Source organism: Cervus canadensis, chromosome X (assembly GCF_019320065.1).
Source record: "Cervus canadensis isolate Bull #8, Minnesota chromosome X, ASM1932006v1, whole genome shotgun sequence".
NCBI lineage: Eukaryota > Metazoa > Chordata > Mammalia > Artiodactyla > Cervidae > Cervus > Cervus canadensis.
Genome location: NC_057419.1, coordinates 53,479,945 through 53,552,033, shown reverse-complemented (window position 1 = coordinate 53,552,033; position 72,089 = coordinate 53,479,945). Strand labels below are relative to the sequence as shown.

Below are 72,089 nucleotides of genomic sequence, written 5' to 3'. Positions count from 1 at the left end.
AGCCCCAGACTGGAACTGGGGTCAAGATCCTGAGAGCACCAGTCAGGTCACTGAACATTTCCCAAAGACCAAGTGGCAGTGTAGGCCCCGCAACTGTGTCCAGACGATGGACTGTTGAATGAACTCAGGCTGCTAGTGGAGTCTGTGACACCGTGCCCGGACCACAGGCATCTATGGAGTCGGGGACACAAGCACAGGTGGGAAGGGCATGTCAAGTCCAGGGGAGGCCGTCAGCCTCACTTGGAGCTGCCCCTCGTGCGTCCTTTTCACCCCCTGCTTGCCCCTCCTCAGCTGTCTCTGCTCTCCCCTCCTGTCCTGCCTCTGCCTCCCTCACAGGCCTGGCACAGGCACGTCCATCAGCACCTCTGATCCCTGCTTGTCCCTGACAGTTCGCTGACAGAGGAGACGCTGACCCAGTGCCGTGGGATCTAGTGCCCGCTTTCTGTTCAGCTCTCACTCCCTGCTCCCAGCTGCCCTGGCCTCCTGGGAGTATCTGCCCCCAGCATTTATCCCCAGTGTTCCCTCTTCCGCAATATCCTGACCCCAGATGTCTGCTGTGCTAACTCCTTTCCCCCTTCAAGTCTTTGTTAAAATATCAGCTCCTCAATGAAGCCCACCCTGGTTGCTCTCTTCAATACTGCGACTTGCAGCTTTCCCCCTTGCTGCCCACAGTACCAGTCCCTCACAGGACTTACATTTATCTGATCACAGCACCACCACCTTCTAACACACTGTAGAATGCCCTGGGTTGTTATCAGGGGGGTTTACTGGGTGCCTCCTACCCCTAGCCCTTCCCCTTCGGGGAGAGTCAAGTCCAGCACAGGGATTTCTGTGGACTGGCCACTTGTATCCGGCTTGGAGAGCCAAGAAAAGCCTCGATGAATATTTGCTGCCTGAAGCAATGTGCCTGCCTCTCTGCAAGACTGTGAGACCCCTGAGGGTCCTGTTCTTCTCGTCCTGGGGGCAGGCCCTCCCTCCACGCAGGGAGAGGGCCTCAAGTTGCGGCTGCCTCATTTTAGCCACACCTCCAGCCCAGCAGCTCCGTGACCTGGGACTCAGGAGTCACCCGGTTTCACTTCAAACTGTAAACACTTGTTTCTAAAGGAATGTAGGTATTTTCAATGTTTAGACTTTACTTTGGGCCTCAAGGTATTTCGCAACCACATTGAGTACGAATTCTTGCAGCTTCTGAAACACAAGTTCACTATTTTTGATGAATTTGGTTGTGCCAATGTGAAACAACATGAAACATACTGGAGTGGGAAGTCAAGTGGGCCTTAGGAACATTGCTATGAACAAAGCTGGTGGAGTTGATGGAATCCCAGCTATTTCAAAAGCTAAAAGGTGATGCTGTTAAAGTGCTGCACTCAATATGCCAGCAAATTTGGAAAACTCCACAGCGGCCACAGGACGTGAAAACGTCAGTTTTCATTCCAATCCCAAAGAAGGGCGATGCCAAGGAATGTTCAAACTACTGCACAACTCCACCCATTTCACATGCTAGCAAGGTCATTCTGAAAATCCATCAAGCTAGGATTCAACAGTATGTGAACGGAGAAGTACCAGATGTACAACGTGGATTTAGAAAAGGCAGAGAAACCAGAGATCCCACTGCCAACATCCGTTGGATCATAGAAAAAGCAAGGGAATTCCGGAAAACATCTATTTCTGCTTTATTGACTATGCCAAACCATTTGACTGTGTGGATCACAATAAACTGTGGAAAACTCTGAAAGAGATGGGAATACCAGACCACCTGACCTGCCTCTTGAGAAACCTGTATGCAGGTCAGGAAGCAACAGTTAGAACTGGACATGGAACAACAGACTGGTTCCAAGTAGGAAAAGGAGTATGTCAAGGCTGTATATTGTCACCCTGCTTATTTACCTCATATGCAGAGTACATCATGAGAAACGCTGGGCTGGAAGAAGCACAAGCTGGAATCAAGATTGCCGGGAGAAATATCAATAACCTCAGATATGCAGATGACACCACCCTTGTGGCAGAAAGCGAAGAAGAACTAAAGAGCCTCTTGATGAAAGTGAAAGAGGAGAGTGAAAAAGTTGGCTTAAAGTTCAACATTCAGAAAACTAATATCATGGCATACGGTCCCATCACTTCATGGCAAATAGATGGGGAAACAATGGAAAGCGTGAGATACTTTATCTTTTTGGGCTCCAAAATCACTGCAGATGGTGACTACAGTGGTGAAATTAAAAGACGCTTGATTCTTAGAAGAAAAGCTATGACCAACATAGACAGCATATTATAAAGCAAAGACATTACTTTGTCACCAAAGTTCCATCTAGTTAAAGCTATGGTTTCTCCAGTAGTTATGTATGGATGTGAGAAGTAGACTATAAAGAAAGCTGAGCACTAAATAATTGATGCTTTTGAACTGAGGTGTTGGAGATGACTCTTCACAGTCCTTTGGACTGCAAGGAGATGAAACCAGTCAATCCTAAAGGAAATCAGTCCTGGATATTCATTGGAAGTACTGATACAGAAGCTGAAGCTCCAATACTTTGGCTACTTGATGCGAAGTGTTGACTCAATGTAAAAGCCCCCGATGCTATGGAAGATTGAGGGCGGGAGGAATACGGAGCGACAGATGATGAGATGGTTGGATGGCATCACTGCCTCAATGGACATGGGTTTGAGCAAACTCCAGGATATAGTGAAGGACAGGGAAGCCTAGCATGCTGCAGTCCATGAGGTTGTAACGAGTTGGACACCACTGAGCTACTGAACAACAATGTGAAATGTTTCAATCCCTGATAGCTCAGCTGGTAAAGAATTCACCTGCAACACTGGACACCCTGGTTCGATGCTGGGTTGGACAGATCCGCTGGAGAAGGGATAGGCTACCCACTCCAGTATTCTTGGCCTTCCCTTGTGACTCACCTGGTAAAGATCCTCCTGCCATGCAGGAGACCTGGGTTTGATTCCTGGGCTGGGACGATCCACTGGAGAAGGGAAAGGCTACCCACTCCAGTGTTCTGGACTGGAGAATTCCATGGAATGTACAGACCACAGACTGTATAGACCATGGACTGAATAGACCATGGGTTTGCAAAGAGTCAGACATGACTGAGTGACTTTCACTTTCAGCAGGTGTGGTAGTTCTTTTTCCTCTTTTCTTATTCTCACTTGTTGAGCTTTCAATTCAAAAAACAATAGAAAGTTTTCCACAACCCCCCTCCCTGCCCACAGCCCAACAAGGGCTTCCCAGGTGGCAGAGTGGTAAATAACTTGCCTGTCAATGTAAGAGACAGGAGGACAGGGGTTAGATTGAGAAGATCCCCAGGGAGAGGAAATGGTAACCCACTCCTGTATTCTTGCCTGGAAAATCCCATGGACAGAAGAGCCCAAAAGGCTGAAGATCATGGTGTCACAAAGAATCAGACCGGACTGATCACCCATGCACTCGCCCTCCTCCAACATTCAGGTGACTTGCTCCCAGTGTGTTCAATGCACTCCTGCCTGACACACAACTGCAGGAAGATTTCAATTACTTTTGCAAAGGAGAGGCTAACAGGCACCTGTTTACATTTTGGAATGACAGGAAATGTTGGGCAAAGTTAGAATGGCCTTGTCATTTTCCCCTTGGGGTGTGACCTCCGGTTCCCCTGCCCTTCTCAGGTTGGAAGGCTTCCCCAGACTTCAGGCCACCAGACAGCTGAGCTGAGGGGGCCGCACCAGAGAGCAGGGATCAGAGACAGGAGGCAGGTTTGGGGAAAGCAGACATGTTCATGACAAGGAAGGTTTCCCAGGGCTGGGTGTACAGTGGTGCTCCTGGCTGACAGCTTTGCTGTGGAGGTGATGACGTTCTGCACTTTGGGAATAAGTGAAGATGAAGAGGGAGACAGCTTTACATTACACAGAGGATATATTAGAAAAGAGCATGGTGTCCCTGCTGCATTTTGTCAGAGTCACAGAAAAAAACTCATCCTCCACAATGGCATTTCCACCACTGTGACTGAGGGAGACTTTCAAAACAGTAGCAAGAAAATGACGCCCAGGGAGGGTCTCAAGGAAGGCAACCCCATACCTCAACGGTCTAGACAAGGAAGCCTGGTTGACGGAAGCAGCAGTGGCCGAGTTCACAGTCAACTCAGATCAATCAACCTCTCACTTTCTTTATAGACAGCTGTCAGATGGAGACATCAGGAGGTCACAAGCACCTCATGTCTGAAGCCTGGCAAGTGGCAAAATATCTCAATCGAGACATAAATGCCCAAGTGGCTCAGAGGTTTCAATCCATGCAGCACAGGACCAAAGACAGAGCAACCTCTCTCTGGGACTCTGGTCTCCCGCCAGCAGTGCAGCATCAGAGCCTGGATCCAGACTCACAAATACCCCAGGGACCTCACACGATGGGTCACAAACCCAAATATCAATGATACACTTGACCAGATATGGACCAAGGAAACAGCAGCTGGCAGACCTCACTTCACTGGACACCCAACACCAAACAATCCACCAAACTGAAACTCTAGAGACTCAATAAGTGAGATGAAATTCGAATACAGACCGACCTGCCTTTTAGCAACTTCATAAGCGGCCATGGAGAAACCCAATAGCACAGAGACCTCACACCCTGGACACAGAAGTCGCAATCACAGCTCACACCATAGGACACGGTCTCACCAACTGCACAGATCACTGGTATGGTGAACGCATACAGCTCTGTCACGATGTTTCATGCAGCCACCACAAAGAGACCTCAGACCATGGTACCCCACATCCTCCAAACTCCAAAGTTCATAGCCCAAGACATAGTAAACCGCTCAAGGTTTCAGCACCCTCAGTCCCTGGCTCACAGACTTATCTCCAGGTCAGAGATGGCACACTCAGGGTGCAGTGACACCCAAGGGTCAGATACCTCCCATGCTTTGACAAATACACTTTGTGATGTCACAACCAAGGGTATGGACACCTAGGGTATTCACGTCCCCCGAAATCCCTATGTGGATCATTCCTAGTTGTGGACTTGAAGATCTTCTAGGGAACTGGACATAAGGAGTCCAGCCTCCTGCCTAGACCTCCCACCCTACAAATGCTGCCAAGATGCCAGTAAAGGCACACTCACTCCCCTGCCCCACTGAGGCCAGTGTGAACTGGTAAAACACCTTTGCAGGGGTCTATGGCAGCACTCATCAGAATTTACATTCCATCCTGCCCTCACCCTCAGCAGCATTTGTCTTCATGAAAGAGGGACATGTGTTAGTCCTATTCTGTGATGCCTCCTTGGCGTTTAGAACAGTGTCAGGCACATGCACATAGTAGGTACTCCACAGATGTCTGTTTAGCCAAGGAAGTGTTTGATCCAGCAGTCTCACTGCTATGAATGTGCCTTAAGGAAATATTCCCACATGCTCAGAGATGTGTGTACAATGACAGCAAATTTCCAGGGGAAACTGTAATGCCCATTGATAATAAGATACCATTTCCTTAAATTCTCATTAATTTCTTTCAACTGGTTTTGTAATTTTCAATGTACAAATCTTACACCTCCTTGCTTAAACCAATTCCTAAGTTCTTTTTATTCTAACTGGAATTTTTTTACTTATTGGGAGTATTCACCACTAGTATAGAACTACAGTTCAGTTTTGTATATTGAAGCTGGTGATGATTTCACGGGTGTGTACACAGCTTTTTACATGTCATACACACCACAATAAAGTGGCTTAAGAAAATAGAAATTAAACCAAACTAAAGGTATGCCCAAATTTAAAAAATACTCAGGGTATGTGTTGGTAGAAATGGCTTACAAGAAAAACTATAAGAAGTTCTTCAGGCTGCAATAAGTGAATTCAGATGTTAATCAGAATCCATGTGAAAAAGCAAAGAGCACAGGTAAAGGTAATTATATGAACAAAAATTCTTTATGGATACATAGTTCACTCCTTTCTTCCTGTGTTTAAAAAGCAACTGTCTAAAACAAAATCACATAAATTATTGTTGTGAAAGTGGTAGTAGCTCAGTCATGTCTGACTCTTGGCAACCCCATTACTGTAGCCTGCCAGGCTCCTCTGTCCATGGGATTCTCCAGGCAAGAATACTGGAATGGTTAGCCATTCCCTTCTCCAGGGGATCTTCCTGACCAAGAGACTGAACCCGGGTCTCCTGCATTGCAGGCAGATTCTTTACTGTCTGAACCACCATAGAAGCCCAATTATTGTTGGGCCAATGACACATGGAATGTAATATATTCGCTGTAACAGCACAAAGGAGGTGGTTGGGAGCAAAGCTGTATTAGGTAAGGAAACAAGTCTGGATGGTATCAAATCCATACAAACATATGCAAAGAATCAGAAATCATGACAAACAATGTGAATATAACAGAAGCTATAGATACCTGATATCCTGCCATATATCAGCTTTTCATCACATAATGTTATATATAATAACAACAAGAGTGTATTAATGGACTTACCCTTTATAGGTTTATTATATATGCGACAATATGAGGAAAAGAGGGAAACCAGAATACAGTGATATGGGAGTAATGTTTCTGTATCTCATTAGAATTTGTGTAAATTTCAAGCTGATTGTGATAAAGGAAGATGTTTATGGTGGCATACAGCTAAGGAAATAACTTAAAAGTAGTGGAAAAATCAGTAGAGTTTAAAATGCTACATTAGAAAATATCCATTGAATGCAAAAGAAAGCAGTAAAGTGAGGACCATAGAACAAAATGACATGAGAGAGAAATATATATTGGCAGATGGAAGACTGTATCAACATTAAATGTCAATAGATAAAACAATCCAACCAGAAGGCAGACATTGAGAGAACAGTTAAAAAAAAATCCATGTGTATGTTGTCTACAGAGGACACAGTTTAGATTCTAAGATACATAAATTACCATGTATGTGTGTGCGTGTGTGTTCAGTTGCTCAGTCTTGTTTAACTCTCTGGGGCCCCATGGACTGTAACCTGCCAGGACCCCTCTTCATGGAATTTTCCAGGCAAGAATAATGGAGCGGGTTGCTATTACCTACTCCAGGGGATCTTCCAGAGCAAGGGATCAGACCTGAGTCTCCTGCATTGGCAGATGGGTTCTTTACCACTAGCGCCACCTGGGAAGCCTTATATGACCCAGCAATTCTACTCCTAGACAACTTTCCCAAGAGAAATGAAAACATGCTCACACAAACACCTGTACTCAAATATTCCACACATGTATTCCTAATAGCCAAACCTAGAAACAATCCAACTATTCAACAACTGGTATACACATGAGAGAAAGACCAAAGAGTATACGAGTATACAAAGGAACACTACACGATAATAATGATAAAAATCCTCAATACTTTTTTCTTAAAGGAAAAGGAAATTTTAAGTATTTAAATACTGGTTATTGTATCCATGTAGACCATGAGCTCAAAAACATAAAGATCGCATTTTGGATTTCTGCCCAGACCTGGCCAACTTCCAGAATTCCCCATGACATCTTTGTACTCTTATGACAGGACACAGAAACTTAGTCTAAACCATATTTACAATTCCCTCTCCTTCATCTCAAGTCCAAATTCTTGCTGAGTTCTGTCCATTTTACTTCAAAAATGTCTAATGCGTCTACTTTTTCCCAATTCCATCACATCTGCTCTAGTCGAAAGCCTCCCTCCATTTAATTGTCAAGCCCCTTCTAACGGGTCTCTCACATCCACTCATGGTGTCTGTCTCCCTCTTCCTGCCCTCTCCCTCCCTCTCTTACAGAACTGTCTATGATTTTGTACATAAAGGCTACTCTTCTACACAAGAACTTGAAGGCATGGTCTAGCCTCTGCCCACTTTGCTACCAACATCAAAAGGAGAGCTTCCTTTTCTTCTCTCTCTTATCAGGCTTCCTTCACACCATCCAATTTCCTAAGCTTCTCCACTTAGATTGTCCCCAATTTCTGAAGCCTCCTGGTTAGAAAACTCCTCCAAGCTAGGCTTCAACAGTATGTGAATGAAGAACTTCCAGATATACTTAAGTTTCGAGGAGGTGGAGCAACCAGAGATCAAATTGCCAACATCTCTTAGGTCATGGGGAAAGCAAGGGAATTCCGGAAAAACATCTACTTCTGTGTCATTGACTATACTAAGACCTCTGACTGCCTGGATCACAACAAATACACAAAATTCTTAAACAGAGGGCAGTACCAGACTACTCGACCTGTCTCCTGAGAAACCTGTATATGGGTCAAGAAGGAACAGAACCAGAGTTGGAACAACTGACTGCTTTATAATTGGGAAAGGTGTATGACAAGGCTGTATATTGGCACGCTGCTTATTTAACTTATATGCAGAGTAGATCATGCAAAATGCCAGACTGGAGTCAAGATTGCTGGGAGAAATATCGAGAAGCTCAGATACACAGATGATACCACTCCCATGGCAGAAAGGGAAGAGCAACTAAAGAACCTTTTGAGAAGGGTGAAAGAGGAGAGTGAAAAAACTGGCTTAAAACTCAACATTTAGAAAACTAAGATCATGGCATCTGGTCCTGTCATTTCATGGCAAATAGAAGGGGGGGAAGTGGAAGCAGTGACAGATTTCATTTTCTTGATCTCCAAAATCACTGCAGATGGTGATTTCAGTCTTGAAATTAAAAGACACTTGCTCCTTTGTAGGAAAGTGATGACAAAACTAGGTTGCACCCATTCTCAGGCACTTCAGTAGTGTCTGGCTCTTTACAACCCCATGGACCGAGGCCTGCCAGGCTCCTCTGTCCAGGGGATTGTCCGGATGAGAATACTGGAGTGGGTTGCTATGCCCTCCTCCAAGATAATTTCCTGACCCAGGGATGGAACCCATATCTCCTAAGTGTGCTGCATTACAGATTCTTCACCACTGAGCCCCTGGGGAGACTGATGGGAAACCTAGACAACATATTAAAAAGCAGAGACATCACTTTGCTGACAAAGGTCTGTAGAGTCAAAACTATGGTTTTTCCAGTAGTGATGTACAGATGTGTGAGTTCGATCATGAAGAAGGCTGAGTGCCAAAGACTTGATGCTTTCAAATTCTGGTGCTAGAGATGAGCATTGAGAATCCCTTGGACAGCAAGGAGAACAAACCCGCCAATCCTAAAGGAAATGAACTCTAGAATATTCACTGGAAGGTCTGATGCTGAAGCTGGAATACTTTGGCCACCTGGTGCAAATAGCCGACTCCTTGGAAAAGACCCTGATGCAAATAGATCGAAGGGAGTAGGAGAAGGGGGCGACAGAGGGTGAGATGATTAGATAGCATCGCCCAACACAATGGACATTAATTTGATCAAACTCAGGGAGATAGTGTAGGACAGAGGAGCCTGGCGTGCTGCAGGTCATGGGGTCCTAAATAGTCGGACATGACTGAGCGACTGAACAACCACCACCACCTCCACCTTCCCTTTGAGCTTCCCTAAGGTGCCACGGCCCCACTCTCAGCAGGGCTAAGAAGCTTTCTGTGTCTGTCAGTGGTGAAAGCTGAGACTTATCTCTTCACACACTCAGCACACCCTGCTTAGATTTGATGTGGGTCCTTAGAATGCTCATCACTCCCTCCCAGAGCTCAGACCAGGGAGCCTCCTCACAACAGTAATGAAGCACCTCCCCTGCTACAGAAATGGGAGTTGGAGCTGTTTACCCCTCTCAATGTGTTTTCTCCCTTTACATTCACTTCCACATTTCATCCTTGAGTCACCGAATCCAACTCTGCTCATCTCCACCTGGTTACTGTAACAACCTGCACCTGCATCTCTATCAGGCGGGTGCATGTACCCCCTGCACTATGTATTTTCTTTCTCCTTTCCCTTCAGAATCTGTAGACTCCCAGACATCACCCTCAAAAGGGGCAGTGATGCAGGGGAGGTTGTGACTCTCATCCACAGCCTGGGTCAAAGCACGACTGTGCTATGTGTAACCTCTTTCACTCTTACAGTGAACCTCATCTTCTAGCTTTCCTCCTGCTTCTTGGCCACCCCACTCACGGTGTCCCCCCCTCCCCTTAGGTCCATTCCCTGTGTATCTCCCTTGCACTTCTTTTCTGTTTATGTGTCTGTCTGGTCCACCAGTGTGATATTCCCATCATCCACCTCACATCACTGGTCTTGTTATTTCAAACATTGCAGATAGGTCCTGAAACATGCTAGTAATCAATGTGTGTCTACTAAGTGAAGGAATATTTTAAATGACTCAGAGAAAAAGCATCTCCTCCATGTGGGAGTCAGTATATAAGTGTCATATTTGTAGCACCATACAAAAAGCCTTGTGTCTTTTTCCAGACACTGTAGGGGTGTGGCTCTGTCTTGGTGGCCTGGTGACCTTGCATGTTCCCACTTAGGCTACGTAGGCAAGGCTAAACTGCAGGCTGACTTGAATCCTGGCAGAGAATCTACTGATTGCTCTTGTAGCAAGGAGAGATAAGCAGCCTGATGAACAACTACTATGAGGCCATTTCTCACCTGCCTCCTTTTCCAGCTGGAGGTGACACAAAGTTGCTACTCACCCACCTCTGGTTTCGGTTGAACATAGGGTGCTCTCCCCAGCCCCAGCTGAGAGTACACCTGTGGACTACAGAGCTGCTCAGTCCATAGGGCACAGCTGTGGGCTCCTTCCCGGCAGAGACCCACCACCTGCGGTGCCTGTTACTGAGGCCTTCCAATTCAGTGTCAAACCGTGGGACTAGGGACAAGGCAACTGACACCAGGGGCATATTGCTTCTGCACTGTCTGTCAGTTAGAATCTGAATCCATTCGGGTTCATTGTCTCCTTACTGGCCAAGCCCGTAAGGTGACAAATTAAAAACTCATTGGTACACTGTGTGGTCCTGTAGCCCCTGCAGTGGTACTTAGGGACTGGCTGCCTGACTACGTGACAGAGTCTGGTGTTGAGTTGTGTGATGTTGGGTGACCAGAATATCGGCTTATTTTCTTTGTCATCATACACAGCAAGGATCATAGTTTTCACTACATACTATGACTTAGGGTAGACTTGTCAGTCCTCATTTACAAACCAACCTTAGAATGGATACTATGTCTGATACCAGCTGCACCACTATTGACTCAAAATATTTATTTAGACAAAATGTGTTTCTGAAGTGCGATTCATTTTAAAAGTTAGTCTTATAGTCTGCTTAAAATTCAATATCTGTATGACTTGAGAGAATTGTAGTTGTAAAGGTAAATGAAATTAAAAATTTTGAAAGTTTAAATGAAAATTGGAGTAGAATAAGCCAAATCCATTTGCAAAGGAATGCTTATTTCACATGTTATCTTGTTTATTCTTCATAATGAATATTTAGTGTAAACTTGTAATTTCCATTTTGAAATAGGGAAACGGATCCAAAGGATGTAAATACCTTTCTCACCTTCACACACTATGTGTCAGAGCCAGATTCCAGACTCTTAATTATGTCATGTGCTCTGCCTAGTCGCTCAGTCGTGTCTGATTCTTTGCGACCCATGGACTGTAGCCCATCAGGCACCTCTATCCAAGGGAATTCTTCAGGCAAGAATACTGGAGTGGGTTGCTATGCCCTCCTCCAGGGGTTCTTCCTGACCCAGGGATCGAACCCAGGTCTCCAACCCTGCAAGTGGATTCTTTACCATCTTTACCATTCTTTACCTCCCATTTTCAGTCCTTTTGGACCTGGATTTTCACACCTCTGTAAGGGCACAACAGCTGCTATTTATATTCCCCTCTTAGTCCCTAAGCAGAGTGCATTTTGAATAGGTCGTTTGTTGCATAAATATATTTTTTGGTGCATGAGGATACAGATGCGGGACAGAGATGTAAGCATTTTGTTATTATGTAATAATAAGGATATCAGGGCAGAAATCAGACTGCTGGAAGACTTCCCTGTACCTCTAACGGTAAAGAATCTGCCTGTGATGCAGGAGACCAGGCTTAGATCCCTGGGTTGGGAAGATCCTCTAGAGAAGGGAATGGCAATCCACTCCAGTATTCTTGCCTGGAGAATTCCATGGACAGAGAAGCCTGGCGGGCTACAGTTTGTGGGGTCGCAAAGAGTCAGACACAACTGTGTGACTAACACACACACACACACAGCACCGCTGGAGGGCGTCTGAGATCTGGTGACTATCAAGCCAATGGAGGATGTCATGGAAAAGAAAAGACGTTTGTGGCTGCTCTCTCCCTGTACCCAAAAAAGCTTGGAAGGCAAGTCAGAAGAGTGTGAAAGATACACTGTGGTATTTGCCATGGAATTTGACAAGCAGTTTTTATTCTCTGTCTCCCTAGAACCTTTAACAATGGCTTTGGCATTTCATTTCTCTGTAGGACAATACAAGTTTATTAAGTATTAAAAAATGTTTCTCTGTCAATGATTGTATCAGGGACCATATGAGATCTGGGTGGCACATTTTGTAAACCCATATATTCAAGAGAAGACCAAAGGCTTTTATGAAATTTTTATGTGTGGTATATATATATATGTATGTATATGTATTAACATGTAGATTACATCTAGGAATATGTTATGACCAAATTTTGTTAACCCCAGAAGTGCAAGGGTGGTTTACATCTATAAGGTTACCAATGCAATTTGCCACAGTAATCGAAAAATGGAAGGAAAACAATTCTGTGATCATCACAATTGATGCATTGTAAGTGTTTGGTGAAAATTAATCTATATTTAATTATATATTAATCTATATTCCTAGCAAACTAGGAGTAGAATAGAACTTACTCTGATAAAGTGTATCTACAAAAAAGCAATGTAAACAGGTTGAAATGGAGAAGATTTTTCATTTCCTATCAGGAAAAATGCCGATTATCACCTGTTTTAGTCAAGACTATTCTCACTAGGTTTGTTCAATGCTGCAAAATGAGGAAAGGTTTAAGGTTTAAGCCGGTAGAAACTGTTGATATCAAACATAATAGTATATTTTGAACAGCAAAAACAATCTAGATCTAAATTTGTGGAATTAATATGCATAGCTAGAGGAATTGGTGGACAGAAAGTCTATATACAAACATTCTATCTCTACATACAGCCTCAACTAGAAAATAAAAATCACAAACCATGAAGATTCAATAACATTAAATATCCAGGGAAAAGTTAACAAAAAATGTGCAAGTAGAAAATGAAACTTTATTGACAGAACTTTAACAGTCAAACAAACAGCATAAGAACAGCATAGATGGTTTCAGTTTATCTTCTTTCAAGCAAATGGTTCCCCTTCACCTATAATATAAACATTAAACTTACTTAGCAGAACTTTATTTCGATGAGAGGAGAGGTATACAAAGTTCACTGCAGTTGTAGTTCTATAAAATGGACTAAAGCAAGAACACTAAGGGCAACCCTTTGGCTTACCTTCAGTTCACTCTCTCTAGAAATTTTAAAGACTCTTCAGGCACATTATGAGCATTTTTAAAAACACACTACTCTTCCTAGTTATACAAGAAAACAAGGACACTGAGTTCAGAACAAATAAATCAATGGAACCTATCAGAATGTAGTTTCAGTAGAAGGCAAAACTGTGTACACATTCAGTAAAATATCTAACAACAAACAACAACCTAAGGAAAACAAAATACACAAAAAATGAAACAAAAACGTCCCCCAAAAGTATCACTTACATGTATTGATTTGAAATAATATTGTGAATATAGGATAGCTAAATAGTTGTTACCTCTGTTACTGCTTAAGTGAAGTAAATAAAAAGGCCAGTATTACATTTGTTTCTTCTCTACTGTGGAAAAGTATAGAAATTTTCATTTGTTTTAGTTTACCCCTGATATGGTTGTTTTAAGTTGGTTCAACATGTGCCCCCCCTTTCCTTGTGGCCGTCACATAATTCTAAATGTTTCTTTTCACCCTGGAAAGCATTCCAGTTGGTATAATAGATTAGATGGTGACACTAATTTTAAGTCATTACTATCACTGGCGACATGGTGACATCAAAATGTGAAGCAGAAATAGGACTGTTTCTCACAGCCAAACCAAAAAAAGAAAGAAAAAAAGGAGAGAAGAAAAGAAAAGGGAGAGCAAGAGGGAGTATGCGTGAGACAGAAAAGCAAGTAGGAAGACAGAAAGAAAGTCTGGAAAAGCAGATATTTTTCCTTGTTTCTAAAGGATAATGGTTTGTGAGAGACAACTCTGACCAATTTCAAAAGTTCATCCAAGGTATCTGTGATGTTTAGTTATTTAGTTACTGTGGGGTATGTTAAATATTTGTTTTTCTATGCTATTAGCCATTTCATCAATATTATGAAAATATCTGAATTGCAGATTATACTGTTTTAATTCTGTAATATACTGTTAAGTGTCTTGTTCATATTTCTTATTATGTGTACTTGGGCTTTCTCCATTTTCTTCACAGTTATGTAAACTGAGAGGAATGGACTGGGAATTTGGGGTTGGCAGATACAAACTATTACACTCAGAATGGATAAACAACAAGGTCCTACTATACCACACAGGGAACTATGTCCAATCTCCTGTGATAAATCACAACGGAAAAGAATATTTTAAAAAATGTATATATATGTGTTAAAAATTATGTAAGCTAGCACATTGTCTTTATTTATTAGTTGAATTTATTTTCCTCTTCCTAACAATTGATACCTGTCTTTTATTAAGTATCTTTTTCTTTTTCCCTTTGGTTCACTCTGTTGCTCTTTTTCTTACCTTTTATATTGGATGTAGGATTTTATATTTATGTACTTTGTAATTTATGTATTGGTCTTTTCAAGTACCACACATATTTAGGGCGAAGATTTTTCTATGAGAACATTTTAATCATGTTCTGTAGTTACATGGAGGTCGTCTGGAAGTGCTATTTTCGTCTAAATGTTCTAATGGAATGGAACAAAAATGTAAAATGAAAATGTTTAGGAGGCTAATACACAGTAAATTCTTCCCTAACTATGAAGTTCTTCCTTTAAAATCGGAGTCATGCAATTAATTGTCAACAATTTGGAAAACACGTATGTGAAAGATACTAAGTTGATTACGTGGGAAGAACTAGAGTTACAGACTTTGACTTTCAAAACTTTTAAACTGATGCATCAAAGAGGAAAAATAATATATTTGATATGGTTAGAGATGATTATATCATGAGGCTCAGATTTTTATTAGTACTTTATGAGTGACAGTGCGATGTATGGCAAAAACCATCATCAAAAAACATCATAGTATTGCAAAGTAATTCTCCTCCAACTAAAATAAGCAAAGTGAAGTCAAGTCGCTCAGTCGTGTCCGACTCCTTGCGACCCCATGGATTGTCGCCTGCCAGGCTCCTCCTTCCATGGATCCTCCAGGCAAGAATACTGGAGTGGGTTGCCATTTCCTTCTCCAAAATAAGCAGCCCCCTCAAAAAAAAAAAAAAAAACAGACCAAACGTGGGGGCAGGTAGTGTGCTTGGCATGTGTATCTTACTCACACCTGCCTTGAATAGCACTGACTACATGCACTCTCTCAACTTGATCAGCCACAGACAGAGGAAACTATAGACTATCTTTGGCCATTTCATTGTTCAGTCATTTCATGCTTCACTGGGGAAAGGATTTAAAATGCAACTGCTTTTTAAGAGCTAGAGAATTCAGAATTTGAGAGAATTTAACAAACATCAAGCAGAATGTTGGCTCATTTTCTTTTTTAAACAAAAGTTTATTTATTTATTTTAATTGGAGGCTAATTACTTTACAATATTGTCATGGTTTTTGCCATACATCGACAGGAATCAGCCACAGGTGTACATGTGTTCCCCATCAGAAAATGAAATCTCAATTCCCCTGTTATAATTTGACTCAAGATGCTATTTTATGATAAATAAATCATGGAAAACAGAGTATTCTTGTATGCATGCCATCGAAGAGAACCAGAGAATGCAAAAATTAGCATTGAACAATGAGCACTGTAGTGTACCTGTTCTGAATTCACAACTTACATGAGTAAAGTTGACTTTAGAAGTTAAGGGATTTCACAGAATCACACACATTATGTTAAAGCTGGTACTAGAACCTACATGAATACCTGAGCATATTTCATATAAACTGATATTTATTACAGATGCATTCCATATTTGTTACAAGCAGAAATTATAAAAGAACCTGAAAATTATTAGCTGTTGGTTAAAGTACTTATACTCAAGAGAAGGAAACAGTTTCCTATTTTCAATTCGATATGGCTTTGATCCTGTCTGTTTCTTTATTTGCAAGTCTGTAAGTCAGGCACTCAGGCATCTGGGGTCTGAACTACCTTTCAAAGAATATGTGAACTCTGTTATTAAAATAATAGTATTTTTCCCTCTATATTTTTAAAGATGTAATATTCTGAAAAACAGAAACCATATAAATTACTTTCTGAATGGATGACATACCTCCTCTGGCATTTCAACAGTCTCTGTATTTGATGCAATCTCCTCCTTGACATCAGGACCATCTCCGCCTTGACCCCCAGTCTTTGCCAAAGCCAATTCCTGGAGATCAGTTTCCAGGTCACAATCTTAAAAAAAAAAAGTATGAATTCAGCTGTAAAGCATACACTATAAACAAGGGAATGATAATATTGATCCCCTCGGTGTTATGAATTAAAAGCCTTAGGCTAGTTTGGTAAAAATGTGATGAATAAGAACCTCAGGAGCATTATTCCAGGAATGTTTTGCTGGAGAAAAAGGAAAGCAGAATTTTCCAGATGTTATGACCATTTTCCTTTCCCAGGGCTGTCCTCAGACAACTCAGTTGTCCCCTTCTCTTTGTCTTGAAAACAAGGGAACATTTGAGCGACCACACTAACCTGCAAACTATACTCTCCTCAGTTTTTTAGGAACTGTCTAAAGCCCTTTTCTAATGTTTCCTTTCCTCCTCTTACTGGTTATGTCTTAAGACATGATGCACACATACACTTTACCTCCAGGGGCATCCTTCTCCCTCTCTTCATCATGATTCACTGGATCCTCTCCATTGACTTCCTCCTTTCCAGGTGTGATATCCTGAATCTCAGCTGGTGCTTCCTCTTGTTGAGGTTGCTCAACACTGGGCTGCTGGTCCTAGGAGTGTGTGCATGCAAGTAAAACTTTTTGTTGTTAACACATCTAACAGCATAAATATACATAATACACAGACATATCTAATCATAAGTAAACCTAACAACATTTTCCCAACACAATTCTCTGTACTTACTTTTAATAAAGTTACTCTTCCCACAGAGAAGATTTAGCTCCCATAAGAGTTACCCAGAAAGACTTTGGAAGCTATTTAAATCTATGCTGGGATGGAAGTGTGCAATCTGTTGTTAATAAACAGGAGGAGGGAGTCACTGGGCACATTTCCAGGGAATTTCACAGTATACTCATCCAGGCAACGCCAGACTGTAATATATCTGGATCAGTGTTCCTTCCTAAGACAAACTGTCACCCTTTATCAGCACGGAAGACCTTTATCACTGCATCTGCATTACTTAACATTGTTTCCTCAAAAGTAAATTTGTGCTAATAGAAAATATCAAATGCTAAGGTACTCACAACCACAGGTTCATCCAGCTGGGACGAATCTTGACCTGTAGATCCCAATGTTGATGCCACTTGCCCACTCATATTTCTCCCTGAAAGGAGAATATTGTGATTTAGAAAATGTATTTAAGAGTACAGCTATATTTGATCACTTTTATGACCATATGTTGACTTACTATGTTTTAAAACTGTGAAATTACTTTCAAAAGAAAGTATGGGTGTACATGCATTCCAATGACACCAAATACAGTTGCTTGCAAAGCCATGTGTATCTTCGCTAAGCTGGCAGAGAAATCACCTTAAAGTACACAAGAAGACAGAGAATTGTTGTGAGGAAGTTTGATTTCACAACAGAATTCTCCATCATGAAGATAGTTAGTGAAATACTGCTAGGGATTTAAAAATTCAGGACTACTGCTCTAGTCACACTCCTATTCACCAGACCTATTTTCCCCAACTCCCTTGGAATTCAGTGGGAACAGGAAGAATGGGTTAGTCTTTACAGCCTGACTATGGCGATTTTCTCAGCCTCTGTGGCTGAGCTGGGTCTGCATACAGAGCATACCTGTCCACTTCTCTCTTGGCACCTTACCACAAAACTCGTGATAGGGTCACAAACCCACTGCAGTACTGTTTCTAGGCCTTTCCTTAATCGCCCACACTGCCCCCTGCCCAGGTCCCACACCCGGCCGCAGATTCTGTGCTCTGTCATCACTTCCAGGGCTCCAATGAGCCAGATATCTCAAACAGCACCCCCAAGCCTCCCCCCACTGCCATCTGAACCCCTGCCCTCCTCTGCCCACCGCCCTTCCTCTCCAGCCACCAGGACAAGATCTAGGGCGTCGCGACACCTGTGAGGAGGAAGATGATGACCTCGAGGGCCTTCCTCCTCAAAGGCCGCAGATGGCACTGCCCGACCCGCCCGAAGCTCGCTGGCTCCCCCTGACACGCACGCACACTTAAACTCCAGACAGGACAGATTTGTGAACCTACCTGGTGAGTCTCAAGTAGTGAGAATGAACCGGAACTGAATAAACACGCCCATCTCAGGCCCAACGGTTCTCACAGAATGCGCTCAGGAAGGCGTATGCGCACTAAGGCGCATGCGCAGAAAGAGGCGCGTGCGCACACCCTGCGCATGCTCCCTGACTTGGGCCTGTGCAGTGCAGCTTGAGGTTTTCCCGCCACTGAGGTAGAGTCCTGGAACCGCAGGGTCTCCGGAGGATGAGAAAAGGGCTTGGAGACTATATGTTTTTCCTTCCAGGGCAGTCTAGCTTACGCATCCACAAACTGTGGTGATAGGTAGTCCCAGGTTACCCTTGGTGGAGAATGTGTCTCAGGAAGACACTCATGACAGAAATAGGTATTAAGGTTTTTAATACCTATTTTTATACATGCTTTGATGAACCATTTCTTTCTCTGCTTCTGGGTTTTCCATCATGCTTGCAATGGCTTTACTCATTTCCATGGAATAAATACATAAATCCATACCTCTGTTGCCATTTTTTGCTTGGAGCACTGCACATTTAAATCTCTGAACTGGTAACTGATTTCTCTGAATATACCTCTGGTTCCTATACAATATTGTTCTTTTAGCATCGGGCTTTACTTTCACCACCAGACACATCCACAACTGGGTGTTGTTTCCACTTTGGCTTAGCCTTTTCATTCCTTCTGTAGCTAGTTCTTCACTCTTCTCCAGTAGCACATTCTTCTTCTTATTCTATTATAGTGGGAATTTTCATACTTACTAGGAGTTTTAATTTTACCCAAGAGAAAGGAAAACATGCTCACACAAGGACCTTTACTCAAATATTCTACTCATGTACTCCTAATAGCCAAACCTAGAAACAGCCCAACTATTCAACAACTGGTATACAGATGAAACAAAAACAAGCTTATACTCATACAAAAAGTACTACACAGTCACGTAAAAAGGAACTACTAATGCATGTAACAGCAAGGATGCATCTCAGCTGTGCCAATGAGACATGTCAGACACAGTAAGCTATATTATATGATTTCATGTCAATGGATTCCTGGAAAAGGCACAAGTATAGGCACAGAAATATATCTGTGGTTGCCAGTGTATAGGAGTGGAGGAAGGAGTCTGATGGCAAAGAGCCCAAGGGAGCATTTTCGAACCCAAGTGTCCCGCCCCATCCCCACTCTGCAGGTGTAGGAAAACCTGTCCTCCCCTAGTTGACCCTCAGGAACACGAACCCCAAATAGCCTCCACAACTCCTCCCCCCTCGCTCCCCACCCACACATCATACAGGGTTGCTCTGGTGTTCCTCTGGTCCGCCTGGGTTTCAAGGCTCCCTGCCAGCATTCAGTAGGTGCCCTAGATATCTCACATTCTTGATAGTATCATTTGAAGGATACAAGTTTTAATTTTGATGATTCCAAATTGCCTATTTTTGTTTCCTTTGGTGCTTGTGCTTTTTGTATCATATCTAGGAAATCATTGCCTAATCCAACATTCACATTTACATCTCTGTTTTCTTCTGAGTACTTTATAGTTTTAGCTCTTATATTTGGGTGTTTTATCAATTTTCAGTTAATTGTTATATACAGTGTGAGGTATAGGTTGAAATTGATTCTTTTGCATGTGAACATCCTGTTATTCCAAGACAATTTGTTCAAACATTTTTCTTTGCTATTGAATGGCCTCTACACCCCTCACAATAATCAACTGACCATAGAAATATGGGCTTGTTTCTTGACTCTCCATTCCATGCCATTCTGTGTCTATATACAATCCTTATGTCAGTACCATAATGTCTTGATTATTGTAGGTTTGAAGTGGGTTTTGAAATTGGGAAGTGTAACTACTTGTTCTTTCTCCACACTGTTTTCGCTATCCCAGGACCCTTTTAATTCTTACAATTCTAGGATCAGTTTGTTGATTTCCAGGGGAAAAGAGCAGTTTGAACTTTGATAGGCCTCTATTAGGGGAGTACTGCCATCTGAACACAATAGTGAGTCTTCCAATCCACAAATGTGATCTCCAAAGTCCGTAAAACTCTGAGCAAGCTCTGGGAGTTGGTGATGGACAGGGAAGACTGGCATGCGGCAGTCCATGGGATCCCAAAGAGTCAGACACGACTGAGCGACTGAACTGAAGTAAAATTTCCACTCATCTAGAGTGTCTTTCATTTCACTCAGCAATGTTTGGTAATTTGTATTGTACAAGTCCTGAACGTGTATAGAAATCTATTTGCTGTTTGTATATGACCTTGTATTCTGTAAACCTGTCGAGCCCCTATATTAGGTCTAACAGTTTCTGTGGGGACAGGGTGGTTCTTCACAATTTTTTATACACTAGATTATATCATAGATCGACAAGATGGTGGAGGAGTAGGTGGATGGGGAATACATCTCTCTCCAAGGATACATCAGGAATATACCTTCAGACACAGAAGTGCATGCAGAACACCAGCCGAGCATAGATAGCAGCACCTGACCAGTGGAAAAGAATATATAGACCCACACAAAACTCGGTAGGATGAGGCAACTAGGGAGAAAAAACAGGAGTGTTAGTAGGGCTGGACCTGTCCTCGGTCAGTGGGGGAACTGAAGCAAGAGTCCGATCCCCAGATGGGGAAATTGTCTGAGTCAGAGGAGAAACATTTAAGGCTGAGAGTGAAACAGCTCATCTGTGGCACCCTAAATGGAGTGCGAATCAGACATCCTTCCCACAGCCATATATACCCTAGATGGTGCAGTGGCTGGGAGCTGGAATTTAGGGATTGTGGAACAATCCCAGGGCAAGGGCTGCTGTTGACTGCAGAGAGACTGATGGAGGGGATGTAAGGGAGGAGACTGTGGTGGGAAATACCTGTGGAGGAAATTCGGGCAGCCATGGAAGTAAGGTGATACTGCTGAGTCATGTGTAGGGCGTGGAGCCATCACCATTGCCTCTCGAACATGCCAGCACTGGCAGCTGAACAATAGAGAGGCTGGCCCATCAAATGCCTGATGCACTGAACTACAGAGTAGGACTACACCCAGGGTGCTTCTTTAAGTGACTGATGCACCAAACTACAGAGTAGGACCACACCCACGGTGCTTCTTTAAGTGACTGATGCACCAAACTACAGAGTAGGACCACACCCAGGGTGCTTCTTTAAGTGACTGATGCACCAAACTACAGAGTGGGACCCCATCCACGGTGCCCCTTTAAGTGCCTGATGCTCGAACAACAGAATAGGATCCCAGGTAAGGAAGCACTATAAGTGCCTGAAAGGGCGGAGCTATGGAGAAAAAAAGGCCAAATAGGCCTTCTGATCGCCAGCTACAAGAGCCTCGAAAAAAGACTCTGATAGGGCCATAACTCCTGTGGCAGAGGCAGTCCATGTCCCTGCACACTTGGCACCCCCAGGGTCCCTGCACGCCGAGCTCCTGTGCAACGTTCACGCTCAACTCGCACTGGGGCAGAGCTGCCACAAAAAAAGTCTTATGTCTATGCATGCAGGGTCACGTTGGTAGTGTCCGGCTCTTTGTGACCCTGTGCACTGTGGCTTGCCAGGCTTCTCTGTCAGGGAGAGGGGTTCTCCAGGCAAGAATACTGGGGTGTATTGGCCAATACTGGTTGCCATACCCTTCTAGAGCACTATACTTCCTGCTGCCCTAGCCGCCAACTCCCCTGAGTACCTGATGTTGCCACAACCCCTGTGACTAGAGCAGCTGCACCACCTCCACACCTGGCCCTCGCAGGGGCAAACCCAAGTCCTCCAAGGCAGCCTCAGGAGCAAACCCCAGTGGACCGCCCATATCCAGAGGTAAAAATAAAACCACAATTGAAACCCAAGGGCAGTGTGACTAAGGAAGAAGACTCAAAACCCTCCCACCAGCTGCACAAGCTGCAGATTAAATCCACACGATCAACTAGACAGACTCTGTGTCTGTGGGAATATATAAAAGGTCATTGAGAGCTCCCACAAAAGATTACATCATCTGCAAATAGAACAGTTTTACTTCTTTGCCAATGTAGATTCATTTTATTCCTTTCCCTTGCTTTATTACCCTCTCCAGAACCATGTGGAATAGAAGTGGTAAGAGATGTTATCCTTCTATAGTTCTTGATTTTCAGGGGAAGTACTTCTGCCTGTTATCACTAAGTATGATGATAGCGATGTGTTTATCATAAATGTTTCATATCACATTCAAAATATTGCCTTCTGCTTCTAGTTTGAGTCTTTGTATTTTGAACGGATGCTGAATTTTGTCAAATGCTTTCTTAGGTCGCTACTGAGATGATAATGCGGTTTTTTTTCCCTTTATTCTACTGAGGCGGTATAATAAGTTAATGGATTGTTAACAGTAAATGAACAAGGACGAGGATTTTGTAAGGATTTTTTTTTATTTTTTTTTTTTAGGATTTTCACTTTCATTGATGCTGGCAAAATGCTGTCCGTCAGTAAAGCTGATGTCCATCAGTAAAGCAGGAGAAGGAAAGCTTGTTTACTACCACATCACATCATTCTTGGAGCAGACACTCTGCTGCAGTGAACAGGATGCTTAGACCTTTGCTCATCATGGAGTTCACCAGTTGTGTAGGAGGGAGGCTGAGCATGGTTAGAAATGCAAATAGTCCGATCCCACCCAGGACCAACAAGACTGAGTGAAAAAATGGCTCCCCATGGAACCACAGGAAGTAGAAGGTACTACAGGGGAGAGGGTTCCATTTGGTAACAATGCAAGTACTGTGCATGGATGGACAAACCGTCCACCACTGCCCAGGTTGACCAACCACAGCCTTTGACACAGATGGGGAGGATGCCACCCTGGCGACCCAGGCCTCAAACCTGGACCGAGGGCAGTCCCCTTTCTCAGATGTCCAGGAGGACACTCCAGGCCCATTTTGGTCATGCCAACACCGTGCAGATTTGAATGCACAAGCAGCAATGATTGGTTGTGGGGACTCAGAGGCAAGGAATCCCAGACCACTCTGGGGAGCCCACGTGGAAAACACAGGCTCAGGCTCTCACGGGGAACAGGGACAGAGAGCCCAGATCAGACCAGGGCTCACACAGTCAGGTGCAGAGGTTGATGGGCAAGAGTTCACAGTGGGGGTCTTGGGCCTGAGCACTGGAGGACCAGTGGAACCCAGTCTCCAGGAGTGTTCACTGCCCAGTAAACAGGCTGGAGATGCTTCCCCAGTCAGTGGCTGCATTAGTGAGGTCACTCTAGGAGTTAGCTGGCATCCGTGGGCGCATCTCTGAGTCTTAGATAATTAGTCATCTGAGTTTCCGTGTCCTAAGCACTTCTAAGGTGTCATCTCACTTGAAGAAAACCCTGTCACCCCTGCAGGAACTTGAGTCCTGCTCTTTCTCTCTGAGACCCCTTCTCTTTCGCCCCAGCCCTGAGGGAAGTGCCTTGGATGCCTGGTCTAGGTCTGGATTTTCTCTGGATCCTGGAGAGATTTTCAGTTCAGCCCTCACCAGGACATTAAGACAGACACCTGTGTGTGGGCAGGAGAGAGGTGTCCTGCAGAATGCAGGGAGCAGGCAACGTCCTCAGGGGATCGTCTGAGGCAGTGAGGGTGCTGGGTGAGAGGCCACAAATGGGGTGAGGATGTAACTGAGGCCCTGTGAGCAGGGCTAGAGAGGGGCTAAAGAGGCTCCTGGAGTGGGAGGGAGGCCTGGTGGAAGGTGAGGGGAGAGGGTGGGGACTTGGGATAAAGAGGATTTGTGGCAGCTGTCACCAGGAGAGGGACTCTGGAAAACGACAGATGACTAGAGGGATGTAAGGGAGCTGTCATAGGCACAGTGAGGGGAAAACCTCTCCTATCTCCAGAATTCAGTTGCCCAGCATGTGTGCTGAGACATGACAGAGAGAACAAGGTCCCTCGGACTCGTTCTGTGGATCTTGGATTCACTCTGAACCTCCCGTGGGGCAGGATACAAAGTCGACACAACCATAGGTGACCAGGGTGAGTTAAGTCTATTCTGAGGACCCAGACATGGGAAATCAATTTCAGAACTCCTCAGCTCTCAGGCAATCCCCACCCCTGGGATGAATCTGCCTTCCTCAGGATGACATGCTGGTGAATGCAGACTGCAGGGACTGCAGGACTGGAGGCCTCTCTCCCTTGGGGTTGACTGAACAGAGACTCAGTGCAAATGCCAACACAGCAGCCCAGAGGGAAAGATGTGGGGCTCTGTGTCCCAGGGTGCAGGCTGTAGGCTCTGGGGGAGAGGGGTGAAGCCTCTGTGCTAAAGGAGAGCTGTTATCTAGAGTCGTGTCTACTTAAAGAAAAGCATATAACAGGAGAGTTGTGAGTTTAAGTTGGATTTGGAGTCTTCTGGGAACTACAACCCAGGACACATTCCTCCGTTAGCTCTGAGGAAACTGCTTGGAGGAGGTAGCGGAGAAGTCGGTATGATTGTTGCCTAGGAAGTACACGCAGTCAGGCTTGCACATTGGTTAAAGATTGCTGTCAAACACAGAGATCAGATGTCACAAGTTCATTATTTTCATGATTTTCCATGGGGGGAAGAGGCAAGAATCTAGGGTCACTGAAACTTTTCCTGAGGTATCGGTAACTAAAAAAGCCCAACTTGTCCAAAGCACAGGGTGCCTCATACTGTTTTTCACCATAAATTCCTTCAGAATGCACTTTAGGTCAGCAACCACAGTGGTTACAACTTAACACTTGTAGTACTGGCTGAGAGTAATGCTGTTTGTCTTAAAGATCTGAATGTACCTGAGGCCAGATGTTCAAGGTGGATTTAGAAAAGGCAGAGGAACCAGAGATCAAATGTCCAACATCGTTTGGATCATACACAAAGTAAAAGAGTTCCAAAAAATATCTCCATCTGCTTGAATGACTATCTAAAGACTTTGACTGTGTGATAGAAAAACAAAAGAGTTCCAGAAAAACATTTCCTTCTGCTTTAATGAATATGTCAAAGCCTTTGACTGTGTGGACCACAACAAACTCTGGAAAATTCTGAAAGAGACGGGAATACCAGATCACCTGACGTGCCTCTTGAGAAATGGGTATGCAGGTCAGCAAGCAACAGCCAGAACTGGACATGGAACAACAGACAGGTTCCAAATATGAAAAGGCGTAACTCAAGGCTGTATATTGTCACCCTGCTTATTTAACTTAGATGCAGAGTACATCATGAGAAACAGTGGGCTAGATGAAGCACAACCTGGAATCAAGATTGCCAGGAGAAATATCTGTAACCTCAGATATACAGATGACACCACCCTTATGGGAGAAATCGAAGAAGAACTAAAGGGTCCTTTGAAAAAGTGAAAGAGGAGAGTGAAAAAGTTAGCTTAAAACTCAACATCCAGAAAACTAAGATCTTCGTATCTGGTCCCATCACCTCATGGCAAATAGATGGGGAAACAGTGACAGACTTTATGTTGGGGGGCTCCAAAATCAATGCACATGGTGACTGTAGCCATCAAATGAAAAGACACTTGCTCCTTGGATGAAAAATTAGGACCAACCTAGACAGCATATTAAAAAGCAGAGACATTACTATGCCAAGAAAGGTCCATCTAGTCAAGGCAATGGTTTTCCCAGTAGTCATGTATGAATGTGAGAGGTGGACTGTAAAGAACGCTGAGTGCCGAGGAATTGATGCTTTCAAACTGTGATGTTGGAGAAGATTCTTGAGAGTCCCTTGGACTGCAAGGAGATCCAACCAGTCCATCCTAAAGGAGATCAGTCCTGAATATTCATTGGAAGGACTGATGGTGAAACTGAAACTCCAATACTTTGGCCACCTGATGCGAAGAACTGACTCATTTGAAAAGACCCTGATGCTGGGAAAGATTGAAGGTGGGAGGAGAAGGGGACAGCAGAGGATGAGATGGTTGGATGGCATCACCGACTCAATGGACATGAGTTTGCATAAACTCTGGGATTTGGCGATGGACAGGGAGGCCTGGATTGCTGCAGTCCACGGGCTCTCAGAGAGTTGGACACGACTGAATGACTGAGCTGAACTGAGAGTTGGAATTCTCTAAGATGTTTAGGGTCTCTGTCCTCAGGTGTGACGTATTTGAGCTGTTTTGGGTTGCTTTCCAGGATGAGTGCTCTCTAAACTGTTTGTGGATCTCTGTCCAGGCGTGAAGTCTCTGAACTATTTGGGAGGGTTTTGTCCAGAGGGTTGGGTCTCTGAGCTGTTCATGGATCTGCATATGAGAGTAGTCTTAAGAGGAAGGCTGGATGGACTCCACTCTCATGGGTCTTAGAAGTAGACCTGTGATATCACATTTGCTATGATTTCTCCCATGCCTCCCTACAGAGAAAAAATCTTGTGGCCCCATCCTCAGGGAGGGCAAGTCATGTGCAGTACACAGGAGCCCACGGTAACAATACTGAGGAGAACAATACTTCCTGACAAGACTACCACCCTTGATAGGGACCCTGTGAAAAAACTGTGTACACACACTCACTCAGACAATCTGGCCAACCCATCAGAAAGAGTCCACCATTTGCAGATGGGAGCTCAAGGCCCAGTGCAGATGGAAGTTCTCGGCTCATGAGGACAGGAGGAACTGGATGCAGGCTTGAGCTCCTTGGAGGAGGCAGGGAAGACTCAGCAGAACCCTGGCCAGGTAGTGGGCGAGGGGGGCATTTGCACAGGGCTACAAGGACCCTCTGACTGTCTCAATGTCAGGATACGTCTCGGTGTCTCCGCATCATACACCGAGCTGCTCACCTGATACATTGAATGTAATCTACACATTCCCTGGGGACCTGGTGGTGGAAAATGCAGAGATGAGCCTCCAAGCAAGTGGGGATCAACATCACATTCACCAATTTGCATGAGGCTCCACCACAAATGGAGCGATTCCTGCCTCTATTTCCCCCACTAAAGCATTCCTTGGCACTGAGGTCAGCAGGAGGGCAGTCAGGGCTGGACAGCTTGTGAGGGACCCTGTGTACAGCATGAGCCTCCCCATGACTGGATCATCTCCATGTCTTGATCAGGGCAGAGGACATGATGTGTGCCAAGGGAGCATGATTCAGACTCAGGCCTCGGGCAACTGACTCATTTCCTAGAGACAGTCCCTGCTGGGGTGCGGGGCGGGGAGGGGGACCACCTTATTTTCTCCTGTAGAGATAGGTACCTCATCCAGTAGCAGGGCTGGGGGCCCATAGCTGGGTGCTATTTGGGGATCCTTTGCTCCCAGAGATAGTCTCTCTGTCCCTGTCCAATGTTCTATCTTTGTCTTTCTCCCTGCCATCTCTGTGTCTGTTACATCCTCCCTCTTAGCCTTTATGAGACTGTCTGTGACCTCCCTCATACCGTGAGGGTCCTTCCTCCTTCCTGAGGGTATCATCAATCAACATGGATGTCCACTGGGAGCAGTAGAAGGGATTCCCCTTGAGTGTAGTGGATTCCAGGAAAGGCATGTTCAACTGCAGAGGGTCTGTAGATTTCCCGGGATGAATCTAGAGATCCTCAACAAACCTTGTGTGATCTGGGCGTCTGAAAGAACCTTGGGGGCTTCTCTGGTAAGAACCCTCCTGTGGCTCAAGTCAAAGTCACCTCTATGGCCAGAGGCCCTAGGGGACCCGCCCCTCATCACCGCTCTCATCGGATCTCCCGGCCCTCCCTCCATCATGCTGTGACAGTCACATAGCCCTCAACATTCTTTTCATACACTCTACACTGAGTTCCACTCCCGTTTTTACACTGGCCTTAAATCTGTCTGAGACACTTTTCTCCCTGAGAGGCATCTCCGCTAGGTTTAGTTCAAATGTCACAATCTTAGAAGGAACATCCCTGGCCACTCTTTCTAGATATCCCCTCTCTCTATTTTACTATCCCGGTTTAATGTTAATCACAGCAGTTATGAACACCCGATAAATTACTTATCTTTTGGGGCTGTATGACCCCAACACAATGTAAGTTCCATGAAGCCAAGGTTGATTTTCTCTTTCCTAACACACAGAGTTCTGCTTGACAGAAACTGTGGAGAAGATGATTGAATGTAGGCATGAATAAGCAAATTAAACTTGTTGACAGAGGCATAGCTAGACAGGCTGAGGATTCTGCTATTGAACAAATTCAGGCAGGACAAGACGGTGACAAACCCATGGTCTTTATCTCACCTATGCACTATCCTTGGCTCCCCTCAGAGTTGACCCCTTTCCGAACAGAATGGAATGTCCTGTTGTCCTTCTCACATATTACTCGGAGTCAACGACAGAGGCCTTCCCCACCCCAGACCTTCAGATCCCAGTCCAAAGCTTTCTCTCCCCTGCCCGCTGGGGGACTGTGGCTGGCTTTCCCCATTGAGACCTATTCTGTATTAAACAGGAAAGCACAAACAAGAACAATGCCCAGCACACAGAAAATGCTTTCCATGCTTCCTGTTATGATAGTGGCCACTACAGAGAAGTAATCTTCAGTTTATGGAGACATTTTTCTGAGTCCAAGATTGCAGCAATCGGCGCGGTTTTCATCCTCACGTTGGCCTTCCACCCTTGGAGGATCATCCACCCTCTAACGGGCCACCGGCATCTACATCGGCTGTTACCCAGGCTCACCACCAAGGGGCGCGCGATATGAAACAGTAGGGTCCTGGGATGTAGCACTGAGGGGTAGCGGTAGAAACACCCACTCTGGAAGGTACCATTCGAGAGGGCCTATGACAACACAGAGAGTACCTTTACCCCGCCTCGGGCATCGACCAGAGTTCCTAGGGGAGCCACGCATGGCACCACTGCCTCCATCCCCATTCGCTCCATTCCGGCATCGCGCTGCATCTGAGTCCGACTGGACACCGGTATTAAGCGGCAGCTCTCCTCGTCTCCTTTTCAATTCCACCCCTTCGTTTCTACATGGTTACATCCAAGGGGGGCGGCTACGGAGGGAGCTGGGCTGCCAGTTCGTGGTTTGGCGTCAGGGAGCATCCTGGGCATTGATTGGTCACCGCGAGGTCGCCGGAATGAGCTCTTCCGGGGCGCGGATAGGCGCCGGAAGTCCCGCGAGTCCCGCCCTGGTCCGTCTCCGGCCCAGTTCCAGTTGTCTGGCTGGCTGTTACAGGACTGGGATGGCAGAGCTGGACCTGAGGACGAGAGGCATGTTGCCGTTCGCGGCTTTTTAGAGCATACAGTTTTTCTCCGAGTTTTCTTGCTTTTCCCGAAGGGGTCGAATAGCTGCCCTGGTTAGTGGCGAGGTTTGGCGCAGTCGCTGGCTGTGCATGCTGACGGCGTTTCGGTCTTGTTTTGCTCTCGCTCAGTGTGGAGCATGTGACAGCCCTCGGTCATTCGCAGAAATGCATGCAATTCATGTCCAGGGAGAGGTCTCTGAGTTAGCTGTCTCTCCCTGGAGACTAACCTGTGGCAGGGAGCCTGGGCTTGTGTATCACTACGTGTTGCAACACAGGTCCTATTTCGGTACATGATGTTCTTGAGTTATTAAAGGTTCTCTTTCCGTTTAGGGATTTTGTATTAGGTTGGTAAGTGTCGAGTGGTTTGGGAGTCAGTCTCCATGGTGTGAAGTATCTGTGCAGTTCTCATTTGTTTCTGTCTTGAAGACTTTGGTCTGTTTGGAGGGTCTTTGTCACAGCGTGTATGGTGATGGTCTCAGTTGTGTTTGAGGGTCTGAGACGAGTTGTGTGCTCTCTGTGCAGAGATTCAGTGAGCTCTTTTTGGTGTCTCTGGGTATCTATCTGGGCTGTCTGGAGTCTCTGTGTCAGAAATAAAACCTCTTATGTTCTTGGCTGTGAGGTCTCTGTCCGGGAACTGCGGGTTTGGAAGCTGGCAGATATGATTCTGAGGCCCGGAACCTGACATGCTGACTGTGTGTTGCTGAGTGTATCAGTTGTCTCCTGGAATCTCAGTTTGTCCATAATTATTACAGTGGGGCCAGTGCGCGTCTTGGAAGCTACCTGTGCATGTTAGCAATGTGTGTAACGGGCCTGGCTCCAGAGTGTCCTTCAGCAAATGTTTTCTGAGCACCTGCCATAGACCTAAGCAGTATTGGAGGAGTTTGGGACAGGACAAATCCAACCAAGTCTGTCATTTCATAGACTTGGTGGTCAGTAAATAATCAAGGATGGCAGGCACTATGAAGAAAGATAATGCTAGATCAGGGGAAAGGGTATATGTAGGTATGATGTTATTATATTATTCAAGGTAAGGAGGGAAAGTCTCCTTGAAAGATGGCAAGTAAGCAGAGATCTGGAGGAAGTGAGGGAGCAGGCCAAGGGGATATCTAAGGGAAGAGCATTCCAGGCAGAAGGAACAACAAATGCAACTTTCCTGGCATGGAAATCTACTTGGCGTGCTCCTGAATGTCAAGGAGTCCTGTGATGCACAGGATTTGGCATGTAGCACTCATTGAAAGGGGTCTGGTTGCTGCTGTCTCTGTTTCTCTCACAATTTGTGATCATCCACATTTCACAGATGAAGGACTGAGGGCTCCAACGTGTGCCCTACACCTTCTCTCCTACCTATCCCTGAAATTAGGAGTGAGACCTTCTGGTCCATCATAAGAGAGAGAGAGTTTGAGTGTCCCAGCTGCAGGGATGTCACACTGAATGTCAGCCAAGCAGCAGAGATCGGTTATAATGTGGGAATCATGCCTCGTTACATTGGTACTCTTGATGTAGGGCAGGACTTAAGAAGGAAAAGGGAACTGGGGCAAAGGACAGAGGCAGGAAGGGAAGTTGGAGGACACTGAGAAAGAAAGAAAGCAAGAACAACTGACTTCATCACATTGCTTGGGTTTGGCCCAGTTCACGTTGATTGGCTGACTGTATTATGACATAGTCACCTTTTCCTGTCCCTACCCTTTCTTTCCCTTCCCTTTTTTGTGCCTGAGCAAGTCAGTACTAAAGCCGTTAGGTGTTGGCCAGGCAAGGCATGTATATGTGTAAAGGAGCATCCCTGCCTGGAGAGTCAGAGCCCAAGGTTGAAAGAAGGATATCCCTGGGGATTGGATGGGAAGGAGGCTAACTGCTTCATGGATTCAAGGTTGAGTGAGGTGTGGAAGTCAAGGACAAGGGATGGTTCTGCATAGATTGTGAGGAGGACCCTTTTGTGGAGGATGGATCACTTATATGCATTGGGATTCATCAACTCAGCAAATAGATAAGAATACTGAGAGCCACGTCTGTCATTTTTGGAAAAGCGAATTTCCAGTATGGAAAGGAAGTAAACTAGAACAAATCTGAAGAATTCTACTGGGATTAAAGGTCTCCATGCAAACTTCTTGTATTCGATAGGTGTGCATATGTGGCTAGACTGATATGTAACTATAGATGTGTGTCTATGTGTTTGTGTGTGTGATTGTTTACACACATATATTCCCAAGTTACTGGAAAAAGCAACATTCCAATGGCTATAATTACACCAGTCCCCAGACCCTAGCTTCTGAACACCTTTCTCCACTAAATGATGGGTTCCCAGGCTGAGGAAGGAAAGGATAAATGAGCCTGGGTCACCTTGTCATGTCAGTAACAAGGGAAAGTTCAAGAATGATGGGGACATATCAGAGGGACACAGAATATAGCTTGAATGCTCTCCCACCGGACACACTAAGGACTCTTATTTTTTCCACCTCTTTTGAGGTATTATTGACATATAACCTGTAAGTTTAAGATGCCAATGTGATGATTTGATACACACATATTTGGCAAAACGATTACCACAGCAGGGTTGGCACTCTGTGCCCTCACATAATCCTTTTTAAAAACTGTTGAGGAAATAACATCTCAGATCTACCCTCTTAGCTTTCACTGTATTCTACAGTTTTGTTAATTTTACTCACCATGCTATACATTGGGTCCATGCAACTTATTCATCTCATACCTGGAAGTTTGTACCCAGTATTTAACATTTTGCGCAGGCCCTGGAAACCACCATTCTAGACTCTTGGAAATTTCTGTAAGTTTGACTTTTTTAGATTCTGCATATAAGTGAGAACATACAATATATGTCTTTCTCTCTTTCACTTTTTTCACTTAGCATAAAGCCTTTGAATTCCATTCATGTTGTTGCAAAAGGCAGAATTTTCTTCCTTGTGACTGAATAATATTCCATTGTATATCTCACATTTTCTGTTTTCAAATTATTTTAATTGGAGGATAATTACTTTACAGTATTGTGATGTTTTTGTCATACATCAACATGAAGTGGCCGTAGGCATTCACGTGTCCCCCCATCCTGAACGCCCCTCCCACCTCCCTCCCCACTCTATCCCTCTAGGTTTTCCCAGAGTACCGGCTTTGAGTGCTCTGCTTCATGATTGGAGCTTAACACTGTCTCCTTTGCTGCCCTGCATGTAGGGTCATTGGTACCATCTTTCTAAATTCCATATATAAGCGTTAATATAGAGTATTTCTCTTTCTCTTTCTGACTTACTTCACTCTGTGTCATAGGCCCCAGGTTCATCCACCTCATTAGGACTGACTCCAGTGCATTCCTTTTTATACTTGAGTAATATTCCATTGTGTATGTACCACAACGTCCTTCTCCGTTCGTGTGCCAGTGGGCATCTAGGTTGTGTGTGTGTCCTGGCTATTGTAAACAGTGCTGCGGTGAACATTGGGGTCCATGTGTCTGTTTCACTTCTGGTTTCCTCAGGGTGTATGCCCAGCAGTGGGATTGCTGGGTCACATGGCAGGTCTATTCCCAGTTTATAAAGGAATCCCACACTGTTCTCCATAGTGGCTATACCAGTTTGCATTCCCACCCACTGTGTAAGAGGTTTCCCCTTCCTGCACACCCTAACCAGCATTTGTTGTTTGTAGACTTTTTGATGGTGGCCATTCTGACTGCTCTCACCATGTTTTCTATATCCATTCATCCCTTCATAGACACATGGTTGCTTACAACTTTTGGTTGAAGCTGCAAAGTAAATTTCAGGTTAATGTCCCTCCTCCAATGTTGTATTTCAGAATCATTTGGCTATTCTAGTTCATTTGCCTTACCACAGAAATGTTATCCTCGATTAGTCTATATGTACGAAAAAGTCCTGCTGGAATTTCTGACTGGAATTGTGTGAAATTGATGGATGTGTGTGGGGACTACTGACATCCTAATTATATTGAATTTCTCAACCCATGAACACACCATGTGCCCCCATTTTGTTAGGTCTTATTTAAGGAACCACATTGCATTACCTTTTCTGGCATTGTTTATCAAATCTAATTCTCATATATCAAGTTCTGAAGATCTGAATCTGATGAAGATATGAAAATATTAGTAGCCCGACATTCATCAGTAATGCTTTATTTCTTCTGTAGTTTTTACATTGCCCGTTTATTGTGTTTCTTCTTTTTTCTGCTAATGTTCATGATTGTTTAATCCAAGGGTGATGGTATGGGTATTTTCTGGGGTAAGTCGTGAGATGTTCAGCTGTGTTTTGGGATGGAGAGTCTGAGGACAGGGGCACAGGGGAGAGAGAGCAGAGTAGGGGTGGGGGAGGTGAACGCGTGGGGGCAGGGACGGGGGGCTGCTAGTACAAGCGGAAACAGAAGTGAAGAGACACAGGAGGAAGAGCTCCCCTTCTGCACCGTGCGTAGCTCTCCGTACATATACGCATAATGAAGTCTTTGAGTACTCATAGCAACACGGTGAGGTGAGCATCTGTAATGCTATCAACCCTTTCATCAGCTGAGGAGCAGAGACACGAAGATGTTAGTGGGTGAATGCATCTGCACAAAGTCACCTAGCTGGCAAGAGCTGAGTCAGGTTGGTGCCCAGGCCAGAGAGAAACAGCCAGGTGTGGGATCTGACCCCCAATCTGGAATACAGTGCAGTGTCTGGTGTACTCTGGTTCAAAAGGCAGATCTACATGTCCATCCTCCTGAAACATTACTATGGATCTGAGTATGGATTGGACACAGTGTCTCCTAAGTGCGTGACAGACCATGGGGTGTCATGTCAGCATGCACACATCACAGAGAACCATTCCTGGTCCATACTGAGGTCTAAACAGTGCTTCCTCTGACCAACATTAGTGGAGCACCCTCATCATTATGGAAAGTAGCATAACCATAGTATAATATAATGATACACAGACAGAGCAACAGATACAGTATCATGAAGACGTTACCTCACCCATCTCGTGATTTTGTTAAATGCAGAGAACAAAACCTGGAAGGCAATAGACCACATACTAAGTTTTTTTCTCTGAAGTGTGACATTGTATATAATTTCCAAATAACATTTTATTAGTATTGTAATTTGTTGTACCTTCTTTGTTACGTAGGCAGTTTTTCTATTATAATTGAACAATGTACTTTCTGAAGACTCGTTCTCCTCAGGTATCTTGAGGTTTCAGCATAAAAAAGTTGTGTTTGTATCCCTGCCAGGTGAAAACCCAATCGGCGCACTGAAGTGAGAAGTAATATCGATGGTACCGTAGGTGGGGGGCTGTGGGGAGTAGAGAGGTCCTGATGGAAGGCTAGCTAAGCCTGCAAGCGTTGTGAAAAAGGTCACTGACTCCATAGGCCCAAACTAAAGAACAGCTCACAGGTCCCAAGGAAGACACTGGCGTTCTGTCCACGGAAATGTCTGTGTTAGGACTTTCAGACCTTTGCTCTTTTGGCTCCCATGATGCAGTGCAGTGGCTTGTGGTGCTTATAACACAGTCCTGCTTTGAGCCAGGCTGTGGATGGGAGTCAGAGCCTCCCTGCAGCACCGCCCCCTTTGTGGGCGATCTGGAGCCCTTTTGTGATGTCTGGGAGTCGACAGATTCTGAAGAGAAAGGAGAAAGAAGATACATGGCGCAGGGCGTACATGCACCCACCCCGTGCATGTGGTGCTAGAGATGTCCTAGAGATGCAGGTGCAGCTTCTTAGAGGGACCAGGTGGGGATGAGCAGAGTTGGATTCGGTGACTCAGGAAGAAATGTGGGAGTGAATGTAAAGGGAGAAGACACACTGAGAGGGGTAAACAGCTCCAACTCCCAACTCTGTAGCAGGGTAGGTGCTCCATGACTGTTGTGAGGAGGCTGCCTGGTCTGAGCTCTGGGAGGGAGTGATGAGCATTCTAAGTACCCGCCATCAACCCTAAGCGGGGGGCGCTGAGTGTGTGAAGACAGAAGTCTCAGCCTTCACCACTGACATTCACAGAAAGCTTCTTAGCCCCGCTGAGTGTGGGGTGGTGGCATCTTAGGGAAGCTCAAAGGGAAGGTGGAGGTGGTGGTTGTTCATTCGCTCAGTCGTGTCCAACTATTTACGACCCCATGGCATGCAGCATGCCAGGCTCCTCTGTCCTACACTATCTCCCTGAGTTTGATCAAATTAATGTCCATGTGTTGGTGATGCTATCTAACCATCTCACCCTCTGTCTCCCCCTTCTCCTCCTGCCTTCGATCTTTTCCAGCACTAGGGTGTTTTCCAATGAGTCAGCTATTCTCATCAGGTGGCCAAAGTATTGCAGCTTCAGCATCAGTGCTTCCAGTGAGTATTCAGAGTATTCAGTATTCATTTCCTGTAGGATTGGCCGGGTTGTTCTCCTTACTGCCCGAGGGATTCTAAAGCATCATCTCTCTAGCACCACAATTCGAAAGCATCACTCAGCCTTCCTAATGATCCAACTCACACATCTGTACACGGCTACTGGAAAAACCATGGTTTTGACTCTGCAGACTTTTGTCAGCAAAGTGATGTCTCTTCTTTTTAATATGCGGTCTACGTTCATCATGGGTTTCCCCGGGGGCTCAGCGGTAGAGGATCTGTCTGCAATGAAGGGGAATTCGGACACCTGGGTTCAATCCCTGGGTCGGGAAGGTTCCCTGGAGGAGGGCATGGCAACCCACTCCAGTATTCTCGCCTGGAGAATTCCCTGGACAGAGGAGCCTGGCGGGCCTTGGTCCATGGGTTCGTAAAGAGTATGCTGAGAGACATCACCTCCCAAACAGAATCTCTGGCCAATGGGCTGTCTCTCTAGCTTTACTCATCTCAAGTAAAATCTGTTCCCTGGCCTCAGAAGCCTCGTGAGATAACGGAGGAAACTTGAGGCAGTGGTGCTTTAAGCAGCAATTTGGTGCAAGATCTTTATTCGTTTGGGCCACGTGACTGCAGGGAATGAAATGGGGTAGGGTGATGAAGGAAATGAGATGATGAATTTATTGCCCTGGCCACCTCCCTGCCCCCAGGTAGCCGACTTCAGTAGGGCTGGCTGGTGTCAACGGCGAGTTTATAGGCTCACTTGTAACAACATCCTGTGTGTGGTATGAGGAACTTCGTGGGCAAATCAGACAGCATGGCCAAATACTCATTTCTCAGAGTGGATGGAGGGAGACAAGAGGAAAGAATGATGAACCATGGGTTAGTTGTGGGTCAGTTTCTAAAATCTCAGTATTTCTTCACAAGGTGTGTGTGTGTGAATTCTTTTCTTTATCTGAGAATTGGCTTTCTACGTGAGGAAATCTCATCGTGAGAGACTCCTTGTGACATGTGACGAGGTTGGGAGTGAATTGGGTTAAGGTCATTTTCCAAGTGTTTCACACCAAGTCTTTGTTTAAGGGGATAGCAGTGGTCTTAAAGAACTGAACTAAGTGGTTAAAATACAGGTTCCAGTTCCTGAAATGTGAAGAGACTCTGGGATGTGTGTTCTTCCTAGCCTGTGGTCACAGGCACTCATAAACTCATAGGATTTGAACCGTGTCTTCCTAATGGCTTTTGCTTTCTGCCCTTGTATGTGGTGGAGGCCCCAGTTCCGGTGACTAAAGTTCCTAAGGAACACTTTTCTGAGAAAAGAGGCTCTCTAGAAAAGAGCAGTGCCTGGGAACGTGATCTAAAAATTTAATATAGCCTGTGGTGTAATTTTTGTTAGCTTCACCCAAGATATGATCATTCGAAGATCTAGAGAGATGCACCTGCTTCGGTATCTACCATTGGATTTTTCAAATGAACATACAGTAAGATTGGCCCGGTTTTCTTTCTTATTATTTATCTATTTATTGTTGGCTGCACTGAGTCTTTGTTGCTGCACGAGGCTTTCTCTAGTTGTGGAGAAGAAGGACTACTCTCTAGTGGCGGTGCATGCGCTTCTCATTTCAGAGAGTTTTCTTGTTGAGGAGCATGGACTCTAGGCTCGAGGGCTTCAGTAGTCGAAGCAGGTGGGTTCAGTAGTGACACCCAGTCTTGGTTGCCCTGCGGCATGTGGAACCTTCCTGGACTAGGGACTGAATGCCTTCCCTGTTGGCATTGGCATGTGGGTTCTGTTTTATTTTTTTAATCATTAATTTATTTTACTCGGAGGACAATTACTATACCGTATTGTGATGGTTTCTGCCATATATCAACATGAATCGGCTGCAGGTATACATGTGTCCTCCTCTCCTGAACCCCCATCCCACCTCCCTCCCCACCCTATCCCTCTGGGTTGTCCCAGAGCACCGGGTTGGTTGCCCTGCTTCTTGCATTGAACTTGCACTGGTCATCTGTTTTACATATGGTAATATGTATGTTTCACTGCTATTCTCTCAAATCCTCCCACCCTCGCCTTCTTTCACCAAGTCGAAAAGTATGTTCTGTATGCCTCTGTCTCCTTTGCTTCCCTGCATGTAGAATCGTTGCTACTGTCTTTCTAAATTGCATAAATATGCATTAGTAGAAGTGTTGTCTTTCTCTTTCTGACTGACTTCTCTCTGTATAACAGGCTCCAGGTTCATCCACCTCATTAGCACTGATTCAAATGTCTTCCTTTTTATAGCTGAGTAATATTCCATTGTTTATATGCACCACAACTTCCATATCCATTCATCTGCCGATGGACATCTAGATTCCTTCCATGTCCTAGCTGTTGTAAATAGTGCTGCTGTGAACGTTGGGGTACATGTGTCTGTTTCACTTCTGATTTCCTCGAGGTGTATGCCCAGCAGTGGGATTGCTGGGTCGTGTGGCAGTTCTGTTCTCAGTGTTTTAAGGAATCGCCACTCTGTTCTCCATAGTGGCTGTACCAGTTTGCGTTCCCACCAAGACTGGAAGAAGGTTCCCTTTTCTCCACACCATCTCCAGCATTTATTGTTTGTAGACTTTTTGATGATGGCCATTCTGACCTGTGTGAGATGATACCTCATTGTGGTTTTGATTTGCAGTTTTTTAATAATGAGTGATTTTGAGCATCTCTTCATGTGTTTGGTAGCCATCTCTATGTCTTTGGAGAAATGTCTCTTTAGATCTCCTGCCCCCTTTTTATGGGGTTGTTTGTTTTTCTGGTATTGAGCTGCATGGGCTGCTTGTATATTTTGGAGATTCCTTCTTTGTCAGTTGTTTCATTTGCTATTATTTTCTCCAATTCTGAGGGCTGTCTTTTCGCCTCGCTTACAGTTTCCTTCATTGTGCAAAAGCATTTAAGTTAAATTTGGTCTCTTTTGTTTATTTGTGTTTTTATGTCCATTACTCTGGGAGGTGGCCCATAGAGGATCTTGCTGTGATTTATGTCAGAGAGTGTTCTGCGTACGGTTTCCTCTTAAGAGTTTTATAGTTTTTGGTCTCACATTTAGATCTTTAATCCATTTTGAGTTTATTTTGTTGTGTGGTGTTAGAAAGTGCTCCAGTTTCATTCTTTTACGTAGTTGAGCATTTCGCCCAGCATCACGTGTTGAAGAGACTTTGTTTACGCCATTGTATATTTGTGCCTCCTTTGTCAAAGATAACCTGTGCATAGGTGTGTGCATTTATCTCCGGGTTCTCTATTTTGTTCCATTGATCTATATTTCTGTCTTTCTGCCATACTGCCTTGATGACTCTCTTGATGACTGTAGCTTTGTAGTATAGTCTGTAGTATAGTCTGAAGTCAGGAAGGTTGATTACTCCAGTTCCATTCTTCTTTCTCAAGATTGCCTTGAGTATTCAGAGTCCTTACTGTTTCCATACAAACTGAGAAATTATTTGTTCTGGTTCTGTGAAAAATACCTTTGGTAGTTTGATCGGGATTGTGATGAATCTACAGATTGCTTTGGGTAGTAGAGTCATTTTCACCGTACTGATTCTTCCAATCCAAGAACATGGTACACTTCTCCATCTCTTTGTGTCATCTTTGATTTCTTTCATCAGTTTTTTTTTTATAGTTTTCTGTATACAGGTCTCTTGTTTCTTTTCGTACAATTATTCCTAAGTATTTTATTCTTTTCATTGCAATGGTGAATGGGATAGTTTCCTTAATTACTCTTTCTGATTTTTCCTTATTATTTTATAGGAATGCAATGGATTTCTGTGCATTCATTTTTTATGGCAGGCACATTTTTTTAATTTCTTTATATTAGTTGGAGAGTAATTTACAATATTGCACGCACATTCTTAATCACTGGACCACCAGAGAATTCCTGGCCTGCTTGTCCTTGGGTGTGCAGCTCTCTGGGCTCTGACACATGGAGAGTTTCCAGTCAGCTGGAGAGTGGTAAACAAAGTATGCTGTATGTAGCCATCCGGTGGAATAGCATAGATGGATGAAAAGTGATGAACTTCTGCTTTCTGCTGCCACATGGGTGAGCCTCCAAAGCATTACGCTAAGTGAAAGAACCCAGACACAAAAGGCCACTTCCTGCAGGACTCCGTTGATATGAAATGCCCAGAAAGGGCAAATCTACAGAGAGGGAAATCAGACGAGAGGATGCCTGGGCCTGCAGGTCCTGTTGGGGATCGACTGCTGATGGGTACGTGGAACCTTTAGTGGCGCTGGCGGTGTTCCACACCTGCACTGTGGTGGGGGTTGCACCACTGTGTGAAGGTGCTAAAAGTCACTGCCCTGGGAGTGATGGGTGTGATTTGTGGTATGTAATTATACCTCAGGAAAGCAGTTTAGGAAGGTAATGCAGATGTCCAAGTGAGACATGTGGGGAAAGACATGCCATTGCTTTGTAACAACGAGGAGTGCCCCTGCTCCTTCCACGTTCTGGGTCCGGCTTCCTCCACGAGTGCTAGATGCTCCCTCCAGAAACAGTCGCTGTGCACGTCAGGACAGAATCCCCAGGGAGCACACACGTCTAATGTGTCTCTGTGTTGACTCACAGGCGCCCGTTGTGTGACCACAAATCAGTGGCTCTGGACGGGCTCCCAGAACCCACCCTGCATCTGAAATTCCACTTCGTTGTTTTCCCATTCTTCTCAAATCACGTGAACCCAGCTTCCATTTCCCGGGTAACGGATCTCAGCCCTTAGCTCCAAACTCTGGTCACAGGAACACCTGTAGCCTGGTGTGAGGCCCCCTACCTGAGCTCAGCAACCCAGGAGGGATGCTCAGCAGAGCAGTAACCAAGACAACGGAACTTGATCCATCCTCCTTCTGCCACCAGGACTGAGGTGCGTTCCCTCCCCTTCATCTTCCTGAGTGTCTGGTAAGGAAGGGGACTTGGAGGCATGACACACCACTGAGTCATTGAAATTGTTCTAAATATGGCTGTGAATAAATATGTCAAAAATCCCTCAGAAGGGAATTTACCTCAGAAGGGAATTTTTAATTACAAATTTTTTAAAAATTTCATTAGTAGCAAACATGGCTCTTCAGTTGAGGATTCTATTTAAAACCAGGACAGGTGAAGCATCATGTGATTGTGCTCCTCAATCTTAACTGTGCATCAAATCTCCCCTGGAGAGGCTTTAGAAGAGCTGATGCTGGCAGCACATCCCAGGAGAGTCTGATATAGTAGGGTTGGTGTGTAGCCCTGGCATGAGCATTATCTGAAAAAGTTCTCTTACAAAAGCCGAGCTTGCAGCTGTGGAAACAGAACCCATTCTTACTGGAAGAAATTGAACATCGAAAACTTGCAACTCTCTACAAGCAAAGCAGGCTTTCATCATGGCCCGCTATGCTTGACAGGCACCTTAGGCTTAGGAAAGGGACAACTTGCCCAAATAAATACTTGTTTGAAAACTGACCTTGTGCTTGCTTTCCTGCATGTTCCTGAATCCAAAGTTTTACAGTTAAAACCCTGCTGTTGTTAGTGAAACTCAGTATGTTGTAGTTCTTGTCAGGATCCCTTGTGCCTAGTTAGTTGAATACATTTCTAAAACACTGTGGAGATTACTGCATTGGACAGATCAAAAGAGTGCTTCAAAAAAAGATTAAAGATGGCTGAGATTTGTAGCTATTAATGTTGATGTGGAAGGATCGGGTGTCAGCATATCTCCTGTTTATTGGGAAAAATAGAGTTAAGCAATCACTTGTTTGATGCACACCCTTTAAGACCCACCTCTCGAAACGTTCTACTTTAGGAATCTCTTCTGGATATTCTTTGGCATGTTCCCCAATGATGGGCTTACACTGCTGTGTCCTGACTCACCGTCTTGTTAAAGACAAGGCTTTCATCCTCTCAGATGAATTACAGTGGCCAGGTTCTCTCAGAGATCCAAAGGAGGGTGATGGCCTGTGCTCAGGACCCCTTCAGAGCGTGTCTGTAGGAACAGGGCCTCTGAGAGGAACGGATCCCCACCTGTGGCAACAGGAATATCTCGGGTCAGCCTTTTCCAGAGCAGCTCCAGGGGAGTCATGGCTCGGTGAAGATCACACCCAGCAGCATGTCCGGGATTGTGGTTGAAGGAACTGGGTGGATGGCCGTGCCCATCCATGAGACACCCCAGGGAACATGGGCCTGGGGCTACTAGCAGGTCTGCACGGCTTATGGGACATCTGAGTGCAGACAGCCCATACATCTCAGCCTGTGGTAGAAGTGGGGCCCCATTGGGACGTCTTAGGTAGATCTGGTGATAGGAAAAGCCATCAGCATAGAGGGATACTAATGAAAACAAGTCAGATGGGTAAAAGCTCTGGGAGGTGATGTGGTCACCCAAGAGTTATGTGTAGAATGGAAGAGCACAGGGCAGAGGTGGGAAACCAGAGGAAAGCAAAACCAAGATTTAGGAGGGGATCAAAGTAAATGGACAGACAGGGAGTCTTAAAAGAAATGGACTGAGAGGGAGGAGGAAAGCCAGCATGCACTTCTGTCAGAGACTCTGACCAAGGAAAATGTTTTTGAAGACGGAATGTGTCTGTGGCCAGTACACCACCGGGTACTACGGTTTGGCCCATGGATCTCTTGGGATACGTTAGCAAGGGGATGTTGTGTGGATGGGCACTCAGAGGAGGAATCAAGAGGTAACCGGATGAGGATGCTCCTGGAGTCTACTTTCAAGAAGCATGGCTTGAAAGGAATCAAACTGCAGCATATTGGAAGTAGAGGTCTGTGTGCTTGCAGGGTATGCTATTTTCTGTTCTCCAAACCAAAGAGACCAGGATGCCAGTTCCAAAAGAATCATCAGGACTGTTGACTAGAAGACAGAATGGAGAATTGGAATGATCTTCACAGGTGAGTATTCACTTTGAGGTCAAGGGAGAGTGGTGGTTTCAAAGCAGCGTTGGAGTTCCAGGAAGACCTTCCTCTCCCTCTGGGCCCCACTCTGCCTCTGGGACCCATGGTCACAGGAAGAGCCAGGGTGGGGGGGGGGCATGGGTTGCTAGGATCACAGTCTCAATGTATGCTCCTCAGACTCCATGGACACTTTAGTGTATTTGTTCTCCCTGGCTGATCTGATCTTCCTCATAAGTGTTCACCCTTCATACTGGTTAGTAACCAGAAAACTCCTACTGAAGTTCTTCTAACTTCTAAAGTGTGGTTGCATGCAACCAACTGAATATCCATAGATACAAATGTTCAGTCTATTCTGGTGAAAATGCTCTCTACTTCTTTCAGCCATGGAGCAGGGGTATGTGTCACTTACAAGGCTTGTGGTAATATGGGAAGGGTCGTCTATAATACAGCATACCTTTGTTCCTCACAGTGGCCTCAGCGGTCCCTGAGGGAAAGATGACTGTCCTCTCCTGGCTCCAGCTGTTGATGCTGACCTGCACCACCCATGGGTGGGGGTGGTGAAACTTGCATTTCTGTCTCCCTCCTCTTGCTGTGGATCCAGTGCTCCCTGGCTGACTGAGCCTCAGCCACTCTGCAGGCATCTTCAGACCCCTCTGAATCTGGGTCTCATCGTCCAGCCCATCCCTGGGCAGGGATGTCCACTCCTCAGCCTCAGCTGCAAGGTCTCCTAGCCCATTGCCTGCTTAGGATTTGTCTGCATTCGGTCCCTTTCCACATTTCTCCCTCAGGTGATGCAGAGCCCTGCCTTGGATCTCACCTGCAGCAAAACAGGCACCAAGATCAGCTCCAGAAAAAGAAATTCCTAAACGACAGCCACCCATCTGCCCAAAGTCTCCGTTCGGTCATTGCGCAGTGTGCCCCCTGTGAGTCCCAAGTGTGAATGGGGAGGAATCTTCCTTTCCCTGGTCTTCCTCTTCATTTCTTGTCACACCTCCCTGTCTGAGCGCTCTCACCTCTGCCTGCCACTGCCTCTGTGGGCCGTTTCCCCCGCTGTGACTGGGATGCTGTTTTCTTTGTTTGTCTTTCATTTGACCCAAGACTTCCCATACAATATCCTGGTCAAAGGGGGCATAGGGTAGAATGTGTACCTTGTCAAGTACAGTTAGGATACTTTGGTGTCACATAAGCCCCAAGCCCCTGAAATATAAAAACAGAGGGATAAAAAACACAAGAATCAAATATGCCAAAGATGCCTGAGATGTTGGCCAAGATGAGCACTGAAGAGTGTCTGCGGGATCAGGAAGAATGGATTTTAATGATGGGCTTGACAATGCCAGTTACAGTGGAATGACTGGGATAAAAGCTTCATGGAAGGGGGCTGAGTAGAGAATATCTCAGCAGAATTTGAAGCAGTTTTGTTTTGAAGGGCAACAGGTGAAGTGCCAGTAGCTACAGAATAGGGTGGTAGAAGAGGATGGGTTTCCCTCTTTTTTGTGGAATGCTGCGATGTAGAGGGAGCAGGTGCTGGTTCAGGCGAGAGGGGTGATAACTGCAGGTTGGAAGTCCCTGGGAAGGTGCAAGGGATGGGATCCCGGGCAGAGGTGAGGGGCTGGGTGCAGTCAGGAGCACTAGGGCAGATGGGCAGCAGACTGCCAGGGCAGAAACATGCACTTTGGGATTGGGAGACTTTAGAAGTCCCACGGAGTTGCTTCTTCTCGACGAATTGTTGGCGGCTTGGGCTGGTGGTCATTATGATGAAGGTTACTACTGTGTAGTGTAGTAGTGTAGGTAGGTGAGAGTGAAAACGAACAGCTGGCCACGGGTTTAAGATAAAAAACTTATGTAAAGTTGTAAAGTTTGCTCCTCAACGCTCATGTGCTCAGACACAGGCAGGGAGTGAATAGTCAGGAGTCTGCAAGGAGCCAATCCGATCGGGGAGGGGCCTGGCGGAAGGTATGGAAGGTCATGTGGTAGTAGAGGTGAGCGTTTCCAGGATGTTCTGTTATCCGTGCACTGGCCCTAGAGCTAGGGAGCTGGAGGACAGGACAGCGTGTTGAGGGTGATGAGAGGGAAGAAGGCTAGAAACAGCAGACCATGAGGGGCGCGGTCTTTCCTGATGCCCGGGGCCGGGGGCGGGGGCGGGGAGACCGTGGGCAGGGGGATGCTCGGGTGGGGAGGAGGGGAACTTCGACGAGGACGGAGAGTCTCCGGGGCGACCGTGGGAGCCTCGTGGGCACTGAGGACGATCAGAAGAGTGAGAGCGGAGGGAACAGTGAGTATAACACGGGAGGAACGCGTTCACAGGCCTGGGGTGGGCGGAAGGAGAAATATAGGGACTTGTACGGGTTCCGCACTTGTGGGCCGTCGGCAGTGGGCGACAGGACCCGGACATACACGGTCAGGTTTCTCACTGAAGACTCTGAAACAGGGTCGGAGAGAAAACTCTCAACCGGTCCCAGGAGACTGGCAGGGGCCTCACTGGGTTGCTCCGCGCAGGCCCAGAACCAGCCAATCGGAGCGCAGCCATGCGCACCAAGCTCCGGAATTCTGAGACTGCCTGACTTCCTGCCCGAGTTTCCTTGGCTCCGCTAGCCTCTGGAGTCCGCGGTCCACGGTGGTTTGACCGGGCAACTTCGAGAGGTTACCTTCCTTTCTCTGGTCCTCATGAGAATCCCTCTTAACTTCCGCATACAGAGTGTCCATTCCTCTCCGTGAAAATCCAAGAAAAACGTTGGCTTTTCTTCCGGGCTTGTGGCGTTTTGGTTTCTGTGGTCGGTAGATGGCAGTGTGGCTCCAAGTGGAACCATCCTGTTTCTCCTCCGCCCTTCGTGGTTAAAAAAAACGCCACGAAACTTTTTGCCCTAAGTAGCAGCACACAGTTTTCTCTGCTTGCACAGATTGGCTGGTTCAAACCTCATCTGAGCCCTTCAGACAGCCCTTTGTGAAAACTTTGAACAAACCCATTGACACTGAAAATTACAATAAAATAATATAGGCTGATGTATTGAATAGTGGTGGAGAGAGTGAGTTCCTTGTCTTGCTTCTGATCCTAGAGGAAATGTAGTATTTAAATAGAACTTTATAATGACAGTGAGTTTTGACTTGAAAATGTCTAAGTGACATGGAAATGAAAGTTGTTCAGTCCTGTCAGGTTCTTTAAGACCCCTTGGACAATAGGAGGGGAAAGACTAGAGCTCTCTTCAAGAAAATTAGAGATACCAAGGGAACATTTCATGCAAAAATGGACTCAATAAAGGGCAGAAATTGCAGAGACCTAACAGTAGCAGAAGATGTTAAGAAGAGGTGGCAAGAATACTCAGAAGAACTATAGAAAAATGAAATTCATGACCTACATAATCACGATGGTGTGATCACTCACCTAGAGCCAGACATCCTGGAATGTGCAGTCAAGTGGACCTTAGGAAGCATCACTATGAACAAAGCTAGTGGAGGTGATGGAATTCCAGTTGAGCTATTTCAAATCCTGAAAGACGATGCTGTGAAAGTGCTGCACTCAATACGTCAGCGAATTTGGAAAACTCACCAGTGGCCACAGAGCTGGAAAAGGTCAGTTTTCATTCCCATCCCAACGAAAGGCAAGGCCAAAGAATGCTCAAACTACCACACAATTGCACTCATCTCACACTCTAGTAAAGTGATGCTTAAAATTCTTCAAGCCCGGCTTCAGCAATACATGAACCGCGAACTTCCAGATGTTCAAGCTGGTTTTAGAAAAGGCAGAGGAACGAGAGATCAAATTGCCAACATCCGCTAGATCATCGAAAAAGCAAGAGCGTTCCAGAAAAACATCTATTTCTGCTTTATTGACTGTGCCAAAGCCTTTGCCTGTGTGTATCGTAATAAACTGTGGAAAATTCTGAAAGAGATGGGAATACCAGACCACCTGACCTGCCTCTTGAGAAACCTGTATGCAGGTCAGGAAGCAACAGTTAGAACTGGACATGGACGAACAGCCTGATTCCAAATAGGAAAAGGAGTACGTCAAGGCTGTATATTGTCACCCTGCATATTTAACTTCTATGCAGACTTCCCTTCAGTTCGGTTCAGTCGCTCAGTCGTGTCCGACTCTTTGCGACCCCATGAATAGCAGCAAGCCAGGCCTCACTGTCAATCACCAGCTCTCGGAGTTTACTCAAACTCATGCCCATCGAGTCGGTGATGCCATCCAGCCATCATATCCTCTGTTGTCCCCTTATCCTCCTGCCCTCAATCTCTCCCAGCATCAGGGTTTTTCCAGTGAGTCAGCTCTTCGCATGAGGTGGCCAAAGTACTGGAGTCTCAGCCTCAGCATCATTCCTTCCAATGAACACCCAGGACTGATCTCCTTTAGGATGGACTGGTTGGATCTCCTTGCAGTCCGAGGGACTCTCAAGAGTCTTCTCCAACACCACAGTTCAAGAGCATCAATTTTTCAGCGCTCAGGTTTCTTCACAGTCCAACTCTCACATCCATACATGACCACTGAAGAAACCATAGCATTGACTAGATGGACCTCTGTTGGCAAAGTAATGTCTCTGCTTTTTAATATGCTGTCTTCGTTGGGCATAACTTTCCTTCCAAGGAGTAAGCGTCTTTTAATGTCATGGCTGCAGTCACCATCCACAGTGATTTTGGAGTCCAAAAAAATAAAGTCTGACACTGTTTCCACTGTCTCCCCATCGATTTCCCATGAGGTGATGGGACCAGATGCCATGATCTTACTTTTCTGAATGTTAAGCTTTAAGTCAACTTTTTCACTCTCCTCTTTCACTTTCTTCAAGAGGCTTTTTAGTTCCTATTCACTCTCTGCCATAAGGGTGGTGTCATCTGCATATTTAAGGTTATTGATATTTCTCATTCTTTTACAAGTGGTTGACCAGTTTTGGCCACAGCAATCAGAGCAGAATAAGAAGTAAAAGGAATCCAGATAGGAAAAGAAGAAGTGAAACTCTCGCTGTTTGCAGATGACATGATCGTCTACATAGAAAACCCTAAAGACTCTACCAGAAAATTACTAGAGCTAATCAACAAATATAGTAAAGTTGCAGGATGTAAAATTAACACACAAAAATCCCTTGCATTCCTATACACTAACAATGAGAAAACAGAAAGAGAAATTAAGGAAACAATACCATTCACCATTGTACCAGAGCTTTCTTATCCATTCGTCTGCTGATGGGCATCTAGGTTGCTTCCATGTCATGGCTATTATAAACAGTGCTTCGATGAACATTGGGTAAAGAGACACATGTACCCCTATGTTCACTGCAGCACTATTTACAACAGTTATGACATTGGAGCAACCTAGATGTCTATCAGCAGACGAATGGATAAGGAAGTAGTGGTACATATACACAATGGAATATTACTCTGCTATTAAAACGGAACACACTGGAATCAGTTCTCATGAGGTGGATGAACCTGGATCCTGTTATACAGAGAGAAGTAAGTCAGAAAGAGAAAGACAAATACTTATATTAAGGCATATATATGGAATTTAAAAAGCCGGTAGCAACGATTCTGCATGCAGGGTAGGAAAGAAGACAGAGACCTAAAGAACAGACTTTTCAACTCGGTGGGGGAAGTGGAGGGTGGGATGATTTGAGTGAATAACATTGAAACATATTCATTACCATATGTAAAATAGATGATCAGCGCAAGATCAATGCATGAAGCAGGACACCCAAACGGCTGCTCTGGGACAACCCAGAAGGATAGGATGGGGAGGGAGGTGGTGGGACCCCCAATTCAGGAATGGGGGGACACATGTATAGCTGTGGCCAATTCGTGTTGATATATGGTAAAAAAATCATCAGAATATTGTAAAGCATTCTTCTCCGATTAAAATAAATTAATGATCTAAAAAAAAAGAATCCACCTGCCAATGAAACGGGCAAGCATTCAACCCCTAGTCCAGGAAGATTCCACGTGCAGCAGAGCAACTAGGACTGTGTGTCACACTCCTGAACCTTCCTGCTCCAACTACTGAAGCCATGAGCCTAGAGCTCATGCTCTGCAACAAGAGAAGTCTCTGCAATGAGAAGCCCGCGCACCACCACTAGAGAGCAGTCCTTCTCCACAGCTAGAGAAAGCCCTCATGCAGCAACAAAGACTCAGTGCAGCCAACAATAAAGAAATCAATAAGAAAGAAAACCACTCCGATCTTACTGTATGTTCATTTGAAAAATCCAAAGGTAGATACTGAAGTAGGTGCATCTCTATATGCTTTGAATAATCATATCTTGGGTGAAGCTAACAAAAATTACATCTATGTTATGTTAAAACTAGGCTATGCTAAACCTCTATGTTAAAACTTTAGCTAGGCTATGTTAAAACTTTAGATCGGCTTCCCAGGCATTGCTGTTTGCTAGAGAGCTACTTTTCTCAGAGAACTTACTTCGCCATTTTAGTAACCAGAACTGCGGCCTCCAGCGTGTTGAAGGGCAAGAAACAAATGACATTAGGAAAACACGGTTCAAATCCTATGAGTTGCCTGTGACCGACCACAGGCTAGGATGAACACACATCCCAGAAAGAGTCTCTTCACATTTCAGTAACTGAAACCTGTATTTCAACCACTTACTTCAGTGCTATAGGGACACGGCTGTCCCCTTTAAAAAAAAAAAACAAAACACTTAGTGTGAAACATTTGGAAACTGACCTTAACCCAATTCACTCCCAACCACTTTTCACATGTCACAAGGAGTCTCTCACAATGATATTTCTTCATATAGAAAGCCAATTCCCAGATAAAGAAAAGAATTCACACAAACACCTTGTGAGGAAATACTGAGATTTTAGAAACTGACTCATAACTAACCTGTGGTTCATCATTCTTTACTCTTCTTCTCCCTCCATCCACTCTGAGAAATGAATATTTGGCCATGTTATCTGATTTGCCCACCAAGTTTCTCGAACCACACACCTGATGTTAATAGTGAGCCTACACACAAAGGCATTAATACCAGTCAGACCTATTGAAGTCGGCTGCCTGGGGGCAGGGAGGTGGCGAGGGCAATAAATTCATCATCTCCTTTCCTTCACCACCCCACACCATTTCATTCCCTGCAGTCGGCCCAAATGAATAAAGATAACACACCAAATCGCTGCTTAAATCACCACTGCCTCAAGTTCTCTTCGTTATTTCACGTGGCTTCTGAGGCCAGGGAGCAGATTTTACTTGAGATGAGTAAAGCTAGAGAGACAGCCCATTGGCTAGAGATTCTGTTTGGGAGGTGATGTTTCTCAGTGGACTGCGCACCCACTGTGATGAATAAAGTAAAAGGCATCTTGGCTTGGCTCTGGTGCACGTTTTTCAGATGTTAGCCACTAGATGGCGAGCTAGAAAGTTACCTGAATACTTGATTCACGTTGTTATCACTAGACTTTCAGTTGAGTTCAGTTGCTCAGTCATGTCCAACTCTTTGTGACCCCATGGACTGCAGCACGCCCAGGCCTCCCTGTCCATCACCAGCTCCCGAAGCTTACTCAAACTCCTGTCCACTGAGTCGGTGATGCCATCCAACCATCTCATCCTCTGTTGTCCCCTTCTCCTTCCGCCTTCAATCTTTCCCAGCATCAGGGTCTTTTCCAATGAGTCGCTTCTTCACATCAGATGTTCAAAATATTGCAGTTTCAGTTTCAGCATCAGTCCTTCCAATGAATATTCAGGGCTGATTTCCTTTAGGATGGACTGGTTCGATCTCCTTACTGTCCAAGGGACTCTCAAGAGTCTTCTCCAACACCACAGTTCAAAAGCATCAATACTTTGGCGCTCAGCTTTCTTTATCATGTCTGTACATGACTACTGGGAAAACCATAGCTTTGACTTGACAGGCCTTTGTTGGCAAAGCAATGTCTCTGCTTTTTAACATGTTTTCTAGGTTGGTCATAACTTTTCTCCCAGTAGACATTAAGGGAATTGTATTACCCAGCATAACGCTGTTGGTGGGGGGGGGGGGCAATTTCTTCATCCAGTCAGTTGAAAAAGCTTAAGAGCATGGACGGAAGCTTCCTGAGCATGAAACAGTTTAGCCTCAAGACTACAGCCTGAGAAACTTTGCATGAAACTCAAACTTGCTGGCCTGTTCTGCAGATTTGGGCCTCTAGACTACAACCTGGGTTTCCAGCCAGCTAACTGATATCTAAGGATATCAGAACTGTCAGCACCCACGAGCCCATGATCCAATTCCCTAAAATAAGTCTCTCTCTACTGGCTGTGTTTCTCTGGAGAAGCCTGACTAATACACCCCCAATATGTCACATCTTTCTCAATCCAATCCAAAGACATTGACTGAGTCACTGTATCATCCCACACCAGATGCTGTGCATTAAAGAAGCTGATAGATAGAGGATACAGCCATTTATTTAGTGCCTTCCACCTGCCAGGTCATGGGCGCTAGGTGTTTTACATCTGTTATCTCCACTAGGTCTCCCAATAAACCTCACCAACAGGTAGAGTTATTGCCATTTTACAGATAAGGAATTTGAGGCTGAAGGAGAGTGACTGGGCTGGTAGGGCCTGCGCTGGAACCCAGCTTGAGTGTAAACTGTGAACTGTGGGATGGAGGGAGGTGACATGGGGAGAGGAGTTTGGGCACAGGTCGCAGAGAGTTTCTGTGCCATTAGGGGAGCAGGGAAACATCACACCCTTGTTATCAGTCCTGGGCATTCCCTTGCCATAGGAGCAGCCCCAAACTATCTGAAGTGAAAATTACCAGGAACAGCATCATGCACGCAAAAGAAGATGAAGTCCGTGAGTCGTTTCCAGGTGGGAGAGGTGTAACAGAGAAGCCAGCCTCCTGGTGAGGGATCATCTAGCTGTGAGGGAAAAGCTCGAGGACTGTGGCTGAGGAGGAAGAAACTCTAGGGCTGGACACAGATGTCTAATGTGACCCTGAAGTGCTTTGTGAAGCTTCAAGGTAAGGCCTGACCTGTAATCTCCCCTGTGGCAACTCAGTAGTTGTTACACCAGGGAAGGTTCCAGCACATCTCTAATAGCCCCATTCCATACTCACAAAAACAGCCTGCACAGTTCAGGTTGTTATTCAGAATAATTCACCCATTTTCAGGTGAGGCTGTATGGCACAGTGAGCCAATTTAATTTCTCAAGATGTGATGATAGCAAGTGGGAGAACTGGGTGCAAGGAAGGTTGTCTAGAATCAGAGCTAGTGTCCGTACCCATACACTGTATTGTTTCCTCATAAAAGGGAAAAAAGGAAGAAAAGAAAAGGAGAAAACAAAGGAAAAAGAATAAAAGGAGACCCATGATGCTTACTGTATTTCGGCATCCACCCTGGACTGTGAGTAAAGAGAAAACTTCTCAAAGAACCTAATCAGAAAGGTAACTGACAATCACACAACATGGAGTCAGAAGACAGGACAGGCTCAGGCACAGTGTACATGTACACGGAGAGCAGTGAGAGGAGAAAGGAGGGCACGGGGGAGGGCAAGGAGCAGAAGTAGCTATGGGAGCAAGAGGAAGATGAGGAGAGCAGAGTTGACAGAGCTCCTGTGGGCTTGCCCAAGGACGCTGATCAGCACCTTCAAACCATCCATCTTGCGGATGGCAGCCTGAGTGGAAGTCACACCTCTCACCGTGAAATAAAGTAGCCCGGCTGTCCGAGCTGTATTCTTCCAACAAGTATCCCCCGAGCGCAGAAACATTACCAACAAAGGTCCGTCTAGTCAAAGTTTTGGTTTTTCCAGTTGTCATGAATGGATGTGCGAGGTGGACCATAAAAAAAGCTGAGTGCCGAAGAACTGATGATTTTGAACTGTGGTGTTGGACAGGATTCTTGAGCGCCCCTTGAGCTTCAGGTGAGATCCAACCAGTCCATTCTAGAGCAAATCAGTCTTGAATATTCATTGGAAGGACTGATGCTGAAGCTGAAACTGCAATACATTGGCCACCTGATGAGAAGAACCGGCTCATTGGAAAAGACCCTGATGCTGGGAAAGACTGAAGGTGGGAGGAGAAGGGGACAACAGAGGATGAGATGGATGGATGGCAGCAGCTACTCAATGGACATGAGTTTGAGTAGGATCCCTGAGTTGGTGATGGTCAGGGCAGCCTGGTGTGCTGCAGTCCATGGCGTCGAACAGTCGGGCATGACTGAGTGACTGAACTAACTGAAGACTGTCCAACCGCCATCTGATACTGAAGAGGTGGGGCATCTGCGGAAAATAACTGTCCTGAGAGAACACGGATCCCACTTGGCTAAAGAGGATTCTGGTCCTGTGACACGAAAGCACACCTGGTGGGTCCTAGAGAGATCGATGTCTCCCTCTGCGTCTGTCCCTCTCTCTACCCCTGGCTCTCACACCTTCTTTCTCAGGATCAGGTTCTCAACAGCAGGACGCCAATGCAGTGGCTCCCATCCTCAGCCCATGCGAGAAGCTGGGAGTGGGCGGGGCTCGGCCTCCCATCCTTAGTGTGTGTGCAATAGAATGGTAAAGACCACCGAGAGGAGTCCTCCAGCATCCTATAGAGCCTACCCGGCACTCAGCGGGGAGGAGTCTTCCGGCCTGGTTTTTGTTATGCCCGATGACCGAATCACCGAGTGAGAAGAGAGAAGGCCTCCAAGACAATGCAACTCTCAAAAATGGAAGTTTATTGCTGATTCGAGTCAGGGCTCCTGCCACATCCAACGCAGTGGTGTGGGGTCAGCGAGCCCCGAGCCCAAGCTGTTACACAAATTTATACGGTGAGCACACTCCCTTGGTAGTTGGTTTAAGCTGATTGGTTACAGGTTTGCAAAGTAATTTCATTGGTGAAACACACTTAAAACTTTCGCGCACGCGGGACTTCCCACCCCCCCCCCCCCCGGGGTTTCCGCCCCGTTCCTAATTGGCAAACAGCGGTCAGTGTTAAGCTGATTGGATGTATCCAGGTGGCCTGATAATCTTACCACCCAGAAGTAGGAAGGCCTACTCCTAATCTAAGCTGCCTGCCATGGCGTTACTTCTGCTCGCCTCACAGTTTTAATGTCACAAAGATGGGACATTTACCCCTCCACTCCTCATAGAAGGAACTTCCTGCGTATTCCCTGCATTGTAGTGGATTGAGAGGGAGCCTGGAATGGCCTGAAGCAAAGTAGGTTCCTCCCCGGGGACGGCGGCAGTAGGGCGGGGGGGATTCGGAGAAGAGGAGTTAGTGCCCGGCCCTCTCCACCGCTTGCCCAGAGCGCATCTCCCAGCAGCTTGGAGGCTAGGAGGGACCATCGCTGCCAGAGTCGCAGGAAGAGTTTCCTTCCACACAGACGACAGCTGGTGATGGTCGGCTCTTGAGGTTGGAAGGGAGGGGCTTCTCCCTGAATGCCTGGTAATTTGTGTTGTCGCCTGTCAAGGTGAGGAGCAGCTCCTGTTAGTTGAATGTTTTTCTACCAATTGTTACTAGTAACACCCTAGGAAAGAGTAAAAGCAAACTAATAGAGACACTGACTGTATTTCTACCGATTGCAATTGGGAGATCACCACAGACCTGATGATCAGACTGTCAGCAAGGTGGTTTTGCATTGTACTTCATTCCACAGAGAGTAGTAGAGAAGTTACAGTGGGGGCCTTTGCAGGTGGGAAAACATTTAGGGGGAAATCTCGTCGACAAAAGAGGAAATGATGATCTTTGTGACTAGCTAGTTCCAGGAGAATTGACTTTTAATCTCCGTTCCTAGTCATGAGACAGAAAACAAGGAGCTGGATGGTCTGTGTCTGCCCTTTAATGACAAGGAGGAAGGGCTGTACTTGACCTGGTAGTAGGTAAATCCAGGAGTCACTGGATACTTCGGACAAGTCTTACCGAAGTCTGACGGGGAAGGGTGGTGCTTTGCATTAAGTCATTTTGGGGACACGAAAGTCTGCAGAGATTTCTTTACTGTGCATTTTTTAACAGCTCAGGTGAAGTTGAACTTTGTCAGCACGGTAAATATGAGCATGTTTCATGCCAGTCCCTGTAGATAAGTATAAAAGCAGAGAGGTTCAAACATCCCCCAACTTTTAAAATTGGATTATAATTGCTTTAAATATAAGTTTTGCTGTAGGACAACAGTGAATCGGGTATAAGCATATACATGTATCCCCTCCCTCTTGAACCTCTCTTCCACCCCCCAACCCACCCCTCTAGGTCATTACAGAGTACCAAACTAAGCTTCCTGTGCTATACAGAAGCTTGCCACTAGCTATCTATTTCACACATGGGAATCTGTATATTTCAGTGCTACTCTCTCAATTCAATCCATCCTCTCCTTGCCTGCTGTGTCCATAATTCTCTTGTCCATGTCTGAGACTCTCATCTTGCCCTGCAATAGGTTCATCAGTACCATTTTAATTAATTTCACATACATGTGTTGATGTATAATTTTTTTTCTCTTTCTGATTTATTTCACTCTGTAAAGCAGGCTCTAGCTTCATCCAATTCACTAGAAATGACTCGAATTCGTTCTCTTTTATAACTGGTTAATATTCCATTGTATACATGTGCCACAACATCTTTATCCATTCGTTGACAGACATCTACGTTTCTTCCATATCATGGATATTGTAGATAGTGGTGCAAGGAACATTTGGATACATGTGTCTTTCTGAATTATAGTTTTCTAAGGGTGTATGCCCAATAGTCTGATTTCTGGGTCATATGGTAGTTTTATGGGCTTCCCTGGTAGCTCATCTGGTAAAGAATCCATGTGCACTGTGGGAGAACCCGGTTCAAATCCTGGGTCGGGAAGATCCCCTGGAGCAGGGATAGGCTAGCCACTCAAGTATTTATGGGCTTCCCTGGTGGCTCAGACAATAACAGATCTGCCTGCAATGCAGGAGACCGGCTTTGATCCCTGGGTTGGGAAGATCCCCTGGAGGAGGGCATGACAACCCACCTCGGTATTCTTGCCTGGGGAATCCCCATGGGCAGAGTAGCCTGGTGGGCCACTGTCCATGGGGTTGCAAAGAGTCGGACACAACTGAGTAAGTAAGCACGGCAGAGCACGTGGTGGTTTTATTCCCAGTTTTTAGAGACATCTCCACACTGGTCTCCATAGTGGCTGTATCAGTTTTCTTCTCACAAACAGTATAGGAGGATTCCCGTTTCTCCACATCCACTCCAGCATCGTGTGTAGAATTCTGATGCTGACCATTCTGACCGCTGTGACAAGGTACCTACTTGTGGTTCTGATTTGCATTTCTCTCCTGATGAGCGAGGTTGAGCATCTTTTCATGTCTTTGTTGACAGGTTCCGTTTTGACTCTGGAAGTAATCGACACCTGAACATCACTCTATAGTTCTCAAAAGGTTGTGTTTTTGTTTTGTTTTGTTTTGTTTTTTTTGGTAATTAAATGAAGGCAGCAAAAAGGAGTCATTATCACAGAATATGATCATCATCCTCTTTAATTGAGGAAACTGAGTCACAGAGGGTGTAAGTAACTTGCCCAAGGTTGCAGAAGGAATAAGTCGTGGGACCTTGATTCAAATCTAGGTTATCTGTGGCTTCATCACCTCCCAGCTCGGCACCACACAGTGATGGTTTCCAGATCCACACATCAGGCTCAGCACTCTCTTCCTGACTACAGACTTCCCTAGTCAACTGACAGGTCTGCAAGGAGACTGCACTCATCAAGTGCTAGGCACCTTCTGGGACACCGGAGATGCCTTCACAGGGAAGAGAAGTGTAAGACACAGTGGGTCCCACAGGCCTCTACCCACCCCCTGGAGGGAGTGAGGAGCTACAGGAGGAAGACTGGAGGTTCTGAAGGGGGCTGTTTCTCTGAGAGACAGGCTGAAGGACTGCCATTCTGCATGCATGTGACAAGAAACACTTGTTCCTTTGAGTTTCTTATTCTCTACAGTTGATAATACATACCACATGGTGAAAATACACAAAGCAGATATGTAAACCAAGCAGATGTAAGGATAAGTAGATACATTCCCATTTTATTGACGGAGGACCTGACAGGAGGACAGCACTTCTTTGTAAAAGGAGAACATTCTCTTAGACTAAAGCAATGAAACAGGAAATAAGTCTTTTTCTTAATTATCAGTCTCATTCTCCCTATCACAGATGAGGCATCATGGGCACAGAGAAGTTAGGTTAGCTCCCCCAAGTCGTTCTGATAATACGTGTTTGAGTCCCACAGGCAAGGAATATTCAACATGTCTAAACTGCGCCCATCTCCCCGACTCCCCACACAGCTGCACCTCCTTTACTGTTACCTGACTCAGTGCAAGGCAGCTTTCTCCCCAGCTGCTTAGGCCAGAGATGCTGAAAGCCATCCTTGCCTGCTGCCTCTCTCTCACCACACTCTCAGTCATCAAGCCTCACCTCTCTGCCCCCTCAGTCTAAGTAAGATTCTGTTCCTTCTCTCCGTCAGCACAGTGAGTTCCCTAGGCCAGGTCACCCTCATCTCTTTCCTTGACAAGCACCAGCAATCCTGATGCTTTCCAACACATGGTCTGTCCTGCTGCCTGAGGAAGGGAAGCTTTCTTCAGTGCAATCCGGGCATGAAACCGCTGCTCAAAACTCTGCAGGGCTGCCTGCTGCTCTTAGGATACTGCCCAGCCTCCTGGACTAGGCGCAGCAGGTCTGGTCTGCCCCCAAATGCCTGATCTTCACCAGACCCCCTCCTTCTGCTCCATGCCCCACTTGATATTCCAGCCACCCAGACCTCTCTCTGCTCATCAGATGGCCACGGTGCTCACTCGTACTCCCGAGCCCACCCCCCACCCCGTCTCGCCCCCTCCACACCCACCGATTTCACAATCTCACTCCTGCCTTTGCCTCCATCTTCACATGCCCTTCCTCCCTCCTCATCTGCCTGATTCCTTCTTAGGCTCAGCTGTCAGGCTGGGTAGAGCAATTTCCATTTTTCCTGGGGAGTACCTGGATGAAAAGTCACAGTTAACAGATTTGATATCTTTACCAAATGGAAGGTGGTGGAGATTTCACTATGAATCCCTGCTACATGATGAGCTGATGCGAAATGGAAATGATGGCAGAGTTTGCCTGGGAAAGGCTTCCTTGCTAAGAATAGGATGCAGACAGAAAAGCTCTCCTCCTGTTTTATATGGGCCCATTGTTGTGTTTGAATGTGGCCTTCGGAATTTGGTCACAGTATCGAAAGCATAAAGGGATCCAGGGTGACCACCTGCTTCACAGTGAGGAGGGATAAGCCGAAGCATGGACATTTCAAAATGTCACTTTACGGTGTCAGTGACCCAGTACACGGAACAGGACTTGAACTGCCCCACCCATGCACTATGTTTGCTGAGATTTTCACCATTTTTCACTCTATAGTCTGAGTTCCTGTTAGGACAAGATGAAGTATATTAACACGTCCTCCCTCTGCAGGGGTTTGATTTACTAGTCCCTGTGGTCACTGGGGAGGCAAGGATGAGCTGCCAGCTCAGTACGGGGACCCTCCTAGGGAATGTCACAGCACCTTCTTGCAACTCCTCAGCTGTCTCCACCTGGTGCCATCAACTCATGGAGGGAACTGCCAGTTCCTGTGGTGGCCAGTGGCGGGAGCGAACCCACTGCTGCTTCTACCTGCTACAGATTCACCTGTGATGACTGACTTCATTCACTATAACTCCTCAGAGCAGAACAGACCTAAATATGAAATGAAGTGTGTGCCTGTGGTGTGTAAAGCCAATTACATAGTTGGACACAGCACCAGTTCCACCACCCCCACCCCAGCCAGAAGATGGAGTAGACTCTCAAGGGCTCTGGCATGCCTCCCTCCCCACTGATGTGTCCGGAACACAGGGCGCAGTGTAAATGACTCACCTGGAGCCTACTTATGGAGCTTGTGGGAGCCGGGCATGTGGGGTTTTATTCCCCACAGACTTGGAGGACTAAGGATGAACCCCAGCCTTCTCACAGACAAGGAAGCAAGCTGGAAGAGCTTAGGTGGCTGATGCAGTAAAAGCTGGATCTGGGAGTCACGCCCTTGTTCCTCTTGAGTGCAAAGCTAGTCTTCTCTGCAGTGACCACAACATGCGTGGCTTGTGTTTCAGTTACCGAGATGCAGATGTTGTTCCATGAGAGGAGAGGCACCGTCGTCCCAGTCTCCTGTCCGCTTGTGAAACGCAGGTAACCAGTAAGGCAAAGGCACCCTGAATGGTCCTAAGCCCCTTTGTGTGTGCGCCTTAGGAGGAGCTGCCTGGCAGCCAAGAAACTGGAGTCCACTGGTAGGAAAGGGTTGCTCCAGGGGCAACACCAAGAAGGACTTTAACTTCCCCTGCGGGGAGACACTCTGCCATATCAGAGAGGCTTTGCAACCAGTCCCCACCCCAGTTATGTCTCCACCAGTCTCACTCTATTTATCAGATATAAGGAATTGGGAGGCATGCCAAAGGACAAGAAGTGTTTTTAGTGGCTGCAGACAGCACTGGAGATGACCCAGCTGCCATGGTGGTCCGGAGACAACTGGGAATGAAAGTCTGTCTGGCTCCACTTGTGTCCAGGTCTGTGCCCTTCTGCTCGTGTGTGTGTAAACTGTGGAAGGTCAAAGTGCCACCTCAAGAAACACCCCACCCCAAGAATGTGTGCTGACCAGGGACCCACACCACATCCCAGCCCCGGACATATGGCAGGGGTCAGATGCTCTCTTCTGTGTTCCCAGAGTTCTATAATTTAGATCCTGCCGTCGCTTTTCTCACATGGCACGTGGCAGTCATCTGCTGGCAGGTGACAGTCCCCATCATCCCTAACCAATTTGGTCGCAGTAGGAGGAGACATAGAGTCTGGTCCCTGCTTAGAATTGCTTCCTCAATAAATGAAGGACTGGGACTCAAGGTAAATACTCAGTCAATAAAGCGTAGCTCTTCATGGACCAGTTACTTTTGTCTTAATAATGACACAGGAGAATGGAGTAAGCAGGACATCTGTGGAATCAAATTCTTTTCCCGTTAGAGACGGGGGAGGACTGCATGTTGCATATGACCCCTAATTCTGGAAACTCCTGATCAAAGAGGCTGCAAGGTTCATTTCACACGTGTGGGTCACTCTGTTGCCCCATCAGCCACAGTTGTAGCCTCAGAGTGGCACTGGGGTCAAGATCCTGAGAGCACCGGTCAGGTCACTGAACGTTTCCCAAGGACCAAGTGGCAGGGTAGGCCCCGCAACTGTGTCCAGACGATGGACTGTTGAATGAACTCAGGCTGCTAGTGGAGTCTGTGACACCGTGCCCGGAGCACAGGCGTCTATGGAGTCGGGGACACAAGCACAGGTAGGAAGGGCATGTCGAGTCCAGGGGAGGCCGTCAGCCTCACTTGGAGCTGCCCCTCGTGTGTCCTCCTCACACCTTGTTGCCCCACCTCAACTGTCTCCCCCTGTCCTGCCTCTGCCTCCCTCTCAGGCCTGGCACAGGCACGTCCATCAGCACCTCTGACCCCTGCTGGTCCCTGTCATTTCGCTGACAGAGCAGACGCTGACCCAGTGCCGTGGGATCTAGTCCCCGCTTTCTGTTCAGCTCTCACTCCCTGCTCCCAGCTGCCCTGGCCTCCTGGCAGTATCTGCCCCCACCATTTATCCCCAGTGTTCCCTCTTCCGCAATATCCTGACCCCAGATGTCTGCTGTGCTAACTCCTTTCCCCCTTCAAGTCTTTGTTAAAATATCAGCTCCTCAATGAAGCCCACCCTGGTGGCTGTGTTCAATACTGTGACTTGCAGCTTTCCCCCTTGCTGCCCACATTACCAGTCCCTTACAGGACTTACATTTATCTGATCACAGCACCACCACCTTCTAACACGCTGTAGAATGCCCTGGGTTGTTATCAGGGGGGTTTACTGGGTGCCTCCTACCCCTAGCCCTTCCCCTTCGGGGAGAGTCAAGTCCAGCACAGGGATTTCTGTGGGCTGGCCACTTTTATCTGGCATGGGGAGCCAAGAAAAGCCTTGTTGAATATTTCCTGCCTGAAGCAATGTGCCTGCCTCCCTGCTAGACTGTGAGACCCCTGAGGGTCCTGTTCTTCTCGTCCTGGGGGCAGGCCCTCCCTCGACCCAGGGAGAGGGCCTCAAATTGCGGCTGCCTCATTTTAGCCACACCTCCAGCCCAGCAGCTCCGTGACCTGGGACTCAGGAGTCACCCGGTTTCACTTCAAACTGTAAACACCTGTTTTTAAAGGAATGTAGGGATTTTCAATGTTTAGACTTTACTTTGGGCCTCAAGGTATTTCGCAACCACATTGAGTACGAATTGTTGCAGCTTCTGAAACACAAGTTCACTATTTTTGATGAATTTGGTTGTGCTAATGTGAAACAACCTGAAACATACTGGAGTGGGAAGTCAAGTGGGCCTTAGGAACATTGCTATGAACAAGGCTGGTGGAGTTGATGGAATCCCAGCTATTTCAAAAGCTAAAAGGTGATGCTGTTAAAGTGCTGCACTCAATATGCCAACAAATTTGGAAAACTCCACAGTGGCCACAGGAAAGAAGGGCGATGCCAAGTAATGTTCAAACTACTGCAAAACACCACCCATTTCAGATGCTAGCAAGGTCATTCTGAAAATCCATCAAGCTAGGATTCAACAGTATGTGAATGGAGAAGTACCAGATGTACAACGTGGATTTAGAAAAGGCAGAGAAACCAGAGATCCCACTGCCAACATCTGTTGGATCATAGAAAAAGCAGGGGAATTCCGGAAAACATCTATTTCTGCTTTATTGACCATGCCAAACCATTTGACTGTGTGAATCACAATAAACTGTGGAAAATTCTGAAACAGATGGGAATACCAGACCACCTGACCTGCCTCTTGAGAAACCTGTATGCAGGTCAGGAAGTAACAGTTAGAACTGGACATGGAACAACAGACTGGTTCCAAATAGGAAAAGGAGTATGTCAAGGCTGTATATTGTCATCCTGCTTATTTACCTCATATGCAGAGTACATCATGAAAAACGCTGGGCTGGAAGAAGCACAAGCTGGAATCAAGATTGCCGGGAGAAATATCAATAACCGCAGATATGCAGATGACACCACCCTTATGGCAAAAAGTGAAGAAGAACTAAAGAGCCTCTTGATGAAAGTGAAAGAGGAGAGTGAAAAAGTTGGCTTAAAGCTCAAACTTCAGAAAACTAAGATCATGGCATCTGGGCCCATCACTTCATGGCAAATAGATGGGGAAACAGTGGAAACAGTGGCCGATTTTATTTTTTTCGGGGGGGCTCGAAAATGACTGCAGATGGTGATTGCAGCCATGAAACTAAGAGACGCTTACTCCTCGGTAGGAAAGTTTTGACCAAACTAGACAGCATATTAAAAAGCAGAGACATTACTTTGTCAACAAAAGTCCATCTAGTCAAGTCTATGGTTTTTCCAGTAGTCATGTATGGCTATGAGAGTTGGACTATTCAGAAAGCTGAGTGCCAAAGAATTAATGCTTTTGATCTGCGGTGTTGAAGAAGACTCTTGAGAGTCCCGTGGACTGCAAGGAGATCCAACCCGTCCATCCTAAAGGAAATCATTCCTGGGTGTTCATTGGAAGGACTGATGTTGAAGCTGAAACTCCAATATTTTGGCCACCTGGTGTGAAGAGGTGACCCTTTTGAAAAGACCCTGATGTTGGGAACGATTGAGGGCAAGGGGAGAAGGGGTCAACAGGGGATCATATGGTTATATGACATCACTGACTCAAAGGACATGAGTTTGGGTAAATTCTGGGAGGTGGTGATGGACAGGGAGGCCTGGCGTGCTGCGATTCATGGGGTCGCAAAGAGTCGGACACGACTGAGTGACTGAACTGAACAGAACTGAAAGCCTTTCACTGTGTGGATCACAACAAACTGTGGAAAATTCTTCAAGAGATGGGACTACCAGACCACCTTACCTGCTTCCTGAGAAAGCTGTATGCAGGTCAAGAAGCATCAGCTAGAACTGAACATGGAACAACAGACTGATTCAAGCTTCAGAAAAGAGCATGTAAAGGCTGTATATTGTCACCCTGCTTATTTAACTTACATGCAGAGTACATCATGTAAAATGCTGGGCTGGATGAAACTCAATCTGGAATCAAGGTTGCTTTTAGAAATATCAATAACTTCAGATGCACAGAGGACACCACCCTTGTGGCAGAAATCGAAGAGGATCTAAAGAGCCTCTCAATGCAGGCGAAAGAGGAGAGTAAAAATGCTGTCTTAAAACTCAGCATTCCAAAAAGTAAGATCATGATATCTGGTTCCATCACTTCATGGCAAATAGATGAAGAAAATATTGAAACACTGGCAGGCTTTATTTTCTTGGGCTCCAAAACCACTGCAGGTTGTGATTGTAGCCATGAAATTGATAGACACTTGCTCCTTGGAAGAATAGCTATGACAAACGGAGACAACATGTTAAAAAGCAGAGACATTAGGTTGCCGACAAAAGTGCCTATCATCAAAGCTACGGTTTATCCAGTAGTCCTGTATGGATGGGAGAGTTGGACCTAAGGAAGGCTGAGTGCCAAAAACTGAACCTTTGAAACCATGATGCTGGAGAAGACTCTTGAGAGTCCCGTGGACAGCAAGGAGAGCAAATAAGTCAATCCTGAAGAAAATCAACCGTCAATATCCATTGGAAGGACTGATGCTGAAGCTGAAACTCCAATATTTTGGCTTCCTGATGTGAAGAGCTGACTCATTGGAAAAGACCCTGATGCTGGGGAAGATCGAGGGCAGGAGGAAACGGGAGCGACAGAGGATGAGATGGTTGGATGGCATCATTGCCTCAATGGACATGGGTTTGAGCAAACTCCGGGATATAGTGAAGGACAGGGAAGCCTGGCGTGCTGCAGTCCACGAGGTTGTAAAGAGTCAGACATGACTGAGCTACTGAACAACCACAACCTGAAATGTTTCAATCCCTGATAGCTCAGCTGTTAAAGAATCTGCCTGCAATGCAGGAGACCCTGGTTCGATCCTGGGCTGGGAAAATCGGCTCGAGAAGGGATAGGCTACCCACTCCAGTATTCTTGGGCTTCCCTTGTGGCTCACCTGGTAAAGAATCCGCCTGCAATGCGGGAGACCTGGGTCCGATCCTTGGGTTGGGAAGATTCCCCTGGAGAAGAGAAAGGCTAGGGAAGGGAAAAGAAGGGACCTCACGCGATGGGTCACAAAACCCACATATCAATGATACACTCGACCAGATATGGACCAAGGAAATAGCACCTGGCAAACCTCACTGCACTGGACACCCAACTCCAAACAATCCACCAAACTGAAACTCTAGAGACTCAATAAGTGAGATGAAATTCAAATACAGGCCAACATGCATTTTAGCAGCTTCATAAGCGGCCATGGAGAAACCCGACAGCACAGAGACCTCACAGCCTGGACACAGAAGTCGCAATCACAGTTCACACCATAGGACACGGTCACACCAACTGCACAGAGCACTGGTATGGTGAACGCATATAGCTCTGTCACGATGTTTCCTGCAGCCACCACAAAGAGACCTCAGAACATGGTACCCCGCATCCTCCAAACTCCAAAGTTCATAGCCCAAGACATAGTAAACCCCTCAAGGTTTCAGCACCCTCAGTCCCTGGCTCACAGACTTATCTCCAGGTCAGAGATGGCACACTCAGGGTGCAGTGCCACCAAAGGGTCAGATACCTCCCATGCTTTGACAAATACACTTTGTGATGTCACAACCAAGGGTATGGACACCTAGGGTATTCACGTCCCTGAAATCCCTATGTGGATCATTCCTAGTTGTGGACTTGAAGCTCTTCTAGGGAACCGGACATAAGGAGTCCAGCCTCCTGCCTAGACCTCCCACCCTACAAATGCTGCCAAGACGCCAGTAAAGGCACACTCACTCCCCTGCCCCACTGAGGCCAGTGTGAACTGGTAAAACACCTTTGCAGGGGTCTGTGGCAGCGCTCATCAGAATTTACATTCCATCCTGCCCTCACCCTCAGCAGCATTTGCCTTCATGAAAGAGGGACATGTGTTAGTCCAACTCTGTGATGCCTCCTTGGCGTTTAGAACAGTGTCAGGCACATGCACATAGTAGGTACTCCAGATATGTCTGTTTAGCCAAGGAAGTGTTTGATCCAGCAGTCTCACTGCTATGAATGTGCCTTAAGGAAATATTCCCACATGCTCAGAGATGTGTGTACAATGACAGCAAATTTCTAGGGGAAACTCTAATGCCCATTGATAATAAGTTACCATTTACTTAAATTCTCATTAATTTCTTTCAACTGGTTTTGTCATTTTCAATGTACAAATCTTACACCTTGCTTAAACCAATTCCTAAGTTCTTTTTATTCTAACTGGAATTTTCTTACTTATTAGGAGTATTCACCACTAGTATAGAAATACAGTTCAGTTTTGTATATTGAAGCTGGTGATGATTTCACGGGTGTGTACACAGCATTTTACATGTCATACACACCACAATAAAGTGGCTTAAGAAAATAGAAATGAAAGCAAACTAAAGGTATGCCCAAATTAAAACAAAACTCAGGGTATGTGTTGGTAGAAATGGCTTACAAGAAAAACTATAAGAAGTTCTTCAGGCTGCAATAAGTGAATTCAGATGTTAATCAGAATCCATGTGAAAACGCAAAGAGCACTGGTAAAGGTAATTATATGAACAAAAATTCTTTATGGATACATAGTTCACTCCTTTCTTCCTGTGTTTAAAAAGCAACTGTCTAAAACAATATCACATAAATTATTGTTGTGAAAGTGGTAGTAGCTCAGTCATGTCTGACTCTTGGCAACCCCATTACTGTAGCCTGCCAGGCTCCTCTGTCCATGGGATTCTCCAGGCAAGAATACTGGAATGGTTAGCCATTCCCTTCTCCAGGGGATCTTCCTGATCAAGAGACGGAACCCGGGTCTCCTGCATTGCAGGCAGATTCTTTAGTGTCTGAGCCATCATAAAACCCCAATTGTCGTTGGGCCAATGACACATGGAATGTAATATATTTGCTGTAACAGCACAAAGGAGGTGGTTGGGAGCAAAGCTGTATTAGGTAAAGAAACAAGTCTGGATAGTGTCAAATCCATACAAACATATGCAAAGAATCAGAAGTCATGACAAAGAATGTGAATATAACAGAAGCTATGGATACCTGATATCCTGCCATATATCAGCTTTTCATCACATAATGTTATATGTAATACCAATAAGAGTGTATTAATGGACTTACCCTTTATAGATTTATTATATATGTGACAATATAAGGAAAAGAGGGAAACCAGAATAGAGCGATATGGGAGTAATGTTTCTGTATCTCATTAGAATTTGTGTAAATTTCAAGCTGACTGTGATGAAGTAAGATGTTTACGGTGGCACACAGCTAAGGAAATAACTTAAAAGTAGTGCAAAATCAGTAGAGTTTAAAATGCTACATTAGAAAATATTCATTGAATGCAAAAGAAAGCAGTAAAGTGAGGACCATAGAACAAAATGACATGAGAGAGAAATATATATTGGCAGATGTAAGACTGTATCAACATTAAATGTCAATAGATAAAACAATCCAACCAGAACGCAGACATTGAGAGAACAGTTAAAAAAAAATCCATGTGTATGTTGTCTACAGAGGACACAGTTTAGATTCTAAGATACATAAATTACCACGTATGTGTGTGCATGTGTGTTCAGTTGCTCAGTCGTGTTTAACTCTCTGGGGCCCCATGGACTTTAACTTGCCAGGATCCCTCTTCATGGAATTTTCCAGGCAAGAATACTGGAGCGGGTTGCTATTACCTACTCCAGGGGATCTTCCAGAGCGAGGGATCAGACCTGAGTCTCCTGCATTGGCAGATGGGTTCTTTACCACTAGGGCCACCTGGGAAGCCTTATATGACCCAGCAATTCTACTCCTAGACAACTTTCCCAAGAGAAATGAAAACATGCTTACACAAACACCTGTACTCAAATATTCCACACATGTATTCCTAATAGCCAAACCTAGAAACAATCCAACTATTCAACAACTGGTATACACATGAGAGAAAGACCAAAGAGTATACGAGTATACAAAGGAACACTACACGGTAATAATAATAAAAAACCTCAATACTTTTTTTTTAAAGGAAAAGGAAATTTTAAGTATTTAAATACTGGGTATTGTATCCATGTAGACCATGAGCTCAAAAACATAAAGATCGCATTTTGGATTTCTGCCCAGACCTGGCCAACTTCCAGGATTCCCCATGACATCTTTGTACTCTTATGACAGGACACAGAAACTTAGTCTAAACCATGTTTACAATTCCCTCTCCTTCACCTCAAGTCCAAATTCTTGCTGAGTTCTGTCCATTTTACTTCGAAAATGTCTAATGCGTCTACTTTTTCCCAATTCCACCACATCTGCTCTAGTCCAAAGCCTCCCTCCATTTAATTGTCAAGCCCCTTCTAACGGGTCTCTCACATCCACTCAGGGTGTCTGTCTCCCTCTTCCTGCCCTCTCCCTCCCTCTCTTACAGAACTGTCTATGATTTTGTACATAAAGGCTACTCTTCTACACAAGAACTTGAAGACATGGCCTAGCCTCTGCCCACTTTGCTACCAACATCGAAAGGAGAGCTTCCTTTTCCTGTCTCTCTTATCAGGCTTCCTTCACACCATCCAATTTCATAAGCTTCTCCACTTAGATTGTCCCCAATTTCTGAAGCCCCCTGGTTAGAAAACTCCTCCAAGCTAGGCTTCAACAGTATGTGAACGAAGAACTTCCAGATATACTTAGGTGTCGAGGAGGCGGAGCAACCAGAGATCAAATTGCCAACATCACTTAGGTCATGGGGAAAGCAAGGGAATTCCAGAAAAACATCTACTTCTGTGTCATCGACTACGCTAAGACCTCTGACTGCGTGGATCACAACAAATACACAAAATTCTTAAAGAGAGGGCAGTACCAGACTACTCAACCTGTCCCCTGAGAAACCTGTATGTGGGTCAAGAAGCAACAGAACCAGAGTTGGAACAACTGACTGCTTTATAATTGGGAAAGGAGTATGACAAGGCTGTATATTGGCATGCTGCTTATTTAACTTATATTCAGAGTACATCATGCAAAATGCCAGACTGGAGTCAAGATTGCTGGGAGAAATATCGAGAAGCTCAGATACACAGATACACAGATGATTCCACTCTAATGGCAGAAAGGGAAGAGCAACTAAAGAACCTTTTGATAAGGGTGAAAGAGGAGAGTGAAAAAACTGGCTTAACACTCAACATTTAGAAAATTAAGATCATGGCATCTGGTCCTATCACTTCATGGCAAATAGAAGGGGGGGGAAGTGGAAACAGTGACAGATTTCATTTTCTTGATCTCCAAAATCACTGCAAATGGTGATTTCAGCCATGAAATTAAAAGACACTTGCTCCTTGGAAGGAAAGCTATGATAAACCAAGGTTGCACGCATTCTCAGGCACTTCAGTAGTGTCTGGCTCTTTACAACCCCATGGACCGAGGCCTGCCAGGCTCCTCTGTCCAGGAGATTGTCCGGACGAGAATACTGGAGTAGGTTGCTATGCCCTCCTCCAGGATATCTTCCTGACCCAGGGATTGAACCCATATCTCCTAAGTGTTCTGCATTACAGACAGATTCTTCACCACTGAGCCCCTGGGGAGACTGATGACAAACCTAGACAACATATTAAAAAGCAGAGACATCACTTTGGTGACAAAGGTCTGTAGAGTCAAAACTATGGTTTTTCCAGTAGTGATGGACAGATGTGTGAGTTGGATCATGAAGAAGGCTGAGTGCCAAAGAATTGATGCTTTCAAATTGTGGTGCTAGAGATGAGCCTTGAGAATCCCTTGGACAGCAAGGAGAACAAACCCGCCAATCCTAAAGGAAATGAACTCTAGAATATTCACTGGAAGGACTGATGCTGAAGCTGGAATACTTTGGCCACGTGGTGCAAATAGCCGACTCATTGGAAAAGACCCTGATGCAAAAACATCAAAGGAAGGAGGAGAAGGGGGCGACAGAGGGTGAGATGATTAGATAGCATCACCCAACACAATGGACATTAATTTGATCAAACTCAGGGAGATAGTGTAGGACAGAGGAGCCTGGCGTGCTGCAGATCACGGGGTCCTAAATATTCGGACACGACTGAGTGACTGAACAACAACCACCACCTCCACCTTCCCTTTGGGCTTCCCTAAGGTGCCATGGCCCCACTCTCAGCAGGGCTAAGAAGCTTTCTGTGTCTGTCAGTGGTGAAAGCTGAGACTTCTGTCTTCACACACTCAGCGTCCCCTGCTTAGGTTTGATGTGGGTTCTTAGAATGCTCATCACTCCCTCCCAGAGCTCAGACCAGGGAGCCTTCTCACAACAGTAATGGAGCACCTCCCCTGCTACAGAAATGGGAGTTGGAGCTGTTTACCCCTCTCAATGTGTTTTCTCCCTTTACATTCACTTCCACATTTCATCCTTGAGTCACCAAATCCAACTCTGCTCATCCCCACCTGGTTATTGTAACAACCTGCACCTGCATCTCTATCAGGCGGGTGCATGTACCCCCTGCACCATGTATTTTCTTTCTCCTTTCCCTTCAGAATCTGTAGACTCCCAGACATCACCCTCAAAAGGGGCAGTGATGCAGGGGAGGTTGGGACTCTCATCCACAGCCTGGGTCAAAGCACGATTGTGTTATGTATAACCTCTTTCACTCTTACAATGAACCTCATCTTCTAGCTTTCCTCCTGCTTCTTGGTCACCCCACTCACTGTGTCCCCCACTCCCCTTAGGTCCATTCCCTGTGTATCTCCCATGCACTTCTTTTCTGTTTATGTGTCTGTCTGGTCCACCAGTGTGATATTCCCATCATCCACCTCACATCACTGCTCTCGTAGCAAGGAGAGATAAGCAGCCTGATGAAGAACTACTCTGAGGCCATTTCTCACCTGCCTCCTTTTCCAGCTGGAGGTGACACAAAGTTGCTACTCACCCACCTCTGGTTTCCGTTGAACATAGGGTGCTCTCTCTAGCCCCAGCTGACAGTACACCTGTGGACTACAGAGCTGCTCAGTCCATAGGGCACAGCTGTGGGCTCCTTCCCGGCAGAGACCCACCACCTGCAGTGCCTGTTACTGAGGCCTTCCAATTCAGTGTCAAACCGTGGGACTAGGGACAAGGCAACTGACACCAGGGGCATACTGCTTCTGCACTGTCTGTCAGTTAGAATCTGAATCCATTCGGGTTCATTGTCTCCTTACTGGCCAAGCCCGTAGAAGGTGACAAACTAACAACTCATTGGTACACTGTGTGGTCCTGTAGCCCCTGCAGTGTTAGTTAGAGACTGGCTGCCTGACTACGTGACAGAGTCTGGTGTTGAGTTGTATGATGTTGTGTGACCAGAATATCGGCTTATTTTCTTTGTCATCATACACATCAAGGATCATAGTTTTCACTACATACTATGACTTAGGATAGCCTTGTCAGTCCTTATTTACAAACCAACCTTAGAATGGATACTATGTCTGATACCAGCTGCACCGCTATTGATTCAATATATTTATTTAGACAAAATATGTTTCTGAAGTGCGATTCACTTTAAAAGTTAGTCTTATAGTCTACTTAAAATTCAATATCTGTATCACTTGAGAGAACTGTAGTTGTAAAGGTAAATGAAATTAAAAATTTTGAAAGTTTAAATGAAAACTGGATTAGAATAAGCCAAATCCATTTTCTTTTTTTTTCAATTATTTTTATTAGTTGGAGGCTATCCAATTTCAAACAAATGCTTATTTCACATGTTATTTTGTTTATTCTTCATAATGAATATTTAGTGTAAACTTGTAATTTCCATTTTAGAAATAGGGAAACGGATCCAAAGGATGTAAATACCGTTCTCACCTTCACACACTATGTGTCAGAGCCAGTATCCAGACTCTTAATTATGTCACGTGCTGTGCCGAGTCGCTCAGTCGTGTCCGACTCTTTGTGACCCATGGACTGTAGCCCGTCAGGCACCTCTATCCATGGGGATTCTTCAGGCAAGAATACTGGAGTGGGTTGCTATGCCCTCCTCCAGGGGATCTTCCCGACCCAGGGATCGAACCCAGGTCTCCAACCCTGCAGGTGGATTCTTTACCATCTTTACCATTCTTTACCTCCCATTTTCAGTCCTTTTGGACCTAGATTTTCAGACCTCTGTAAGGGCACAACAGCTGCTATTTATATTCCCCTCTTAGTCCCTAAGCAGAGTGCATTCTGAATAGGTCGTTTGTTGCATAAATATATTTTTTGGTGCATCAGGATACAGATGCGGGCTCAGAGATGTAAGCATTTTGTTATTATGTAATAATAAGGATATAAGGGAGAAATCAGACAGCTGGAAGACTTCCCTGTACCTCTAACGGTAAAGAATCTGCCTGTGATGCAGGAGACCAGGCTTAGATCCCTGGGTTGGGAAGATCCTCTAGAGAAGGGAATGGCAATCCACTCCAGTATTCTTGCCTGGAGAATTCCATGGACAGAGAAGCCTGGCGGGCTACAGTTTGTGGGGATGCAAAGAGTCAGACACAACTGTGTGACTAACACACACACACACACACAGCACCGCTGGAGGGCGTCTGAGATCTGGTGACTATCAAGCCAATGGAGGATGTCATGGAAAAGAAAAGACGTTTGTGGTTGCTCTCTCCCTGTACCCAAAAAAACTTGGAAGGCAAGTCAGGAGTGTGTGAAAGATACCCTGTGGCATTTGCCATGGAATTTGACAGCAGTTTTTATTCTCTGTCTCCCTAGAACCTTTATCAATGGCTTTGGCATTTCATTTCTCTAGAGGACAATACAAGTATATTAAGTATTAAAAAATGTTTCTCTGTTAATGATTTCATCAGGCACCATATGAGATCTAGGTGGCACATTTTGTAAACCCATATATTCAAGAGAAGACCAAAGGCTTTTATGAATTTTTTATGTGTGGAATACATATATGTATGTATATGTATTAACATGTAGATTACACCTAAGAATATATTATGACCAAATTTTGTTAACCCCAGAAGTGCAAGGGTGGTTTACATGTATAAGGTTACCAATGCAATTCGCCACAGTAATAGAAAAATGGAAGGAAAACAATTCTGGGATCATCACAATTGATGCATTGTAACTGTTTGATGAAAATTAATCTATATTTAAGACAGCAAGCTAGGAATAGAATGGAACTTGCTCTGATAAAGTATATCTACAAAAAAGCAATGTAAACAGGTTGAAATGGAGAAGATTTTTCAATTCCTATCAGGAAAAATGCCGATTATCACCTGTTTTAGTCAAGACTATTCTGGCTAGCTTTGTTCAATGCTGCAAAATGAGGAAAGGTTTAAGGTTTAAGCCAGTAGAAACTGTTGATATCAAATATAATAGTATGTTTTGAAAAGCAAAAACAATCTAGATCTAAATTTGTGGAATTAATATGCAT

At 45.4% G+C, this 72,089-nt stretch overlaps 1 protein-coding gene and 1 long non-coding RNA gene across 6 annotated transcripts; one reads left to right on the top strand and one right to left on the bottom strand.

Moving 5' to 3' along the window:
* Positions 1 to 13,090: 13,090 nt before the first annotated feature.
* LOC122435004 (X antigen family member 5-like) lies at positions 13,091 to 29,359 on the bottom strand. Of its 4 annotated transcripts, none has more exons than XR_006267522.1 (5): positions 18,452 to 19,329; positions 17,471 to 17,550; positions 16,858 to 16,996; positions 16,328 to 16,452; positions 13,091 to 13,185 (listed from the first exon to the last, which is right to left on the bottom strand). XR_006267522.1 is itself a non-coding variant. In XM_043458850.1 (5 exons), exons 1-5 carry the CDS (start codon positions 29,155 to 29,157, stop codon positions 13,153 to 13,155), a joined length of 426 nt encoding a protein of 141 aa, XP_043314785.1. In that variant the 5' UTR covers positions 29,158 to 29,353; the 3' UTR covers positions 13,091 to 13,152. The 4 variants fall into 4 exon arrangements, 3 of the variants coding, with proteins under 3 accessions (XP_043314785.1, XP_043314786.1, XP_043314787.1); XM_043458850.1 differs by lacking the exon at positions 18,452 to 19,329 and adding an exon at positions 29,109 to 29,353; XM_043458851.1 differs by lacking the exon at positions 18,452 to 19,329 and adding an exon at positions 29,115 to 29,353.
* Positions 29,360 to 39,672: 10,313 nt separating this feature from the next.
* Positions 39,673 to 46,016, top strand: LOC122435009. 2 transcript variants are annotated; one of them, XR_006267537.1, is made up of 4 exons: positions 39,673 to 40,708; positions 42,601 to 42,711; positions 43,503 to 43,637; positions 45,211 to 46,016. It is a non-coding gene; the product is annotated as an uncharacterized LOC122435009 (long non-coding RNA). The 2 variants fall into 2 exon arrangements; XR_006267536.1 differs by lacking the exon at positions 45,211 to 46,016 and having other exon boundaries at positions 43,503 to 43,674.
* Positions 46,017 to 72,089: the final 26,073 nt, after the last annotated feature.

Coding starts and splice junctions, on each gene's coding strand:
- LOC122435004 (XM_043458850.1), bottom strand. CDS start 29,157: ATGCGTGGCTCCCCTAGGAACTCTGGTCGATGCCCGAGGCGGGGTAAA. Junction 16,453..16,857: donor GGAGAAGGATGCCCCTGGAG/GTAAAGTGTATG, acceptor TTTTTTTTTAAG/ATTGTGACCTGGAAACTGAT. Junction 13,186..16,327: donor CTGTTGAAATGCCAGAGGAG/GTATGTCATCCA, acceptor TTTATATTATAG/GTGAAGGGGAACCATTTGCT.